General features: G+C 51.6%; 2 protein-coding genes across 3 annotated transcripts; both read right to left on the reverse strand.

Moving 5' to 3' along the window:
- Positions 1–7,680: 7,680 nt before the first annotated feature.
- On the reverse strand, positions 7,681–29,734 carry SEMA7A (semaphorin 7A (JohnMiltonHagen blood group)). Its single transcript, XM_040493251.1, has 14 exons — positions 29,520–29,734; positions 16,168–16,319; positions 15,587–15,628; positions 15,169–15,261; positions 14,861–14,945; positions 14,631–14,741; positions 13,837–13,976; positions 13,081–13,265; positions 12,132–12,240; positions 11,849–12,047; positions 9,286–9,413; positions 8,943–9,097; positions 8,675–8,736; positions 7,681–8,366 (listed from the first exon to the last, which is right to left on the reverse strand). The coding sequence occupies exons 1-14, from the start codon at positions 29,686–29,688 to the stop codon at positions 8,005–8,007; spliced, it is 1,992 nt and encodes a 663-aa protein (XP_040349185.1). The 5' UTR covers positions 29,689–29,734; the 3' UTR covers positions 7,681–8,004.
- A 10,714-nt stretch (positions 29,735–40,448) lies between these two features.
- On the reverse strand, positions 40,449–53,769 carry UBL7 (ubiquitin like 7). Of its 2 annotated transcripts, none has more exons than XM_040493253.1 (11): positions 53,643–53,769; positions 51,845–52,057; positions 50,671–50,790; positions 47,478–47,560; positions 46,586–46,670; positions 46,002–46,059; positions 44,782–44,915; positions 44,473–44,522; positions 44,064–44,231; positions 43,372–43,494; positions 40,449–40,697 (listed from the first exon to the last, which is right to left on the reverse strand). In XM_040493253.1, the coding sequence occupies exons 1-11, from the start codon at positions 53,728–53,730 to the stop codon at positions 40,560–40,562; spliced, it is 1,260 nt and encodes a 419-aa protein (XP_040349187.1). In that variant the 5' UTR covers positions 53,731–53,769; the 3' UTR covers positions 40,449–40,559. The 2 variants fall into 2 exon arrangements, with proteins under 2 accessions (XP_040349187.1, XP_040349186.1); XM_040493252.1 differs by having other exon boundaries at positions 50,671–50,802.
- Between the last annotated feature and the right edge of the window lie 16,301 nt (positions 53,770–70,070).

Here is a 70,070-nt window from a genome sequence, read left to right on the forward strand (position 1 = left end):
GCAGGTCCCGTGGGTGTGCGCACGCGTGCACAGATGAGCGTGCCTGCATGAGTGTACACGTGAGCGGGTAACGTGCGTGGTCCTGTGGGCCTGCATGGTCTATGTGTACGTGCTTATCCTTTGTGAGTAAACCCAAGAGAACGAGTCACAGAGAGAATCAGGAGGGACGTGAAAAGAGAGAGGCCGGTAGAAAAGGAATGGGACTGAGACAGAAAGGCGCAGAGATAGAGACCCCACAATTCCATCTTCCCCGGCGTGGGCTGCCAGGGCGCAGCGCTCTCCTCTCATTACACTGCTTGGGGCAGGTGTCCAGAGGAGGTGAGCAGGCAGCAGGTGGAGTTCAGGGAAGGGACGCATCAGGGCTGGGATGGCAGTAGTTCCACAGCCCGTCATTCACAGAGCCATTCTGGGCCTTTTTCAAGGGCTGTGGTTTCTCGAACTGAGAAAGGGGTTTAGGGTCCCAAGGATGCTATCCGGGGTACAGAAGAGCTCCAGACGCCTGTGGGCTCTTGAGGGCGCTAGGGGAGGGGAACACCTATGACATGCCCCAGGGCCAAGGACAGATGTCCTAAGACTGACACTGCATGGTGACCAATATTCACACTGAGGAGGGCCCCCATCTGCTGGGAAATGAAGGCGGTGGCTGCAGATAAGGAAACCTCAAGGGTCTATAAACTTCCCCCAACACCTTGGCCAAGAAGCATCTAGACCACACCCACCCCTGCTTCCTTGGGGGCACATGCCATGTAGGGGTGGGAAGAGGCAAAGGTCCTGGGTTCTAGGCTAGGCTGTCAGAAACTATGCATCTCTGGGCAAGAAGCTCTCCTCCCAGGCATCACTCCTCCCCCCACCCGCCATCTTCTAAGGCCCACCCTGGCACTCCGCCTCCAAAGTGCCACACTGGCACTTTGGCCAGCCTACCAAGAGATGGTGGAGCAAGAAAGGACTTTGGTAGTAAGGATTCCTGCCACCAGGTATAGGAAGATCGGCTCTACGAACTCAGCATTTCCCCAAGAGTCACCCCTCAGAAAAGGAAAACATGACTTCCACTGCTCTCACTTCCTGCAGCTGTGACCCCGCTCAGCTCAGAGTGGGGAAACAGTCATGGGCCAACAGTGTCATCTGCATACTCACTCTTGCCACCAGGAAGGCCCTCCCCAGAGTAGGTTCCCAAACCCCACTCTTCAGACTCAGAGCAAGATGTGCTCCCAACAGTGATCAGCTGATCTCAGAGTGGGGGGTGGAGGGGGGATGGGTCCCAGCAGCGGGGTCAAGATATGGAGGTTCTAGTCCCAGCTCTGGGAGTCACTCCAGGTTGCCTCGAGTACCTCCTTTCTCTGGGCATCGGTGGAGAATCCTGCCTGTCCACCTGCAGCCTTATGAGCAGGCAGGAACCCAGGCAGATCGTATCTGGAAGGTACCAGGGTTTCCCACAAATTATAGATGTGGGTGGCCTAAACTGCGGGGATGGGCCCTGGCATTGAGAGCCCCTGGGCTCCACACGTGGACTGGACAGAATAGCAACATGGGCTGCCAGATGTAAGAGGGACAGCCCCCTCCCTGTGGGGCAGGACAGAGTGGGCTAGAGGACCCATGCATGGGGGATGGGAGCCAGCAGACCTACCCTACTGCCTTCCGGCCTGTGCCTGACCCCACCGCTCCATCTTGTTCGATCAGCCCTTCCAAATAGCTCATCCTCTGCCATGTGCTATAGCCTCTCACACCATTTGGTCGTGCACTTCCTGATTCTACTGCCTGGAACGCCCTCACCCTGCCTCTATGTGTGGCCGACATCCCCTCAAGAAGGGGGAAATGGACAGAACACAGGGTTTGGAAGTCCAGGGTGTCGGGGCCCAGTCTGCTTGGGAGGGCGGAGCCGCAGGCAGACCCTCAGCTGGTCTGACAGTGGGAGCATTGAGCTCAGGGTCCCCAGGGACCAGGATGGGACTGAGACGGAGGAGACGTGGGTCGGTAGCTGGGGCAGACTGTGCAGACATTCTGGGCTGTGGGGGAGCTGGCGGGCTCAGGGCCTGGCTCGGTGCAGGCGGCTGTGGGGGAGGCTGAAACTGCAGACTATTTTTAGGCTCCTGCTGGATGGAGAGACAAGGATGCTCCAGGCTATAGCCCTTGTGTGCTGGGGAAAGACGGAAGTGGCCCCGTTTGCACCTGGAGCTCAAAAGCTTCCTATTTTGTCCCTAGAGACGAGGGGCTGGGGCCAGGAAGTAGACTGGAAGCATCTCCAGCACCCCAGAGAGGCAAATGCCCGTAAGAGGTGATTTCCATATCATTTGCACTGCCCTGCTTCCTCATCCGAAGGAACCGAAAGTTCCTCTTCAGAGGACCAGTGGCAGAGAAGAGCCGTCACCCAAGACCACCACTAGCTGCTCCTTCTGGGTTTCGAGAGAGTCCAGCGAAGGCGATACATGCCCTAAAATTGCAAAGCACAAATGGGGATTTGAGCACCTTGCTGGAGCTGTTGGATAGGCTCAGGGTAGCAAATGCGTTCTGATTAATTGGTGGAGGCCTGAAGGACCATGTTAATAAGGAGTCATTCATTCATTCCACACATAATGATTGAACCCCTACTATGTGCCAGACACTAATCTAGGTGCTGGAGATTTAGCTGTGAACAACAACAAAAAAAGACACAATTCCCTGCCCTCATACAGCAGGTATTCTAACAGTAGTGCTGTCCAATAGAAATATCTGGGAGCCACACAGATAATTTTCAATTTTCTGGCAGCCACATTAAATAGAAGTTAAGAGAAACACGTGAGATTAACTTTTACAATGTGTATTGTTTAACCCAAGGTGTCCAATCATTTTCATTTCCAAGTGTAATCAATGTAACAAATTATTAAAAAGACCGTTTTTTCTCATATCGCACCTTCGAAATCCATTATGTCTTCTGTACTTACAGCCCCTCTCAGTTCAGATGAGTCACATTTCAAGTGCTCAGTAGCTTTTGAAGAATATAGTTCCAGAGGAAATTCTCCCTCTGAGCTCAGGAGAAAGAAATGCCGCCATTGATTAGTGATGTCTGCTACGGGCGTGGGTAGGCCCCATGAGCTAGCTGCATAATATTGCAGTCCACATGCTATAGCCTGTGTTCACCTCCACCTAAGCCCTCTGAGCCCACTTACTATGCCTGACCTACTAAACCTCCAGTGTGGGAGTCCAGAACTTCACGTGCAGGTCAAGCAGTTCTGGCACGGGCACTATCCAAGTATTTCCTGGGTGTGGTTCTGTGTTTTTTCCTCTCCTGTGGGCTGGCCTGTGGCCACTGGTGACCCTGGGAATGTGCGTTTTGTTTTTGTTTGTTTTTTTTTTCCCAAGGCCTCTTCCTCCCAGAGTTAACCAATATCAACATAAAAGTGTTTCCTGAGACTGGGTTAGCCCTTTCAGTCCCAGTCCACCAGCCCACGCCCGCAGACCTCCTGGCCAGAACCCCAGCTGGGAGGAACCCGACCCAGACGCTCCACTTGTTTTCCAGACAATGAGAGGCTAAAATTGGGCCGCGGGGGCAGATGGAAATTGCTGGGGATGGGAGAGGAGGTGAGCTTTGGGGGACACGGGTAGGGAGGCCCCCATTAAGCCCCCATCACCCTTATCATCATTATAGTCCTCAACACCCACCCTCTGCTCAAAATCCTTTAATGGCTCCCTAGAACCCTCAGGGTGAAGATCAAAGGCCTTAGCTCTCAGGAGCTGGCACCAACAGTCATTCCGCCCCAGTTCCAGATACTCTCTCCTCTTTTATCTTATTCATGGATTCAACAAGATGTGTTGCAGTCACTGTCCTAGGTGCTAGAGATGCCACTGTGACCCAAACTGACAAAAGTCTCCCGGCCTTCCTGGAGCTCACACTGCTCTAGCCAAGCCCACGACACTCCAGGCCCTTGCACACCCCAGGCCTTCACAAATGCTCTTCCATTCTTCAGTGACTTCTCTACCCTAGGAAGTTCTACTCATCCCCCAAGGCCCACTCAAAACTTTCCCTGACCCCCACCCCACCATAGGTTGGGTACCTTCTTCCTAGGACCATCACTTGCACTTTCACCCACCAGCCCCACTTCTGCCTCCCCTATCAGGCTGGGAGGGTCTCAGGGGCAGGTGCTATGCCTTCCATAGCCAGGACCCCAGGGTCCGATTCCAGCTGCACTCACCCGAAGGCTCCATCTGCCCCCTCCCCAACCCGCAGCTCAGGACCCAGCAGGCCTAGGCATTCGTGGTGCTGGTAGAGAGGGTGGTTCAGGACTCCTCTGAAGTCGTTCTGAAATCCTTGCCTGAGATCGCCCTACTCCTGGCATTCAAGGGGAGAGATTCACAAGAGCGAAATCACAGTGTTTCCAGCAAAGGTGGGTAGGGGACTGAGGGTGATGAGGATAGAGAAGACAGGGGTGTGTGGGGCTGTAAATAGAGAGTCAAGGACATCAAGCAGCAGAGAAACTAGAAGGCAGTGATCTTTCCCCAAGGGAGACAGGAGGGGAGGGGGGCAGGGAGGCAGACACCCTGCCTCTACTCGCCTCCGCCTCCACCTCCGCCTCCCGGGTAAACCTTAATGGCCCTGTAGTTATAAACGAGTTCCCCATTCCCTTCCCCAGGAGGGCTGAGCCTTGGTCTTTCACAGTCTCAACTCCCTATTTTGCCAGATCCCCTCTTCCCCTCTGGTGGCAGGAAGTGATGCACAGGAAAGAAGACAGAAAGCCAGGCCTGGCTCCTGGCCCCAGCCTGGCCCCCAAGAGGCTGATGCTGGTGCCATGATATCAGGTGGATCTCCATGCTTTCAGGCCCAGCCGAATGGTCCTGATGGTCCACCGCCATCCAAGGCCCACTGTGCTTCTTGCCCATTGGGAGAAAACAGGACAAGAGGCTTGTGCCCTGCATGCCCCTCCCCGCTGGCTCATTTACATGGGATTTACACGGGCTCATTTCATGCCTCGATGCACACGGCTTCCTCCTTCCCTGGCCTCTGCCAGCACCTCTGTGGAGACAAAGGAGTGTGTTCTGTCCCTCAAGTCTTCTCCCCAAAGGCCCATCCGGGCACCTAGAGCACCGCCACAGGAAAGAGGGATCCTACCCAGAGAGGGCAGAAACCTCATTGGAGGTCGCTCAGCAATCCAGGCAGGGCCAGGACTTGAACCCACACTTTCTCTACTTGCTGCTCCTGGAACCCACTCCTTCCTCCACCGTGGGGTAGGTGGGCTTGCTGAGGGGGAAGCCCTGCCTCTACCTTTGCTTGGATGTGAGCTGGGAAAACAGACAAGGCCAAGATATAGACCCTGAGCTCCCTCCAAGACCGAGTTAATTGGTCTTAGAACCCAGAACTGTGTGCAAGAAAGGGCCCCACAGAAGCGCCAGCCCAGCCCCTTCTTCTTACACGTAAGGAGGATGAGTCTCAGGGAAGGCAAGGTCTGCCCAGGATCACGAGGGTGACGGCAGACCCATGTCTCTACACCCAGCCCAGAGCTCTTCCAGATCCCCCCAAACTCCCGGACTCCTGGCCCGAGCACCTGCTGTTGCCTTGATCATTCTGGGAAGGCTGGGTATGGGGAAGAAAGAACCAGGCAGAATCTTCAGTGGGGGACTGGCCCAGGAAAGCACAGGGGAGGCTGACAGGGAGGGGGTGCCATGGGTGAGGGTGATTCCAGTTCTGTGGGTGTCCACCAGAGCCACCCAGAGGCTGGGCTCAGACTCAGAGAGGGGAACTGCCCCAAATCTGCCACATTCGTCTTTCCAGCAGTTACTGTTCAGGAAAATCTCCCAGCAAACCCCAAAAGGTCTGGGTCCCTGCCACAGGGGTAGGCCAGAAAGGAACAAAGGGGAGGAGAGGCCTCTGGGGGATTGCAAGGTTCCTCTCCGCGTCCCTCCATCTAGCGCAGCCCCATTCCTGGTCCTGTCCTAGCCCACTACCTCCCTGAACAGCCTCCTAACTCCCCTCCCTGCCACTCACCCCATCCCTTCTCATGCACCCTTCTGAGTTCTGAAACCTACGCGCTTTACCTTGGAGGGAGTCACGTTTCTAAGGCACAGACCCCACCCCAGCCCTGGTCACTGCCCTGGGGGTTGAAAAGCCAAACTCTGGGGCTAGCACATAAACCCCGCACCCCGCCACCAGTGTCCCCTTGCTCGCCAGCCTCCCCCTCTGCACATATGCCCTGCCTGGCAGGCCAGCCCGGAGGAAGTACCTCGTCCCCACTCAGGCACCACCTGCCGCCACCCTCCGGCTTCCTGCACACACACTTCTATCACCACACATTTATCCCACCGGGTCTCATTTGATCAGCTCTCCCTCCCAGCGTGGGCCCCCTGAAGGCAGGAAGGCCTGAGGCGGTTTCTAGCCTGGCTAGGCCAGGCCTCTCAGGGGAAGTGGTGGGAGGTAGAGGCAGGGGGGTGGAGGTGGGGGTGGGGTGGGGTGGGGAGAAAGGCCAGCTCCCCAGGTATGAACAGAGGAGCTGGCGTGCAGAAGCCGCCTGGCTTCCCGTCAACAGCTTTGCAGGCAGCACACCACGGCCCGGGAGATGTGGGTGCACACCCCACCCCTGTCTCTCGCTAGCTAGGTCTCTAAGGGCAGAAACAGCGAGTGTGTGTGATGAGGAGGTGGCGAGTCATAAACAGGAGCCCCCCACCCTGGCCCCCCAACCGGGCTGGCTTTACAAGCAAGAAGCAGGCACAGGTAAATAAATAGCTTGTTTATTAGTAATATGTTACATTATTAAAGTGCATTGAGAAGAGAAGCAGGGGCCAAAGCTGGAAGGCCGCCGGCCCCAGGCCCTGCCCTGGGCTGGCCAGACACAGCCAGAGAAGGGCCCAGCTCTCTGTTGAAACCCACGGACAGGGCTGGGGGCAGAGCCGTGCACCTGGAGAGCTTGGCCCAGGCTGTCCCCACCGGAATTCACAGTTTAGCCTAAGTTATAACATGTCCTGAGCTGAAGGTGGGAGACTAGGAGCATGGAAGCACAGCCCCTGGGGAAGGGGGCTGAGGGGAGGGGAGGGGGCCCCCCCGCCCCCCAGCCCCCAATGCCAAGGGCAGAGTCCTGGAACCTCCCCCTGAGGACCCGGCTCCTCCTTCTATATGAATGTGGTGAACCTAGGGCTCAGTTTCTCCTTCATTTCCCCCTGTCTCCCTCACCCGACCCCCTCCCATAACCGCCCCACACTGGGGACTGGGACCATGCCCCCCTCAGACTGGGATCCCAGGGCAGAGCCAGCTCATGCCACTCTCCTCGAACCCATGCCTGTCCCTAGACTCTTATCCCATCCCCGGAGCCTCAGACTGGGACCCCCCCACCCCAGCCCATTCCTTCCCCAGTCCCTCCCTGTCCCACCCCACCCCCAGCATGTAGTTTTGGTATTTTCATACAGATGCAGTCAGAATTAGCTATACATGAAATAAGCCTAACATAAAAATAGAGCTTTTTCCGTCCTTCTGTCCGGAAAGCAAACATCCTTCAATAAACATGCAAGACGGCTGCCTAGTGGGACCCAGGGCTGGTGAGGGAGCCATAGAAGGCAGCCCTGGGCCTACAAGAACAGCAGCTACCCCCAGCCATGGCAGGAGGGAGGAGGAGGGGGCAGTTTGCGTATAGAGAGTCCGATGGACTCGGGCCTCAGCCCCAAGGTCCAGAGCCTGGGGCCCAGCTTCCCTTTCCAAATCCCATTCTGGCCCATGGACTCTTGGGCTGGGAACATCACTGCATTTACTCAAGTTTGAGGAGGAGTTTTTGAAAAGTAATCTCCAGAAGGTAAAATCTTAGGTCACCAATGCCCCAGCTTCACAGTCAGCGCCTTCACTCTGTGGCCCCCGCCACCCGTGCCTGCTCGGGCCCGGCAGCCGCCTGCGGCTGGCCATCTCCAGGCCTGGTGTCCTTCATCAGGTTATGCAGTCCCCCTGGAAGAAGCATCGGGCAAGGAGCTCGCCGGGCCCAGCCGGCTCTGGATGGGAAACTGTTCTAGTGCCCCTGAGGCTGCAGGAGCCTGTGTCATGCCCAGCCCCAGGGGACCTTAGTGGACCAGCAGGCCGAGAGTGAGCGTGGGCAGGACGCCCAGCCAGAGGGAGGCGGCCAGGGCCTGGGCCCGACCCAGCAGGTGCTCGGCCATGGCGCCGTCATCGGGCAGCAGCTCCCAGTGCTGAGCCTCACGGAGGTAGGAGCCCTCCTGGGCCTCGCAGTGGTAGTGGCCATACTGGCGGGCTGTGAGGTTCTCGATGAACAGGATGCAGTTGGGGCTCTGATGGCCTGGCTCGCAGCTCTGCTCCACGTTCTCCTCATGGCGCCATGAGTAGGTGGCATGACGGGACTCCATGGGGCAGCTCAGGTAGTAACGAGAGTTCCGAGCCAGGGAAACCTTCTGCAGTGGGGCCCTGTCTGGAGAGGGACGGGGGAGGCAGCTGTGAGGAGAGGCCGAGGGCTCCCAGGGCAGACTGTATCCTCCTCTGCTGGCTGGGTCTCCAGGGCCAAGGCTTCTAAATGAACACAGTGCCAATCTCCTCCCCACTCTCCCCTGCCTCCCTCACCATCCCCCTCTCAACAACCACCCTCCCATACGACAGGGCCCCCTCTGCAGGACTGTCCTGCCCCATCTGCCTGGGGCCCCCAGGGCCAGGCCATGTCTCTCTCAGACAGGGCTGTGCCACCCTCAGCAGATTGGGGCCCAGCAGGGCCAGATCAGGTACCTGGCTTTGGGTTGGGGCATTCTTTGTGTGGCTCAGCTGGATTAATGGACTGCAGCACCGGCCTGGAGTTGGAAGGGGAAGAGAAAGCTGAGTGGACAGGAGGTCTCGGGTCTGGCCCCCCATCCCTGTCCTCGTTCCCCACCCCCCACCCCCCCACCCTACTCAGAGGAGGTTGTGGCCCAGCACCGAAGCCTCTTGCAGCCCACTGACGCCACCCCCACTCCTATGTCCACCTCCTCCCAGGAACAAGGGACCCTGGCCAACGTACCCTTGGGAGCTGTAGATGGAGACACAGCGGCCCTGGTCCCAGCCGCAGTAGGGGTCTCGGGCCATGAGGCAGCCATGACAGCCCCCGCCGTAGACCTCACACAGGTCCAGGGGCACCTGGCTCACCTCCCACTGGGAGCTCACATACAGCTTCCGCTAGAAGAAGAACACAACTGGGTCAGGCCAGGGCCCCCAGCCCCAAGAGAGTTCTAAGTCCCCAGGCTACCCTCCAGGCTCTGAGCCCTGGGGCCCAGAGGCTCTTAAAAGGACATGCAAAGGAGCTCTGTCCTCAGCTGGCCATCGCTGGGTAGCTCCATAGGATACAGTGGGGTGGGGAGGCTCACCCGCTCAGCGTCCAGCGACATGGCCTGGATGGCGGCCGGGTGGTGAAAGGGCTGGATCTCCATGATGTTGAAGGCAAGGCTGCGTTCCCGCTCCTCTGACTCCACCACCTTGTGGATGGTGCCCCTGTCTGTGGGCGAGGGGCAGAGGGTCAGCGGGTCGGTGGGCAGGAGATCCCCAGAGCCAGGCAGCCTCCCTCTTGGCTGCGCCAACCAATGGGATAGTCGGTGGAGGAGGGCTGGGAAGTCATGGCTCAGGCGAGGGTCACAGGACTGGGGTGGGGTGAAGCGGGGAGAGGGTGACTGGGAGCCTGAGGGCAGCTCTGAAAGCTTCCAAATCTGGGCCACAGAGGCCATCCCAGGAGGCCCAAGGCTCTACCAGTCCACAGGGGCACAGAGCCGACTGTCCTATAGGCACAGCCCCGAGGGCCTAAACCCTGTGGGTGGGAGCCCATGCGCATTAGCATTTCGGTTGTTGAATCCTCCACACCCTTAAGAGGTGGGTATTATCCTCCCAGTTCAAAAAGGAGGAAATGAGGCTCAGAAAGGCTGAGCAACTTGCTCAAGGTCACACAGGTGATGACCGGAACCCAGAGGCATCAGAACCCCACCCCTCAGCTCCTTCTATGATTCCCCTGTTTCCTGGACTCTTTGGGGATGTTTTCTTTAAATAAACTTTTCATTTCGGAGTAATTTTAGCTTTACAGAAAAGCTGCAAAAATAGTACAGACTTCCCGAATACCCTTCACCCAGTTTCCCCTAACGTTACCGTCTTATGTAATTGTGGTACATTTGTCACAATGGAGCAATCGACACTGAGACATTACTATTACCTCAACTACAGACTTTATTTGGATTTCTTGGGTTTTTCCACTAATGTCCTTTGTCCGTTCCAGGATCCAATCCAGGACTCCACATTGTATTTAATCTTAGGGGATTTTCTTTTTAATTTTTATAAAATCTTAGATCTAAAAAGGGCCAGGCTGCCTGCCTCTGAGGCCACGCTCTCTCCATTCATACCTGTCAGGGACTAATGGGCATCCTGACCCCCGGGCCCTCCCGTTCCCACCTCACCCGCTGTCCCAGTTTCTAGAATAGCCTACCTCCCCCATTCCTCCCTCCCAATTTCCCAGGGCATCACTTGCCCCAAAAAAGCAGTCAGATGATGGGATGATTGCTTGCCTAGGATTCTCCTTTATGTGTCTATGGCCCCCCTCCGCAGGCTCTGAGATGTGGCCAGACGCTCCTCTGTCCTGACAAGCCCCCAGCCTTGCCACTGCCTTTGCACACACTGCCTGCTGCAGCCCCATAACTGCTTCCCACAGCTTCTCCCAAATGGGTGAGCCTCCTGCTCTCTGCAGAGGGCTCAGAAAGTTCTATATCTCATCTGGCCCTAATCCTTCCTGCTGCAGGATCCAACATGGCATCTCTCCAATGGCCCTCACACCAAGACCTCATCACTCACGTGCACTCACCTCCCAGGTCTGCAGGAAGGGAGCCCACAGCCAACCCGGCTTTCCTGGTCCTGGCTCCTGCTCCCATGCCTGTGGTTGTGTGACCCTTCCTCTCCGACACCCCAATGCCCTGCCATCGCCTGGCTGACCACAGCAGCTAGGCCAGCCGCTGCCAAGCAGAGAAAGGACAGGGGCCCATGGGTGTAGCCAGGATGAATGGAGGAGTAAAGAAGTGGGGTCTCGGGACCCAGAAGCCAGACCCCTTGGGGACTTCCTTTCCTGGAGGCCTCTAGGAGTGTCAAACAACCAGTAAGGCCACCATGGCCCTGAGAAGGCCACAGAGTGAAACTATAGCAGGAAGCCACATTGAGGGGGAGATGTGAATAACTGAGGGTGGGTGCCTGAGGCCCTGACTGCTAGGCTCCTGGGGGAGACACTGCCCTTTCTCACAGCACCACCACTCAGTCTCAAGGAAAGCCTGTGGCCCCACCAACACTGATCTCCATGCTTTCTCCCAGCAGCCCCCTTTGCCCACAGCCTGGGAGCAAGAAGCTACCAAAAACTCAGCTCAGAGCTGGCTCAGCAGAAAACTGCCCCCCGGGGAAGCCCCCTCTGTGGTCCTCTGCAAAGGCTCCGCTGTCTGGAAGCCCCTCCTCACGGCTCACTAAATTCTTGGCATCCCACATCAAATGTTTCCTCTCACCTGCATGGTCCCCAAGACAAGGAGAGAGTTTGATTTCCTCCTTCTGCCTAGCAGAGGCCCACAGGATCCCAGTGACCAGGTCCTTCCTCCTGACTTTCCATTTCTCTTCCTACCCCCTTCCCCGGGTCAGACATCTGGACCAAAGCTACGCCCAGCTTTGCTCGGTCTCGCTACATTTCTGCCTCTGAATCCCCACGCTTGTTCTCCTCCCATCCTAGGATACCCTCTCCTCTTCCCTCTGCCCCCACCTCCCTTCCACAGCCACACACACTGACACCTGACAGCTCTTGGTCACTCAATTCTTCCTTCCAAGTATAAAGTTCCAACCAGATGCCAGTGATATCATTCCCTATACATTTCATATCCGTTTTTACAAAGCAGGCCAGAAGGTCCTGGGGGAGCCCCTCACCTGTGGTTAGGTAAAGCACGTGGAAGGTCTCCCCACGGCTGGCCTGCATGCGGTGGACAACCACTTTCTGGTAGTGGTACTTTGAGTGGAACAGTGGCGTCTTCAAAGGCCCCATGGGCTCTACTCTCTGTGCCACCTCAGGGTGACTGTCAGCCACCTGGAAGGTCTCCGTGGGTATGGGCTGCCGGTCTGGGAGACACTGGGCAAGGAGAACAGGTCCAGGTTAGTCAAGTGGCTGGGGGGCGGGGCTGGGGCCTGGGCCACGGTGGGCGTCACAGCTTACCTTGCCAGGCCGAGGGTTGGGAAGGCTCGAATGGTAGCCCTTGAGTGAGGAAGTACGAAAGACCTTGTCAATGTCACCAAGGGAGTACACACAGACAGCTGAGTAGTTCCTGGGGGGACACAGAGACCGCCTCACTGGAGGGCCCAGGACCCACCCACCCTCATTCACCCAGGCCAGCCCAGCAAGCCCGGGCCCGAGAGTTATGAAACACCAGAGAAGGAAGGAGGAAACGAGAGAGGAAGGGGGAAGGGAGAGAGGGAAGTTTAACCAAATTTCTCTCTGTCACAATCTAATCACCCAACCTGTGTTCTGTCACAGAATCACTGAGTTCAGAGGCTAACCCCAGGGCAGGAGAAATCCCAACACACGCACTCCTGTTGGGTGATTCGCCAACCTCGCTGGACACAGCGGCAGCACACTGATGCCCAACACAGGCCTGTCCCCTTCCCAGCCTGGCTGGGTCTACCTGCCCAGGGGCAACAGAGCAAGGTTTTGGCCTCCCCACCCTGTCCCCCAACTCTCCTCACATCCGCCTAACACCTTTGCCTGCCTTGTTTTCAATCAATGAGAGTGATTAAGAGGTGTGAATTATCAGGCGCAGGCAATGCCTGAGCAGGTGTGATAGCACCCAGCACCTAAGAGGCCTCAGCAGCCTCTTCCCAGCGCCCAGCACCCACTCTGAGCACATAGCTGGTGGACACACAGGCACAGGCGCAGTCACGAGCATGCACATGGCATGTGCGCGCACACCCGTCGTATACAGACTCACAAACACACCAGTGCACGCACCTCCCTGAGCACTGGCTATCCCCCACCCCATGCCCAGCAACGGCCCTGTCCCTTGAACCTGGGGTCCCCACTCGTGCCACATCAGCCTTCTCCTCAGCAGAGCCCAAGCCTCTTAACCAACGCCAGCTCCAGCCCCAGCCCCAGCATGAAGGTCACTCACCAAGGGTTGGAGAAAACACCATAGACTCTCGTGTCCCTCCACTGGCCATTAGGGTCAGGGAGCAGAAAGACGTCCTGCAGCCTGTTGAAGTTCTTGTTGGTGGCGACATCGCTGCACACCAGCATGGCTTTCAGGAAGGTGTTCCACTTGGAGACCGACAGTGAACTCTCGCCACCCTGGTCCCCCTGAAAGGGTGAGGAAGAGGAGGCCCTCAGCACCTGCCCACGCTGCTGCACACACCCGAGGCACCTGCCACCAGGAATGCCAGCGCCCAGGCTTCAGAGGAGGAAAGAGAGCTCTGAAAGGGGCCAGGACCTGTCAGGGGACAAGGCACAGCTGCCTCTCCTCTCAGGCCAGGTCCTTGGGCCAGGCTCCAGCCGATCCAGGGCACAGGGCCAGCAATGGGGACCTGCAGGGTAAGGGTGCCAGGTCCCCATAGAACAGATTGGCACCTTCACACAGGTGAAACAAACACGTGTAAACACACGTTCATACTCACGAACACAAACACATCCGGCATGAATACAGACATTTGCACGCCACCACACATGCACGAGACCCCCTCTTTGCCCACGTACAGATGCATGGACCTTCTCGTGCACACACATTTGCTCCCACAATCCCACTCCCAGACTCACTCGCACATTTCACGCACTCCTTTATGGAAACACGTGTGCACACCTGACCCAGGCATGTATTCCCTTGCTCCTGTTCAGGCTCAGACACACACTCTTGCCCACTAGGCCACACACTCACCCTGCAGAGCTGGGCCACACGGGACACATTGAGAGGAGCCTCGGGGTTCTTGTCGGGATTGTCCTCTCGGAAGAAGTAGTAGATCTTGTCATCATAGGCCTGGTCTTGGTGCACAATGGTAGCCTTGATGAACTGGGGGTCTGCCAGAGACACAGATGAATGGATGTGAGGCTGGGAGCCTGCCCGGAGGACCCATCCTGACTCTGTGCGCGTACACACACACACACACACACACACACACACACACACACACCTAGTCTCTACAAACAAACCCAGAGCAAATCAGACCTAGACTAAAACTCAGAACATCAGGTCCAACAGCCCAAGGGGCCTGAGACTCTGCACCCCCACCCCACACTTGTTTTGCCCTCTTCCACAAAGATGTCATCGGCCCAGGAGCAATGACTTCATGCCTAGGGACTGGGGGGAGGTCCCTGGGGGCCCCTATGTCACTTCTGCCTAATTGGCAGAGCCCTAATGAGAAGGAGGAGGTGTGGCCCCGACATGAGCTCAGCAGAGGGATACACTATGGCTCTTGGGGACCCCACGCTGGGTCTGCAGCTTCCTCTGTTTTGCTCCCAAGGTGTTGGGCCCACCCTGCCTCCACACCATTGTCTCTTTTGGTCCCTTAAAGACAACCTCCTCAGCTCTGGGTACCTGCCCCCCGTTTCTTGAGCGGGCTGTGGCCCAGCAGCCCTTGGGGAGCCCTCCTATGGAAACTGAGGGCTCTCCATCCACTGCCCTGGGCATTCACACCCCTTCAGCCCCCACAGCCCAGCCACAACCCGACTCACTCTGCATAACGGTATCACTGGTATACAGCTCAATCTCGCCCTGGATGCGGCGGAACCGAGGGATCTTCCCGTTGAACTCCTGCTTCCGGATTGTGGAGTACACTTCGTCCCCTGGGCATGGTGGGAGGGGCATGGGTAAGGGCAGACAGCTCCTAGAAGTCCCTCCTCCGAACCTGGGCCACTGGACACAGAGCTGACCACCCTCCCCCAGCCCAAGACAGCTGCCCTACCATCAAACAGAACCAGCGAGTTCTCATCTGGGCTGAAGGGGGCATAGCCTCTCTTTTCACCAAGCGACTCCACGGTGCCGTTCACCTGGGGGAGACGAAGGAGGGTCAGACAGCACATGATGCCATGGCCACCGCTTCCTGTGGGCGCCAGCTTCCCAGCCACGATCCCCATCCTCCCAGGGATGTGATGCAAAGTGAGGCCAGCCTCAGAGTCCCCCCCCCCACCAGCTCCTTCCCAATGTGGTGGGGGCAGAAGCCCACCCAGACGAGGGTGAGCTGACCAGGTGCACGGGGAGGGGCCTTCTCACCAGACTCCAACAGCTGGGGCGCCGGGCATTGGTGCCACAGATGAGCAGCCCCTCACCCTTCCTCTCCAAGAGCGTGATGTAGTTCTCACAGTCCTGCCCGGGCAAAAGGGAAAGAGAGATGTTGGCTGGAGGCCCGGCAGGCCCAGCACTAGGACCCTCAGTCTTGAGGCAGGAGGCTTCGGATCTGAGCAGAGGAGGTGCCACTGACTCCAATGCCCCAAGAACAGCAAGGACACGGGGGCCTTGGTGAAGAAGCATGTCTCCCTTCAGAATTGGGAATCCTGGGGCAGGGCTACCTCTCTCCTCCCAGACTGTGGCTCCTGAGGCAGGGCCATGCCTCCTTCCCCAGACTCTCAGGGACTCCTGTCCCTTTTCCAAGCGGGTCAGCCTCCCCTCTGTACTCTTCTCCCTCACTCACCCGCTTGTCCAGGCAGGACCCCTTCGTGGAGCCAATGTTCACCTGGAGGGGAGAGGAAAGCATTAGGCCATTCTGCCAAGGCAACATGCCTGTGTGTGCTTTCTATGCATCCTCAGGACGAGCTCATTTTATAGATGAGCAACTAGGGTGAGTGATTTACCCAAGATCACACAGGCTATTTGCCCTGATACCCAGAGCCAAAGCCCAGAGCTCACAGGCCAGCCCAGAGATCTCAGAAGATCGGGGCCATAGGGCTCTGGAGCCCAGCTTCCTGACTGGGTCTCCCCCATCAGCACTACTCACTTGGCCTAGGAGGATAGCTCCAGGCTTTTCTCCGCACTGCCCCAACGCCCACACCAATCTGGACTACCTTTAGGGAGCCTCTCGCAGGGACCATATATGGAACATAATGGGGGGGGAAGACCTGTTCAGAAGAGATGCTAGCTCCCCCGGATTCCCTGAGGCCCCTCACCAAGGACAGAGGGGAGATGAGAGAAATGGGGCGGGGAGGGAAGGAGGAAGGGGCTCAGCTCTGTCCCTGGAGCCAGCAGAGGGGTCCAGGCAGAGGGGTCTAGGCTCACCGTGCGCATGGAGGCATTCTTGCCCTCGGGGAAGTCGAAGAAATAGACCTTGCCACGTCCACCCACCCACACGGAGGAGCTGCCGGGCTCGTGGAAAAGCACCGTGTGAGGCTCAGCCAGGCCAAAGTCCACCCAGTCCTGCCCTGCGCGGCCTGAGGAGGAGGCAATTGGCAGAAACGTTGAGGCTGGGCCCTGGACAGGAAGAACCCCAACCCTCCCCACCCTGCCAGGCGTATCAGCACCTGCGTGGCAGCTAGTGTTTGGGTCTGGGCTGGGGCAGTACCAGGACTCAGAGCCACGAGTGGGAGAAGTGAGGGATCCCCTGCTGGGGTCCAGCAACCAGCTGTCCTCACCTCAAAGCCAAGGCCCCTGTCCTACAGTATGTGTAACCTCAGGATGAGGGCAGGATTTAGGGACCCCTGGGGAGAAAAAACACCCCCCCACACACTCACCACGCACATACACACGCACACGCACACACAGTCGGCTCTTCCTGGGAAGCTGGGCTCTGGCAGGAGGAACCGGGGCTCCCCGTCTCTGCCGCCAGGACAGAGCAAGCAGCCACCTCCTTCCCCTGCAGGTAGCTGGGCCTCTAAGCAGCCCACTTAGAGTCAAGGTTCCCAGGGATCACTTTGGTCAGAGCCCGAACCCCTCCTTTGGGAAGCCCTCTGCAACCCCTTCCCGCCCACCCAGCCCCTTAGTGAGCCGGTCAACTTAGATCAGAGCTAGAAAGGAATCTGAGTGTCCACTCCTTCCCATGTTTACAGATGGGAAAATGGAAGTCCAGAAAGAGGCAGCCCAAGGTCACACGGTCGGTAGCAGGCACTGAACTAGAGCCCACGTTGCTGCCCCCAACTGGGCTCTGTGGCCTGGCCTGCTCTGGTCTGGTTTCACAGGGCCGCCAGCTCACCCCGGTGGGGAGAGATCAGCCCTCTCTCCCCAGCAACTCCGGGACAGGGAGCCCTTCACAGGGCACAGTAAGCAGAAGGGCTGACCGGGACAATTTTGCCCAAAAAAGAAACCGTCTGTAGCCACTGCCTCCAGGGAGGAGACGTCTCATCTCCGGTGACATTGCTGAGGTTGTCCTGGTTGCAGGGCTAAATTACAGGGATGGGACAGCCTGTGGCTGTGACCCCAGCAATCAGCCACAGCTAGCATCTCCCCACCTCTGACCAGCTCGAGGCCTCACCCCAGAGCGCGGCCTGACCACTGTTTATTCAGCTGCAGCAATTTCAGGAGCAGCCAGCTTACCCAAGACCCTGAAGCAGGACGCACCACAGCCCCACAGGAGAGGACAGCCATTTCCCTGAGTCTGCCCCCACCCCCGAGCCCTCTTGCTGCCAACCAGCCATTCCCACCGATTCTGCCTTCAACGGGGGTGCACCCTGTGACCCATACCTTCGCTCCCTTTCCCTAAGCTACCTCCCTGCTCGGTCACATCATCCCTGGAAGTGGGATATTCTCCGTCTTCACCTCAGCTGTGGCCTGGCTCACAGCACAGAGGCGGAAACTCGGCCCCTGGGGGGCACACTAGTCCAAGGTCACACTAGGAGGGAAGACAAGCTGCCTTATCCAGACAGTATTGGCTGGGGCGGGGGGTGGGGGGATGGGGGGGGGACATTCAGAGAGATGCAACACCGTGGGCCACAGAGAAGTGCTGAGCTCACAGCTCTCAGGTTCCCCTGGCTCTCCCGGGGCACCCCACACACAGCCAGAGCAGCTCAGCACAGCTCAGGCCTCATCGTACCCCAGGCTCACCCCTTCAGCCCCAGCTGTGCAGGGCAGGGCTGAGACCCCGGCTCTGCACCGGGTTGTGGGGACGTGGTGCTGGCCAAGGCTCATGGCTGGCAGGTCTCAGCCCCCGGGCTCCCCCGCCTTTTCAGTTGGGGTAAAATTAAAGTGCTGGGGTCAGCTCTCTGGCTCCCCTTTTACCGGCAGCCAGCCAGAGATCCAGACAGTCTGCAGCCACTGCCTCCCCCCACCCCACCCCACCCCCGCCCCCACTTCCCTAGCCAGCTATGGCCAGGGAAGGCTGCTTGTCTGCGTCTGGAGACAGGCTGGGCCCTGAGAGCCCAAGCCCCTGGAATCCTACCCCTCAAGCCACACTGGCCTCAGAGGAGGGGATTGCAAGGCCAATCACACACAGCTCTAGTGGTTGGGAAAGAGGCACCCGAGCGGCCCCTGAGGGACAGCTCTTGTCTGGGGGTCACGGTCCTGCCGTGGGGAATTTAGTCTGATGGGGGAAAGAAAGCCCTGCCCTGGGGAGTCAAGCCTGATGGGAGATGCATGGCCCAGCCCTGGAGAGCAAGGCCTGAGGGGGAGATCCGGCCCTACACCAAAATCCAGCCACAGAAGCGAGATGGCCATACCAAAGCAAGCCTCCCCAGATCTCACGCAAAACTGTTCTGGGACAGAACTCAGGACTGCTCATGAAGTACTTTTGAGGACACAATGGGAGGGAGGGTGAGGGCTGCCCACAGCTGGGTGCAGCACCAGGCCCAGGGCAGTCCTGCACAGATCTGCAAGCCTGCGCCCCATTCCCTTTAAATCCTGGCTGCAGCAGCCGGGGTTGGGGGGAAGCAAGGGACTACTCGCCCCATTTTGCAGAAGAACAAACAGGGGCTGGCAGCATTGCCTCCCTTGACCCCCTGGCTCCTACCCCTCCCCAGTCTGCGCCCGGCGATGTGTATGGGGAGGACGGCACCAGCTCGAGGCCTTGGCCCATTCTCCACCCCTGCCCCAGCCTGGCTCCCGCACTGCCCGAGGCCCTCAAAGGGCCTGATTGTGCCCGGGAAGTGTCTGAGCGGCAGCAGCTCGATGAATACATGAAAGGAAGCTTTGTTCAGGTCACAGGAGCGGGGGCTGGGGGCTCAGGGGCAGGAGGGCTGCCTGGAAGTGAAGGCAGCACTAAGCCTTCACAGCCAGGACCCATGGCCCGATGGCACCATCACAGAGAGCTGGGTCAAGGAGGGGGCGGCATTCAAGGCTCCGCCCATGCAGGGGCTGAGCAAGCCCAGAGGTTGCCCCTAAAAAGACCCAGCCAAGTGAGCAAGTGTCACATCCTTAAATGCATCTTTTTGCTTCCCGGTGAATCCATAGGGCTGGGGGAGGCAGATCAAAGCTACGTGGGTCAGGAACAGGCAGGAAGAGAATTCCAGACAAGGGAACCAGCTGAGCAAAGGTGGGGAGGCTGACTGAATGGTGGGTACATAGACCAAAAGGTCCAGAACGTGATGTGGAGGGGAGGTACGGAAGCCCAAGGATACTGCCCATCAGTGTCCACTGCTGCCTTCTCCGCCCTTGGAGCAGGGCTAGGGTTGCAGGGCCAAGCTGGGGAAACCTCCCCTCCTCCAGCATCCCCCACCTCCTTTCTCTCCCTGCCTGACCAGCCCCCTCTGCTTCCCATCCTGGATGTCTAAAAGGAGCACCGTCTGGCACCGTGTCTCCCCCCTCACTCCCCGGCCTGACGCATTAGTGGCTGACTAAGTGGTAGCTAAAAGCTCCCAGAATAACCAGGGGTTCAGGCAGGGGAGGGGGCTAGGGGCACATGGGGAGGGCATGGCCCCAAAGGTGGGCCAGGCACCCACACCGTCCTTGCTCCTTCTGGACCCAGAAAGCCCCCTGAGTCCCCTCCCTCCTCACAGTGGCAGGAGCTGCAAGGCCCAGCCCCAGCCAGAAAGGAGGGTCAAGAAGATAGCTGGGGGTGGGAGACAAGATGCTGTTGGCAAGAATCAGACCTGACTGCTCTTGGAGCCACCACCCTCCTACCACAGTCCCAGTGGCCCATGGGCTGGGGCAAGTCCGGGGTTCACACGCGCTGAGTTTTCCTAAAGCAGGCTGGCCTGGAGAGGTACTGCTCCTCCTCTCCTTCACTCTGTGTGTTGTCACCATCTGGTCCCCACTGTCCCCATATCCTCATTGCCTATGAAAGACGGGGGCAGCCCAAGGGGACGGTAGAATTGGGGCTGGAATGTATGGGATGTTGCTGTCCATGAAGGGAGCAACAAGGCAGGGACAGCCTTCCAACCTGACCCACTGACCCAAAGGGCCTTGAATGCTAACCTCAGGGAGCCCTTTGAAAGTGGGCATTGAGGCAGGCTCTGAGAATGGCAGGAATGTGGGCACGCAGCAGGGAATGCCTGAGTCAGGCAGCCTGGGGGGCCGGGGCACGGAGCAGGAGCCAGGCCAACCTCTGACTGGGGACCCAGCCACATCCTCCCACGACGGCACCCCACCCTGCATTGTCAGGCCCACCTCACACCCTCGCATACCACACACACGTGGCTGAGAAAGAGGAGGGAGTCCTCCTCCCCACATGCAGTCCAAGAATTAGCATGCAGCCTCTCCACCCTTTGCAACCCATACCCCACAGGTCAGGGTGGAAGAGAGAGGATCTGAACAATCACTGGGCTGAGAGGGCACAGAGGCCAGACACATGGCAAGGAGGGCAGAGGTAGGGCCAGGCTACAGCCCAGGGCTTCCGGTGCCCATCACCAGCTCCAGCCCTCCAGGACCACAGCCCGGACCTCCCTGAGAGCCTCTTGATTTACAAAGCACTGTATATTGCTTCTTCCTACTTCCCTCGGTCATTTCCTGCTCCCTATCCTTCCCTCCCTGACCACCAGGTGAAAACTTGCTAACCTGATAACTGAAGGGAATCACCCACTCGCCCACTTTCCAGGTGAGCCCTGATCTCTCGGGAGCCTTTAGTAATTCAGGCCTCAAACCCTAAGGAGTGACTAATGGGGAAACGCAGCACTGCGTCAGATCAGCGGAGGGAAACTCCTCCACTGGGATGAGTGCAAATGAACAAGTGTTTCATCTCTGTTTCTCCAGATATGGCCAGGAATGAGGGCAGGAGAAGCCGTTCCTATCCACAAGCCCAGTTTCCAGGGTGGCCCCAGCCCATGCCAAGGAGCAGTGATGGTTGCTCTTGGAGATCTGGTAACACAGGACAGAGCAATGTTCCAGACAGCTGCCTGGCAGGCCCTTGAGGTGGTACGTAGCTCATGGCGGAGTGACAGGTCTGCCTGTCTTCATCAGCCATAGGAACAGTGAGCTGTGTGCTGGGCTGAAGGGGCACATCCTCCCACCCACCAAGGTCAGCTGTGGCGGGGAGGGGAACGTATCTCACGTGTGGGCTCAGTCCTGGCTCCAAGAAGCCTGTGCTCCCTTTGGAAGCCAGGTGGCTGGTTGTTTGTGACCAGGGCCTTCCTGAGTTCAGTTTCCTTCTCTATGAATTGGAGAGGTTGGTACCTGCTACCATCTAGGTTTTATGACCCACTCATGGTTCTCAGGACAAATCACAAAACAGTCAGGGTTGAGTTCACAGGTCCTTTTGGGGAAGGTGGGATTACGAGTCCTGGAAAGGTCAGAGACAGCTTTTGGATGGAGGTGGGGGTAGCAGAAGAAGCCAACCTCACCTTCTGCCTCCATCAACTAGCCTGCCAAATTCCCCAGCCACCCTGCAACGAAGGCAAGTCAAGTGTGTGCACCCCCATTTTTTTAGTTACTTTTTTATTTGAGAGAGAGAGTGGAGGAGAGTAGCAGAGGGGGAGGGGGGGTGCAGAATCCCAAGCAGGCTCCATGTTGAGCATGGAGCCTGATGAGGGGCTCGATATCATGACCTGAGCTGACAAAATCAAGAGTCAGACGCTCAACCCACTGAGCCACCCAGGTGCCCCTGTACCATTTTATAGACAGGAAAACTAAGGCCCCTCCAAGCCGGCAAGGGCCATGCGCTCTCTGCACCATGCCACTGTGCTCAAAGGGCCAGAGGCTTGGCTGGTGGGGAGACCAGCTGGGGCCAAGGCTTCAGGGGAAAGGGCAGTGTGGCCAGCAAGCTGTGGGGGCGCCAGTCTGACACCAAAGCCTATGTGGAGCAGGGAGGAGGTTCCAAGGCCAGGGAAGGCAGGAAACCCAGGATGAACATCATGTCCTGTCCACCTTCCGCCTGCTCTTCAGCCCAGCAGGTTCCAAAAGCCCCAGAGTAAGGCCAAGGTCAACTAACCTTCAAAGGAGAGGATGGGCAGAGGCATAGGGCCTGCCCTTGGGCCCAGAGCCAGGGCAGAGGTGGGGGAGAGGGCAGAGGTGGCTACATCACCCTAGCAGAGGGAGGCAGACACGATGGGAAGACTTGAGAAACGGAAGGTTCCCCAGCTCACTCTTAGCCTGGGCCAGTCGGAGGGTGGGAGTGGGCAAAGAGCAAGGGCAGGCACCCAGCAGAGCCAGTAAGGGAGAGCTGGCAGGGGCCGGCTGCCAGGGCTGCATTTCGTCAGAAATCAGAATGTCAAAGGAGGAGAATGACAGTGATGGCAACAGTGATTTTCCTACCACCAAACTGTTCCACTGCATTTATTATGTGCCAGGCACTATTCTTAAGTGATTTGTAGATAAATTAACGCACTTGGTCATCACTGAACTCTTAGGTGGGATCTCTTACTACCCCCATTTTATAATGAGCTCAGCGAGACACAGAACTTGAGTAACCCGCCCAGGATCACACAGCTGTTAAGTGATGGAGGTTGACTCTCGGGCAGCTTGATTCTGGAATCTGTGCTTAAAGCACTGCGCTCCATAGAAGGGCCCTTGGAAGCTTCCAGGCCAGTGCCTCCCACACAAAAGAGAAGACTGGGGGGCAGAGAGGGTGGAGCCTGGTCAGAGGCCTCTTGACCCATGAAGGCCTGACCGCAATGCCCCAAAGAGAGTGTAAGAGCGTGGGCGTGCAGACCCGAGGCACCAGGGATTAGGGGTGTGGGGTGGGGTGGTAGGGATCTGGGGGTGCAGCACAGCACTGAGTGCTGACCAGCATGACTAATTAGGAAGATAAATCTCTTGAGATCTCTACCCAAAATAGAAAGCACTGTCGAGCCTGAGGCAGACCACAGTGAAGGGCAGGATATGCTCATGAACCCTTCTTTATTATCTGTCCAGCCAGGTTCCTACCCAACCGGCACCAACCAAAAACACTCGCCTCCACCCCTGACCCCTCAGCTCAAAAACCCACCATGACTCTCAACTGCCTACCCAGCAGGGCCCTCCCCCTCTACCTGGCAGTCAAGGCCCATGTCTGCTCATCTCTGCCAAGGCTCTTTCCCTCCTCCGCACCTTTGCTTGTGCTCTCCTTTACCTTGATTGCCCTTTCCCCTTCTGTCTGTGCACATGGTCTTTCCTGTCCTTGAACACCTGGTCTCAACCTCCCTGGCTTTAGGAAGTGTTCCCTACTGCTCCAGCCCTCACTGCTCTGTCCTCCCTCTGACCTTGTGCTATATACCATCTGGCACACACCATCTTCTCTCAGATCACCTGTCTGGTGGGATTTCACCTGGACTGTGGGGTCCTGAAGGTGAAGTCCAGGCTTCCTCTCGCTCTGTGGGCCCTGGGCCAAGCCAAGGCCAGGGCTGGGCAAGTAGGGACAGTTTAGATAGTAGGGAGGGGCAGACTGGGGTAGTAGGCCACGTCGGAGGAACTAACATCTTGGATGAGGCTCCTGAGCCGCTGACAGCGTGCTTAGTTTATCACAGTGACCTTCCTTCCTCACCAGGCTGGCTCAGAGCCCTGGGCCCAGCAGATAAACAACATGAGTGGTTCTCTGCGCCCCACCTTGCCCCCACCACATACACCTGCCCTTCGCTCTCAGTCTGGCTCTTCCTCTCACCCCACACTGACCTGTCCTGCTCTCATCTCCTGTCACAGTCCGTGGCTACACCTACAGGTTCCAGATCTCCCAGGTGCCCTCCCTAACCAGGCAGGAGGCCCACCTCTCCAGGCACCTGTGTGCTCCCCAAGGGCAAACCCTTGGGCCTTCTTCTGCTCTCTCCCCTAGAGAAGCTGCACAGACCTAGGCACGGGGGCAGGTGCTGGCTGCCTCCACAGTGAGGGCTGCCCCTGGGGGTGTTAGCACAGAGCCCAAGCCCTTGACTAGAAGCAAGGGGTGCAGGAGGCAGGGTAGGATCAGCCTAATCCCAGGCTGCCGTGACAGTTAAACCCAGATTAGCCCGTGACACAGATCAACCTGCCCTCAAGACCTGAGGCCCAGCTGCCCTGAGGAAAAGACCAGAGGAGGCACATTGAGCTGGCCCAATCTAAAGTCCTGAAGGGAAGATGGTCATGGCCAGTGGGGCTCCTGGGAGCAGAAAGCACTGGGGCCGGAAGAGTCTGGGCTCAGCCGAGCTGGCCGAGGAGGAAAGTGCTCAGTGAGCCCCAAGCCTGGGGAAAGAGCATGTAGACAGACAGACAAGTGAAGGGAGGCCAAGAGCAGGCTTGGGCAGAAGATACAGTCCTGGTCCCAGCTCTGCCTATGTCATTGGGTGACCTTGGGCCAGTCTCTGTCATCTCTGGCCTCAGTTTCCCCATCTGTGGAACATGTCAGGGAATGTGTGGATCTCTGGCATTTGTCTTCTGATGTCCTAAGCTCTGTCCCATCAGGCTGTGTGGGTTGGAGTCATTCAAGAAGTTTCCTTGGAGGAAGTGAGACAGAAATGGCAGAAAGGAAGAGAATGGGGTGCTGGGGCGGATGACAAGCAGGGCAGTGGCCCCGAGGCAGGAAAACATGGGCGCTGGGGAGCGGTGAGGAAAGATGTGTGGGAGACAAGGTAGGCATGGGGCCCGGCCACCACGCAGCACTGGGGAAAGCAGTAGCTCTGTCACTGTGTATTCGAGGTGAACTGTTCAGCGCATTAACGTGAAGGGATGGAGGGGCCTCACGGGACAGACAGACGTGTCCAAAAAAGGAAATTAAGAGAAGGGGAAGCTTTCCGGCCCCCGAGCTGCCAACAGAGCAGAGGAAGTATGGTCAGTCTCTTGTGACATAGCCAGACGCCTATAGTGGCTGACATAAGGGACACGGGGCTGGGTGTGGAAGACAGGACATCAGCTAGGGCCTCAGCTGTCAACTGTGGGGCCACCCACTCCCACCACTGCCCTCTGCGGGCTGCTGGGCCCCTTCCCCTGGCTGAAGCCTCAGCTTACCACCTGCACATTAGGGGCCCTGACCCGACCCCCCACAAAGAAGGGTACCCAGTTCTCCCTGCTTCTCCTGGGTGCCCAGAATTCTGCCCCACACCTGCCACGTCCCCTATGCCCAATGACCTACCCCTGCTAAGGTGACCTTCTCCTGGAAGGGAAAGCTGGTCAGAGGAAGGGCATGCTGCCCTCAGCAACAGGGCCTAGATCTTCCCCACAGGGAGAGTCTCTGGTGAGGAACAGGCTGCCTCATCTGCAGAACCTGGGCAGTCAGGAGTTAGGCAGAAAGCTCTGGTCTCCCTGGACCCAGCCCTGGCTTCCCATCAGGGAGCTAGGACACTCAGGAGGCCTTCCCTGCCAGATCCCTCTTCCTGCTGGCTGTGTAAGGTCAAATGGCTCACTTTAGATGTCCCCTCCTGCAAGAAACCTTCCTGGAGCCCCCAAGCCCTGGCTAACTCAACGTCTCCCTCCTGGAGACACCCACTCAGCTCCTCTCCTCTCCCTGGTCCTAGTTGCAAGTTTATGAAATTATGTCACACCAGGTACTTCCTCCTGTCCCTCCCCTCCGACGCTGGTTTCTACTCCTCCTGGCATCCCAACTTACCACCTCTCCCGGGAAGCCCTCCTTGATTGGGCAGACTGGGTTAGGTACCTCCTCAACCCCCATAGTTGCCCTTTGTTACAGGCCCTGCCACATTTTATTGTAACTGAAGGCTGACCTGCCTGTCTGCCTCCCCATCTACCCTGAGAAATCTACAAACTTGTCTACTGTCTCATCCCTGGGTCCCCAAGCCCTGCCCTGAGACCAATACAAGGTTGGCCCCAGCAAATGTCAAATACGCTAAATTACTATGTCCACCCTGGAGACCACAAACCAATGAGCCACTTCCTCCAGCTGATTCACAGCCTTCAGCTCACCAGAGAAAAAGATAGGAAAGAACACAGAACTCAAGGATTTCCCCTGACTTCCCAGGTTTCAATTTCTCCTCCTCACCGCTAAGGTTTGAACTGGCCACCGCAGCCTCTGCCCATCCCAGAGAATTCGCACTCTGATAAATATAAGCTCCTCCCTCCTTCCGCCCACTTTGGACATTTGAGGAAACTGAGGCTCAGAAAAAGGCATGTACGTGCCCAAGGTCACACAAAAACCAGGTCAGAGCTAGGACCAGAGCCAGGCTCCTGACCTCCCATCTCTTTTCTCCAAGCCGTATAGTCTTAAGCCCGTGCCAGCATCCACCCCACCCCAGCCTACTCTCAGAATCTTCACTATCCAGGACAGAGGGGCCACACAGCTTGGCAGGATGCTCCCGGTGACATCACCGTGCATCTCTCCCAGCTCTCCCAGCTTAGGAAACCCCCCTCTCCTCCTGGGAATTGCCCCCCTTCCCTGGTTCTGCAGAGGGAGTTCACCTTGAAGGTGATGAGCACATCTAAGTCCCCAAGGGGGCAAGGATTTCCACTGGAAATGCTGATGCTTGGGGAGCCCCAGCCGTGACCTCATCTCCTGGAGGAGGTGACAACAACCCCCTGCCCTGGGGAGTCGCCCCACAATGGCTCCCCCAGCAGCCACCAAGTCAACAATAACATCCTGTTGTTTAATTGGACAGGGGAGAGCCCAGAACCAGCTGGGCAGGTGGAGACTGGAGACTGGGCACTGTTTCTCTCATTTCATGCTGGCTCACCTCTGATCTTGGGGGTCAGGACCTTCCTGGGCTTCTCCATCTCCTCCAAGCAGAGATGGAACAGGAGAGGGGTGCACAGCTTACCTAAGCATGCCAACACAATCTCCTCTAGCCCCTGCTTGCAGGGAGGTAAGGCTCACACCTGGCATCTGTGACCAGTTCATGTGTCAGTGATGCCCTCAGAGGACAATCTCCAGAGCCCTTCCTGATCTGGCAAGCTCTGAGGGTCAGAGACAGATGCAGAGTTCAAGGGAACCCAGCAGGTCAGTGCTGACACAGTCCTCTCTCTCCTGGCCGGGCCTTCATCAGGCTGAAGAGGCATCAGCCTTCCCAATAAGTGCAGGCTGGGAATCTCTCAGAACTCCCTGATCTAATCTTTCCCTGAGGCTTAGGAGACCAAGCAACAAAAAATAAATGACAGAGAAGAACCCTCCGTATCCACTCCAGTCCTTGCACCTATCCTGGCTTAAAACTAAAACTCTAGTCTATGCTTCATAAAAAAAAAAACTGGCTCCAGAACTACCATTATCTTTGACCTAGTCATTCATGGAAGTCAATTCCCACAGCACCCCAACCCCTGCAAGACAGGGACCTGGCCTACAGCAAAGGCTGGAGGGCCCTCTTCTCAGCCTACTCCCCTGTTTGCCCTGCCCAAACCCATTCCTGTCCGACTGCCATGTGTCACCCCACAGGAAATAGGAGACAGCTGTCAGCCAGGCATACCATCACCAGCTGGTGGGCCTGGGGGATAGGCGGATGGCAGGGTCCGTCTGGCCAGTGGGGCGCCTGGCACTGGTGCAGATGAGCAAAGACTGCCTTTGGACAAGATAGGTGAGGGGGTGGCAGATCCCAGTAGGGATCAATAGTGCATTATGAAGCAGAGGGCACGGCCAATGCGGGCCTCTGTGGTACAGTTGTGAACTGCGCGCAGGGGAGAGGTGGAGCTGGGCTGGGAGCTTTGAAAGTGGGTAAGAGGACTGAAAGCAGCTTTAAATAGCCCCAGGGTGGGGACTAAGTGCCCAAGACGTGGAGGTTCACATTAAGTGCTAAGATGTGGCTGCGCATTAAGTATAGGGGGAGGGGTCTTAGGAAGACTTGGGGCTAGGAACAAGCAGAGCCAAATGCAAGGGGTTGGGTGCAGGGGGGAGATTCCAGAACACTCAGATATGGCCATTTGCCCTTTTCAGAGTGCCCAAATGCTGTGCTGTCCAGGACAGCCAAGGGGACGGAGTCAAGGCAGGGATGCTGGCAATGCAGAGAAAGCCTGGGCTGGAGCTCGTATGACTGAGGGGTGGGCAGGTGTCCACCATGAATAGGCGACCAGAGGTCCAGCTTCCTGCTCTACTCCTACCAGAAATACCTCTGGCTGGGTAGCAGAACTGGCCCCCAGAGTCCCTCCTTTATGGCCAAAAAATTGCCTAAATCCTTCTCCCCTCCCTAACTCAGAAATAGCCCTGGTCCTGTGCCAGATCAGAGCCCCCAGTTTGCACTGTGAGCTCACACACTGCGGAGTGACCTTGGGCAAGTCACATTCCCCCCGCTGCAGCTGCAGATCAGGCTACTTGTTTTGTGTGTGGGATTTTTTCCTCTCTCTGCTAAGAATACCTGCCCCAGATAATGCTCAGGCTCTGGCAATTCCTGCAAACCGCCTCAGGCATCAAAGGGCCTCCAGCAGGGCCAGACCAGACCAGTCCCCCAGTCCCCCAGCCCCCACTACGAGTCCACCACCACCACAGGGAGTCTGCAGTGCCGCCAAATTTGGAGGACAGAGCTCTGTCGGTCTAGGGGCGGGGAAGCATTTGTGTGCAATGCAGGGGAGGGGAGCTCAGTTCCTGGCAGCAGAAAGACTCAAACCCCACCTAAGCCGGCTTTCTGACCCATTGTACAGGGGTCTAAAGTGAGGCGCCCCTGGGGGAGACTCTGGTCCCCCGGTTCACATATCTATCGAGGCCTAAAAGCTGCACTCCCTCCCCAGATCCGCCACCTGGGGGTCCCAACGTCCGTGCCCCACCCAATGGGCACTGCCCCCCAAGCTGGCGCCGATTCCTGATGACAACTGCCACGTGCAGACAAGGGGGGAGCGGCCGGTCCTGGCATTGCAGAGGCAGCGCCCGGGTGCCCCAAGCCTCCGCACCGCACCTTGTCCCGGCTCGCCACTGGGTGTCCACCCCTTTACCCGGCCCGCGCTCGGGGCCGGGGCGGGGGCGGGGGCAGGCAGCGGGGTCTTTGTTCCCGCAGCCGGAGCGCAGCGGCGGCGGCAAGGGGTCCGCGCCCCCCTTGCCGGCCCAGCCTGCGCTGCGTGCGACAGCGGAGCCCGCAGCTCAAGAAGAGGAGACCTGGGTGGAGGTCCCGGCCGAAGAAAAGGTCCTGTACAGAGGTCCTAGCGCTGGAGGACCGAGAATGCCTCTCGGCCGAGAGAGGGGCCCTCTTCCTCCCCTGCGCCCCGGCGCTGCGGTTCCCGACTGGGGGCGGACTTGGAGCGACTTAGCCGGGGCTCCGGCCCCCGCCGCTCGCTCGCCGCAGCGTTACAGCCGCTCCAGCGTGCCAGCGCGCACACTCACACACTCACCCAGACCCACACGCTCCCCGCGGGGACAGCCCGGGACCCGCAGCGCAGCGCACGCACTCCCTCCGGTGCCGCACACTCTGCACCCGCCCCGCGCGGCGTCCGTTCCCTTTCCCCACCGGCCGCGCGGCGCCACCTACCTTTCCAGACAGCGGAGATGCGGGGTCCGCTCCTCTGGTGGCCTTGGGTGGCGGCGGCAGTCCAGAGCAGCAGCAGCAGCTGCAGCAGGAGCCAAGACCGAGCCAGCCGGCCGGGAACGCGGGCGCGCGGGGCGCCGAGGGAGGCGCATCCGGGCGGAGGCGGTGTCATCCCGCAGCCCGGGAGCGACAGCGGCGAGCAGCCGAGACTGAGCCAGCGCCCGACCGCAGGCTGCTCCCAGTGCAAGGAGGCGGAGTCAAATTCCTGACCCCACCCTCCCTCCCCGCTTCCCCACCCCGCAGCCTTTCTCGCCTCCCTGCTGCCCAAGGGGGGCGCAGTGCCCGCAGCTGGGGAACCTTCGCCACCCTCTCCAGGGCAACTCCAAGGGGAGAACCCGGACCGCCAGGGACAAGACAGACGTGGACTTCTCTGATCGGTGGCAGGCCCTGTACCCTCTCTGGGCCTGAAATCCACTCCCCCATACCCCATGAAAGGGTTGGCCTAGAAGTCGGGAAGCATCTCTCCTAGGGCATGGACCAGGTAACTGCACTAATGGCCAGCTAAGTGGTTTGGCCCCTGAAAGCTTGGTTCTCAGAGGACAGGCTAGCTTGCGTGTACATGGTTCCCTCGGAGACTATATGGAGGAGCAAGATGCTTTCCCCTGGGGGAAAACAGGCAGAGGAGTAGATGATCTGTGGGGAGCACTCAGCACCCCATCATTGCTCTGCCGTGAGAACGTGGAATTTTCATCTTGGCCTGACTCCCTCCCCTCTCCCTTCTCCTCCCTTTCCCAACCAGCAGCCTTCTGGGCTGCCTCCCCCCAGCCAGCTGGTGTATGCTCAGAAAATCCAAACTCATTTCCATGTGAGTGGAGGGGGATGTAATTAAGAAGTCCCCTTTCCCAAGTAGAGAGAGGGGAGCCTCCTGCATTCCCAGGACTCCTTGTCCTGGAGGCAGGGTCAGACCAGCTTTAGGGAGTCTCCGCCCCCAAAGCATATAGGGCTCAGCCAAGCAGGCAACCTGATGACTGAGTGATGATGCCCGGCAGGATCCAGACCCAGTCCCTCTGCAGTTGGGTGGACAGTCCAGGCAGTTCTGCCATCAGCTCATCCTCTTAGAGCCACGTGGCTGCCCTCTATGAGGGGGTCTCCTCTCCTCGGGCCAGAGAGCGCCCAGACTCTCCACCTCTGCTGTGCCTGAGGGAACCAGGGATGGGAATCCCACTTACCCAGGACTTACTGGATACCTCTCCCCAGGCAGGCTGTACTGAGAGGAGGCAGGGTGAGGAGGACGTAGCAGAGGCACACACGGGCCTCTAGGACCCACACGCCTAGCTGGACTTGATTTACACGCTTCAGATACCATCGAAGACGGATATAGGCTGCCCAGGCCTCAGCCCCGGCTCCAGCCTTTTGCCCTGTGCCATGGCCAGAAGAGTTTTCCTACCAGGAAGTTTTGCTGTACCATTCCATACTTTGTTTCCAGCTATGCCCTTCCTTCTTCCCTAAGGGCCCCAAGATACCCGAACAGGCCAAAAGGTGAAACCAGGGTGCCTCTAGAGACCGAGCAGGACTAGGTTCCTGGCCTCCTGGGTGGGGCCAACAGCTTCCTGATGCCCAGAGTACAGTGCCCCAAAAAAGAGGGAGGCTATGAGCAAAGAGCCCCTCCCCAGGCCGCACCCAAGCCCGTGGCCCTGAACCCAGCAGCATGTCCTTGCCCAGGCTCGTCTCCAGGACATACTCTCTCTCCAGCCCAGGGCCTCATCTGCTGAATTGTATGGCCTCCAAAGTCTATCCTCTCTGCAAAGATAAAATTAAGAAATCACCTGTGCCTGCCTAAGCACTGAGAAGTCGGACTTAATGATCACATTGCCCATGTGCTAGGCAACTCACAACACACAACCCACTTCCACCTACCTTATCCCCACCAGTTTTACATTCTCTCCCTCACCGAGGGAGGGGGCACAATCCCATATTAGAGGACACTGAGGCACAGGGAGGGGGAGGGATCTGCCCAAGGTCAGCTGGTAGAGCCAAGGTGGACCTGGGTTTTCTGACTGCAACAACCAGTGGCTGGCGCTGAGGTTACTATGTGCTACGCATGTTTCACAGCCCCACTTTAACTCAGTCCATCTTCTGTCTTGTAAGTAGGTGCTATTGTTTGGCTCCCTTTGCAAACAGACAAACAAACAAACAGAAACCAAGGTACAGAGAGGGAATGTGATGTACCCAAGGTCACACAGCTAGATAGAGAAGGGCTGGGATAGAAGCTCAGGTCATCTCCCTGGGGCCCACACCTTTATCTTCTACATCATCATGCTCCACTCTCAGTGCACTGCACCCTGTTGCTGCTGCCTGCTGTGTGTAGCTGGGATCTGGATCCAGATGATCCTCGGAAAGACGCAGACAGGGCCCAGGTTACCAGGTGCCAGGCTCGGGCTCAGCCTCCCAAGCAACAGGGCAGCAGATGGAAACTGGGGTAGATGCCAAGGAATTTTCTTTTTCCAGGCTGGGGTGGGGATGAGGGGGTAATGCTGAAGATTGTTCCATCTCATGCCCTAGGGTGGGCCTCTGGCTGGGCTTCTCCATGCCTGGCTTAGCACCTGCTACACCAACGGGCACCCCTGAGCCAGCCAATCTAGGGGCAAAGGGCCAGATGGCAGCCCACTCCTGGTTGGCTGGGGAGGTAAGGACTGGGAGTCCAGGGAGGTAAGGACTGGGCCCGTGATTGGGGCAGTAGCTCTACAGGAGAAAGCAGCTACACTGTGGGTATAGTGGGAGCAGGTTCCCAGGGTGCGCAAAGCAGAGGACTGGTGTTTGGGTGTGGACTTTGGTGGGCCTCAGGCAGCACGGGGAAATCAAATGAGGATGGCACAGGTGGTGACAAGAGCCTGCCTGCCTCAATGGAGGCCAAGGCTAGCTTTGGGGCCTGGACCAAGGGTGGGGGCATAATCTCCACTCACAGCAAATGGTGGGAAATGAAGGAGCAGAGGAAGCCACAGATGTGACTGCAGACAGATCTGAGGGGAAGTGCATTCCTATTGCCCTCTTTCCCATGGCTCCCCACATGGGGGAGTCCGGAGAGAAAGCTGGGAGAAAGAAATGGTGCAGGGGCTCCTATTTGGAGAAAAAGACCTTGAAGGGGTCTTCCCTGTGGGGAGCTGAGGCACAGCCAAATCCGGAAGACCCCTTAGGGAGTCAGAGAAATGGACACACACCGACCTGAAGTTCATGGCCCCATAGCAGCATCGGGACCCCCTCCCCAGACTTCCAAGCAAAGCCTTGCAGGGCCCTATCAGAGCATTCCTCCTCTCTCCAAGCTTTCTCTGACCCCCTCCTCAGCCCTGATTCCATGGGTCTTCAAAGGAGTGACCTGCCTCTAACAAGAAGCCCTTCGTAGGTATAAGGCACCCAAGCCCATAACAGCCCCTTCGTGCTAGGCCCACCATGTTAGGAGGTCTCATGTCCACTCACAGCAGCAGCTCTAACTGCACCCCCTCCACTAGCACGGGGCAGAGACCAGGGAAATTCTGAGAACAGTGAAGCGGAAGGGGGGCTGGGTGGGGCTGGGGAACACCAGGAGGGCACACGCTCCATCTACAGAGCAGTTGCTACTTAGCCCCAGGCTATAGGGGCCATGGGAAAGTACACCCAAGATGACAGGCAGTCTGACTTTTCACTGGAAGCTGAAAACTGAGTTTATGTTGAAACTATCAGTTTTAAAACAGTGGCCAAAAAAAAAAAAACCCAAAAAACAAAAACCAAAAAACTCAAGTAAAATGTTTATGACCACCCAGGCCACGTCTGGAAATTCCAACTTACTGTGTGCTCACTGTACGCAGGCCCGTGACTATCTCATGGGCACAGGCATAGACACAACAGCGGCTGCCTCCCCTGTACTTGGCCCAACCTCCAAAGACCACATCAGGGCTTAGGCATGGACCACATGATGTACACACAGGACACCCTCCTTGGCTTGCGCGGGCCCCGGTACCACATCTCCCCCTCCCCTCAGAGCTCTGTCTGCCCCTAAAACTCTCCCCACCTATCCAAGCCTGTGTCTTCCTTCTAGGCCAGCTCAGAGCCACGGTCTCCCAGGCGGCTGCTCAGACGGAGAACTTCACACAACTGCTGCTACCCTTCCTAGGCTGAGGGTCAGCGCTTTCCTGAAGCATCCCATTCCTGCATCTCTGTTCTCCGATCTAGTTATTCCAGATACATTTTTATTTGTTTGGCCCTACCCTAAATTGTTAAGATTGGGGTCTGGCTTGCCAAGGGGAGAGACAAAAGCAAAAATCCACAGGGGGCTATTCAGTGATGGACAGGAGACTGGCAGATAAGAGCTAGCCCTTTTCTCCTTCTATCAGGACACTCAGCTCACCTAAAAACATGTCAGGTCCTCCCATGGCTTGCGGGGGCAACCCAGTGTCTTATCCCCCAAACTCTACATGCCAGGCCCTGGGCTTGTGGGGCAGGAGTGCCACCTGGTGGCCACTTTGGAACAGAGGGGAGTCTTAGCATAGACTGTGGGTAGATACAGACTCCCAAGCCTTTCTGGAGACAAACTCCTCCCTCCACCCCACCACACCCCCACCCCCATCTTTGAGCCTCTATTCTCAGTGCCCAAGGCCTGTGGCACAGCAGAATCTCGTGGGAGTCATGTGGAACCCATCCTGCCTAAAAAAGTCTCCTGACTAGATGTGGCTGAGGTCAGAGCAGGTCCCAGCATGGCCAGTGACCCAAGTAAGGCCCTGCCCTAGCCCAGGCCTCCATTTCTTTGTTTACAAAATGACAAAGAGAAACTATCCTTCTGGTCTATCTCCAATCTAGACCAGAGACACACCAAACTTTCTCATTCTTTCTGCGTTTCCTTGTTTGTAGATTGAAACAGATATGCTTTTAAAATTATCTCTGCAGGACAGGTGTCCCAGGCCCTCCCAGCTCTGATGTGTCACCCGAGCCTGCTGGGGCCACCTGCATGAAAAGAAAGACATGCAGACATGTGATCTCCCACAAACAGTTCACGTTCTTTTGTAGATACAATGATCTAAGAATCCCAATTCTTGACTCTCGGAGGTCATTCTGTCCAACCTGGGAGCCCCTCACAGCAGCCTAGATGGCAGTCATGCAGCCTCTTACATACCCCCAGTGATGATGAGCTCACTTCCAAGGCATCTTACTCAGCTCTCATTAAGCCATCTCCCCTGGGAGAAGACTCCTGCCCAGTGGTCCTAAATCTGTCCTCTGAGGCCACACAGATCACGTCTAATCTCTCTTCCTGGGATACAGCCAGGGGATTTCAATAGGGAATTTCAGCAGAGGTCATGCCCTTCTAAATCTACTCTTTTTTCATGGCAAATAACCCCAATTCCAACTAGATCCCTCAGGGGCTTTGCTTGTTCTCTGTGATCCTTGTTGATTCCTAGGACGTCAGCCGTCAGGCATTTGACAAACTTCTACAGAGAAGCTCTTAGGTGCTGGGCAGCTCGGTTTGTGTCCATCTCCTTCATTTACTTTTTTTTTTTTTTTTTTAAAGTAAGCTCTACGCCCAATGTAGGGCTTGAACTCACAACCCCAAGATCAGGAGTTGCATGCTCTCTTGGGGCGCCTGGGTGGCTCAGTCAGTTAAGTGTCTGACTTCAGCTCAGGTAATGATCTTACAATTCATGGCTTCAGGCCCTGCATCAGGCTCTGTGCTGACAGCTCAGAGCCTGGAGCCTGCTTTGGATTCTGTGTCTCCCTCTCTGCCCCTCCCCCACTCATGTTTGCGCGCTCTCTCTCTCTCTCTCAAATAAATAAACATAAACAAAAACTTTTTTTTTTAATTAAAAAAAAAAAGAGTTGCACATTCTCCTGACTGAGCCACCTGGGCACCCCTGTGTCCATCTCCTTCAAAAATAGCACCCTGGTGGTAGATCAGAACACATTTAGAGGAGAGGCTGAGTAGTAAAGAGTTGGAAGACTGATTTCCCTCCTGACTACAGCCCCCCAAAGGCACTGCCTCATGGGGCTGAGATACCAGGCTGCTAAATCCTATCGATCTTAGCCCAGGGCCATCCTTGGGCCAATTCCCACCCATCAGCAGTGGCTTTCTGGAACACTGGTTGAGAAAGACTGAGTCTGAATCTGGGCTTGGGGGGGGGGGGGCGGAAATGAGAACCCATCCTTCATGAGAACAATTGGTTTTCTAGTCCCCACCACAGGACCTCAGGTTGTCCCTATTCCTGTCCCTCTTGTTAGGGTTGTCCCTGACTCCATCAGTCATCTAGAACACTCACCAGTCCAGCTCTGAGTGCCCTTCCATCTCTGCTTTACACCCTGTCAATATCTACCTCTACAAACTGAGAGGAAATGTCAAACAGGACACGAGCGAGGCTCCAAGAGGTTAGGCTGTCTGTGGAGAAGACCTAACTCTCAGCCCATCTGACTCAGAAGATTGATTCCCCTCGAAGACCCAAGCTGCCGCTTCCTGGAGGGATGTGCCTCCGAGTGGCTTCCAGGTCTGGCAGCCAGGCCCCACGTGTGCACACTGACGGAATCGTGCTGATACAATCCCACCCCAGTCCTAGAAAGGGCCAGTTTCCCAGCACAGCCACATCCTGTTACACGAGGAAGCCCTCATCAGTAAATGGGGTAGTATCTACCTCTCTGGGTTGTTAGGAGGTTCAGCCGAGATGGCATATGTGTGTACCCAGCTCAATGACTGGCACAGACAGGGTTAATAGACGAGTACTGCCCTACTGCACTGCTGTCAGCCACTTTGCCAAGGTACAGCAGGGCAGTGCCTGGGTCTCTGCACAAGGCATTGCAAGCATACAGGGAGCTGAATGCTGTCACCGGCAACTGCAGAGCCTGAAGGAGCCAGACAGGGTGGGCCCAGGGACACAGGGGCAGAGCCAAGCCGACCTAACCCCCACCCAGGCCCACAGGGGGCTCGGGGAGGCTGGGTAAGCACACGGAGGCCTAAATAACCCCCCAACGTTCTCACCAAACGTTCAATGCCACGGCCCGTGGCAGAAGTGACAAGAGGCCAGCTCAGGGTAGGGCTCTGAGAGCTTGGTCTGGGGCCCAGGCCAGATGGGGCTGAGGCGAGGAGCAGAACCGGGGCCCATGTGCCCAGCAAGCTGTGCCAGCCCAGCCCATGCCAGCCCAGCCAAATTTGAGTTATATCAGGAGAAGGGATCTGCTCAGAAAACTCACCCATCTCTGCATATTTACATATTCTATTTTGGGGTCTTTTCCTTTTTTTTCCCTTAGCTTCCTAGAAAAGTTCTCGTGATCAATTCCAACTTCACCTCTGCTGAACTGCAAAAGCTCACTCTCAGTCCCATCTCCCTTCCAACTGCCAACTATCTCCCCTCCAGCTACCCTCCTGCAGGCAAGGTTCTCCAGAGTTCTCTGCCCTCCCTGCCTCTGCTGCCCCCACCTATTCAGGCCTCAACCCCTGCCACTGTTTTCTGGTTCCACTATAACGTTTCCGCAAGGTCACCATGGCTCAAGTCAGCAAGTCCAAGGTCAGCCCTGGCTGCTAAGGTCTCTCCACAGAGCTCACAAAACTGACCGTGCCCTCTTTGTCCAGTTCCATTCCGGCAGCTTTGATGACTCATGGTCTCACCTTCCCAGAAGCGGCAGAGACCGCCCCCTTCTGTGTTCCATGGTCACCAGTCACCATCCCTATAAAGTCTAACTCCTTAGTGGGTGTCCCTTGGCTGCTACCCATCCCTGAAAAGTTGAATTCCCTTCTCACAGGACACGAGCAGAGTCTTCAACCCAAGACTCCCTGATCATTATCTCCAACTTAGGAAACACCCACTGTTCTACAAGACACCCCCACCTGACTGTCCCATGGCACCGTGAGCCCAACGTGTCCCAAACTGGCCCTGCATTCCAAAGCCAACCCCCGATCTCTTATTCTGGCCGCACCACCATCTACCCACTCACGCCCCACCACCTTCTCCGTCTCCCTCGTCCCCACATCTAGTCTGTCTTTCACATCTCACATCCCTCCCCTCCACCCAGCCCCCCTGCTGCGGCTCTAGTCCCCACGTGCGTGCGTCCCATCTGCAGGCAGCAAGCCGCCGAGCCGCCGAGCTGGTCTCCCACTGCCAATCTCACTTCCCACAAATCCAGCCTCCACACAGCTGTCAGGTTACCTCACGCGAATTTGGTCCCCGCCCCCCACCCCCCCCCCCACCCCCCAACTGGCCTGCCTAAAGCCATCCAAAGGGTGCTCTCTGCCTTTAGGATAAAGCCCGAGCTCCTCCACCTGGTCAGCCCCTGCACCGCCTCCCACCCCTCTGCACCCACCAGCCAGGAGCAGCAGTGGGAAGTGCACCAGCTTTGGAGCAAGACAGACCTGAGTTCCTGAGGCCAACTTGTCCAATGCCTAACTGCGATTGTGGACGGATGACCTCACCTCTCAAGCCCCTGTGTCCTCACCCGAAAACCGGGGCTAATTAAGTAACGCTCACCTTTCCCAAGAGGCCATGTGAATGCTAAGTCCTCAAATGGCTCTCCACCCGCCCCCCTTCCACACGGCCAGACTGCCAGGTGAGCCCACGGTCAGTGCTTAGTGGATCACAGCTTCCTCACTGGCCTCCCTGCCTCAAGCCTGCCCCACTCTCCACCTGTTCACACACAGCAGCCAGTGACCTATCTACAATGCAAACCTCACTCTCCCTGGACTCAAAATCTCCTGTGACTCCCAGTGTTCTTAAGGGAAGTCCAAACTCTTTATACATGGCTTAAAAGGATCCAGCCTCTGCCTACCTCAAAAATCCACCCTGCCACACAGGGCTACAGGAGCTGTATTCTCCCTGCTTCTGACCCTCTCAGCACGTCCACTTTCCTGCCCAACTCCTCCTCCCCCTCAGCTCTCAAGTCAGACACCACTCTCTCTAAGAAGCTCTCCCTCACTCACACACCCCCACCCTAACCCTTTCTATGGGGACCCTTTCTCCCCTTTCTATGGGGACCTGCCTCGTCTGCCTGTCATCAGGCTTTAGTGTAAACATCTGTTTTTCTGTCTTCCCAATGATGTGGCTCTGTGACAGCAAGGACCCCATCAGGTTTACCTGGCACAGAGCAGAGGCTGAACGAATGTTTTTTGGGAGAGTAAAGGGAACAATGGTGAGGAAGGAGTCCTTGGCCCGTGGAAAGCCCCAGGCTCTGTGCGGGCGCTTATCAGACTCAACATATATTATTTAAAACATGGCCACAGGAAGTAAAGCCAACTTGCCAAGACCTCGGAGGAAAGAGCTGACAAAGAAGGGAAGGGGAAATCGTGGAAACGGTTCAATTCTTGGAAACAGTGCAACTGGTATTTGGGGGGTCAGTTCCAGGCACAGGGCAGGTTTACTCAAATGTCCCCCAGCATGGTGGTGGGAGAGTTGAGCCCCAGTGCTTGTGATGGCAGTCCCCAGGGTCAGGGTATGAGTGGCCACAGAATGGAAACCAGCTCTAGGCATGCAGTGTCATGGGGAGAAGGGCTGTGTCAGCAAGTGGTCCCATGTGGCTGGAAATGACCTCTGTTTCTACCACAGACAAGCCAGAGACATTGGGTGAAAAGACAGAGAGCTTCCTTCTTGGTCTTTGTTCCCACCCACAAGGAGGCAGCTGGGCTCCAGGTAGACCACTGAGGCCCAAAAGAGGCCCAGCACCAAGAAGCCTGGTAAGTTCCAAGCCTTTGCAGCAAATGCAAACACCTCTCAACATTAATTCTAGGATGGAGAGGGAAATGTGGCAAGACTTCACAGTTTCTGGAGGAGGGACAGAACACTATGCTACTCAGGCCATATCTAGAACAGGGGGTCCTCCTGAGCGCCTCCTCTTAAGAGCATCACTGATAAGGAAGTCATTCATAGAGAACAGGATGTGCGAGGCACCAAAACCAGCACAGGCCAAAGGGGCAAGTGAATTGTCACCCCTCTCCCTAACTAAAGCCACGCTAACAGAGCAGAGAGGGCAGCAGGCTTGTCTGTGTGCTCCCTCGGGGCAGAGATGGGACCAAAGGACAGAAGAGGCAGTCCTTATCAGTGGTAGACCTCTTGTCCCAGGAAGTGACAAGCAGAGGCTGAATGACCAGGACGGTGGATGCTGTGGGCAGGACGTCTGCCTAAGGCACAGGGCAGGCGCAGACCTGAGCTCCTTTCCACTGAAACACCATCTGAGGGGAAGGATCTTTTCCTGACAAAGTATTCAAAGCACACGAAACCCACTCGCTCAACTTGGACGTGTCTGCGACGCAGTAGGAAACACTGTGCCAAGGGGAACGAGAGCTCGGGCAGATGGAGCGGCAGCTTGGGGGTTGGTGCCCTCTCTTCAAGATGAAAGCTGAGCCCTGTTCGTGTTGGTGTTGTTGTTTAGTATTGTTATTTAACTGCTCTTGTATTTACGCCTTGAGGACAGAGAAGAGGGCCCTGCCTCCTGGCACAGCTCTGAGGCCCAGAGTCTGGCGTGGTTACAGAATAGGCATCAAAGACTCCCTGGCGAGAGGAGGCCAGGGGAGGAATACGGAATCTTGTGGGAGCCTGTGGGAAGGCGAGCTGCCCTACCCGCTCACAGTAAAAGGACACCTAGCCACTCCTCAGACTGGGGTCATCTCAGAAGCGCAGGCCTCTTCTGGCCACAGCCCCCACAGCAGCCACCCTGGACACTGGGTGGCGGCTCTGCTCCAGCCTTGGGCATGTCCTGAGGCTGCCACACCCCAACGTACCAAAGGTCCTGGCGCTATCACTGGAAACTTCTCCAAAAAAGAGAATGTGGGCATCACACAGCATCCCGTGATGTGGGTCTAAAATTCTCCACCCAGGGCTCAGAAGCAGGGGCAGGCCACAATCCCTGATCCCACGGCGCCAAGACCCACACACCACGCTTGCCCCATTGCCTCCACCAGCTCAGATCAGCCAGAACGGCCAAGCAATGGACAAGACGGAAGGTCGACCATCAGATGTATTGGGGAGAGGAGAGATGGGGCACCTTCAGGAGTGCCTCCCACGGGCAGCCGCCTTGGCAGTTTGCTGGGGGGTCAGGAGGAGCAGGAGTTCACGGGGCTCCTCCGGCAAAGATGAGCTCCAGGGCCGCTTGGATGTCGCCGCCAGTGGCCTGCAGGGCCCGCAGGCTCAGCTCATCGTCCTGGATGCCCATGTCGCGCAGCTGCTGCAGCTGGGGCTGCCACTGGCTCTGCAGAAAGAGAGGACAAGCGGAAGCCGTTAGCTGGGATCCTCAGTAGACTTGCTGGGGTCTGCTCTCTCAGGGGGAGGGACGAAGGTCGGTTCCTAAGGCAAAATCGCTGATGTGAAGTTCCGCAGAACACAGGGCTTCTAGGAAGACTACCAGAGGGCCTTGAGAGTTTAGAGAACAAACGAGAAGTTTTCCCAATTAAAAAAGGAAAAATTTAACATAAGGATCAAAAAAGAAGGCACAGATTACTCACTATCTAAATTTTAAAAAATTAAATTACTTTCTTTCTCCTGCTCTATGTATAGACAGACAGACACATACACACAGATGGGGGGAGGGGGTACATTTTTAAATTAGTTTTGTTTTTGAGTGTGATGCATAGTGAAAAGTTTCCCTCTATCCACTCCCATACCCACCCCAGAGAACCTATTTTACTTATCTTTGAGAAAATACAAATATATATTCCCGTAGCTACTCTTTTCTATTCTCAGCACCTGCCTTTTTTCCAACATAATTAACGTAGCCTGATGATCTCTCTTTGCCACTAGAGAGCTTTTTAATAACTGTACAATATTCCAACTCATACATGTCTTGAAATGTACCATAACTGAGCTGTTTCCAACCCTTCGCCACTACAAACGATGCCAAGGTGACAGCCTCTGTACAAATGTCGTTTTCTACATGCACACACATAACTCCAGGAGAAATTCCAAGAAATGGGGCTGGAAGGAATCATGGCGTTAATCAGCACTTCCTTTCCACGAAGAGCCTGTTCCTGTCCTTTGCCCATTTTTCTATGGAGTTGTTGGTCCTAAATTACTAGAATTCTACACACCAGGGAAGTTTTGCCTGGTATGTGTTACAGACTTTTTCCCTGTTTGTTGTTGGCCTTTGGTCTTTGCTTCTGGTTTGGTGTGGTTTCCTATGCAGAAATCTTCACTTTTACAAACTCAGAATATATTACTCTTTATGTAATGGCTCCTGGATTTTGACTCTCAGCTACAAAAGGCCCTCTCCACTATAAGGGTTTAAAGAAATTAACCCACATTTTCTTTCTTTCTTTTTTTTAAATCTTTTTTTTTTTAAGTTTTTTTAATGTTTATTTTTGACAGAGAGAGAGAGAGAGAGAGAGAGACAGACAGAGCATGAGCAGGGGAGGGGCAGAGAGAGAGCGAGACACAGAATCCGAAGCGGGCTCCAGGCTCTGAGCTGTCAGCACAGAGCCCAACGCAGGGCTTGAACTCACGAGCTGTGAGATCATGACCTGAGCCGAAGACGGATGCTCAACCGACTGAACCACCCAGGCGCCCCCCACATTTTCTTTTAGTACTTTCAAAGCTTTATCAATATCTCTACTTCATGAAGGAGGAAGTGCACAACTTAGGGAAGACAATGTGCTCACTCGTGGGAAGAAGGCAGTGGGGATGAAATGCAAATTCAGAGAGATGGGCAGGCAGTGAGGTGTGGAGGGTCTTTCAAAAACCACACAAACCAACTTGGTTGGTCAGGTGGAGCCAGTGAAAGCTCTTGAGCTGGAGAGCAGAGTGAACAGGCATCTAGCTGGGGAAGATGAAGGAATGGAAAAGACAAGCTGTCCACGGACCCTGCTCCTATTCCCCTCACTGTCCACTGGGACCACACAGGTTTAGAGGAAACCACGGGAGCTTGAACCCTGTCTTTCCCACTTGATGGCTATATGACCCTGGACCAATTCCAGAAATGACATTCACCCCCAGGCTCAGGAAACAGAGTGGAAACAGAGTGAAGGAAACAAAGGAAACAAAGTGTTTGGAAACAGAGTGACGGAAACAAAGCAAAGGAAACAGAGTGAAGCAGACAGCTCATGCACAGAGATATGCAATAAAACGTTGGCTCCTACGGTCTTCCATTTAGTTGCTCGAGTGACCTTTCTATGAAGCAGAGCAGCCATGGTGTCATTCCCTGCTGAAACCTTCCTTGGCTCCCTGGTGACTACAGGATCAAGTCTGGTCTCCTTCCTCAAACACTCAGGGCTGTCACACTCAGGGTCCTGCTCCCCTGTTCTCTGGCTCCGTCTGAGGATCTTTTCCATGAGGACACTGCCTTCTGGCCTTGCAGGCTCGGGGATGTCACATGTACCTCCACACATTTGCTCCAACAGGTGGCTGCCTGTACCTGGACACCATCCTCCCAAATACCCCTTTCCTGTCTGGCTAACCTCTAACCAATTCTTTGATAATCAGTTCAAACGCTCCTTCCTCAGAAAAGTTCTGCCTGACCCAGGCCCTCACTCGAAGCCTGGGCCGGGCTTCTCGCTCTACTGCTCCCGTTTCAATCTCCTGGTACCCCTCCACGGCAGAGATGATGATGGCTCACCTCTGCCCCAGGAGCTGGACCCAGATCTGGTATTTCAGTACTCAATACTCAGTCAATGCTCACGGAATGAATGAATGACTCTTTGACTAAAACGGCCATTAAGTGTCCCAGCCACACAGTCAGTGGAGTCAGGCCAGGGCCACAGGGTGCAGGAGTGGAAGCCACAGGGAAAACTGCCCTTGCTGGAAGCATCCTCTCCTGTCACACTGCCAGGCACCAGCTGTTCCTAGAGCGAAGAAGGCCCTCTAGAGAGCAGAAAGAAGCTCCGTATTCAAAGTAACCAGGCAGCTGCATGGATACCGGAGTGGGGAAAACTGACCTGAAGGCTGGGCTGCCCAGAGGCCTGCAGAGCGTGCTGTAGGGCTTGGCTGAAGAGATCGTTGGTGATGGGTGTCCCTGACTGGACACCAGAGGACATTGGTGAGGTCCCTGAGGAATGGCCCTAGAGACAAATCAGTGGTTAGTGCCACCCTCAGAGCCACCTCAATCTTCCAGTACATGCATGAGACCGTCATGGCACCCCATCGTGGGTCCCTGGGGTACCCAACTACTGCCTCCCAATAGACACCTACGTGGGACAACCACACAGGGGTGCCTAAAAGCTCGCTGAGGCCAGAAAAGATTCCATCCTCTTCTGCCCAGGGAAACGGAACTGAGCCTCTGACCTAGCCTAGGACCGCAGCATTGGGAGAGATGGCCTTGGCAGCTAGAGTGACCATTACCAGGAACGCTTAAGCCGGTGACGGCTGAGACCTGTCAAGGATGAGGAAGGGCACGCTACGCGAGGGGAGGTTCTGAACGACAAGGGGAGGAATTCTGGACTGTACTGCACCCCGGATGCTAAGCCCTAAAGGCAAGTCAGGGAGAGGGTGACCGGGCTGCAGTGAGAACCCCACCAGGGTTCCAGGAAGACTTCAGCTCAAACCAGATCTAGCACCAGGGTCAGCAAAGGTAAACCCACTGTACTGCTGGCGAGCTTCTCCCCTGGGGGCCCGGTCCCCATCTTCATACCTGGGTGCCAGGAGTCGGCGTGTGAGAGCTGCTCTCCGGAGTGCTGGCCAGGGCCAGGGCAGTGGCCAGCTCGCTCTGGGTAATGGGCCGGGGGCCAGCAGCTCCACTGTACCCCAGGGAGGCTGGGCGGGAGCTGGGTGTGCTGCTAGAAGGCGTGGACCTGGAGGTCTGGAGAAGGGAGGTGCCCAGGATCAGGGAAGTGGCACTGAGACATTCCCAGATGAACCCCGCCCCCGCGGCAGGAACAGAAGGAGCCTCCCCAAGCTGCCAGGTTCAGAAAGGAATAGTATGACATAGATTGGCCACCAGAGGGGTTAAGACCACCCCCCGGCTTGGGTGTGCCAAGTCCCAGGGAGAGGCGCATCCCTGGCACCATCTCCTCTAAATGGCAAGCAGCCAGGCCACTTACTGGGTGAAAGTCGTCCTCATCGTCAGAGAGCCCTTCAAACAGGAAGCCACCTGGAGGAGGGAGAACAGATTTCGGGAGGAAGAACAGAAAGGCACAGGCGTAGCTCCAGAATCTCAGTTCAGATACTCTCCAAATTCACATTTTCATCTCTCCCCTTGGAAAATTACAGGACAGATGCACTCCCTGACTCAAACCGAGAGTTCCCGAGGAACGCCCTCTGCCAGCGCTATACATAGCTGCTGAGTAAAGCAAATCCCTGGGCCACAGCCGGCTCCCGAGGGGGCCTACATTACGCTTTCTGGGGCCTACCTGGCATGTCCCGGTACGAGCTGGAGGGCATGCTCCTCGAAGAGGAGTCAGCTCCTGGCAGTGGGGTGCTACCCGCCACCGAGTGCAGAACGAGGACAATGGCATTGACCAGGGCTGGGTGAGCAGGCACCAACCTGGGACAGAGGCAGGAAGAAACACAAGGGTGACTAAGAAGGAAAGAGACCCCTCAGCATGCCAGCAGTTCTGGGTGCCCCTCAAAACAGCTGCATTCCCTTGCCGGACTTTAAATTCCTTGGCACCTCCCACCGGTTGGCTCTGTTCTCCTGCCCTGCCCTCAGCAGCAATGGCAAGGCCGCCAGTCCTAGGGTCCACTGCCAATGTTTCACCTTCCCCTCTGGCAAGGCATGATACGACATGCACAGCCAAGGCGGCTCAGGGGTCTCTCTCTAGTCTCATCTCCGTCACTACTTTCCTGGATGACCTCTGTCAGGTGCCTTCTCTTCCCAGGGTGGAGCTGTTTTCTTCACTTACAAAATAAGGTCTATAACCTGTACTGTCCCTTCTAGTTCTAAAATTTTAGGGATCAATGCTCCTGCATCTTTCCCCATCTTAAAATATTTTAAAGGCTCAGGGCACCTGGGTGGCTCCGTTGGTTAAGCATCCGACTTCGGCTCAGGTCATGATCTCGTGGATCGTGAGTTCAAGCCCTGCATCAGGCTCTCTACTGTCAGCATGGGGCCCGCTTTGGATCCTCTGCCTCCCTCTCTCTTTGCCCCTCCCCTGCTTGTGCATGTGTGTGTTCGCTCTCTCACTCTCTCAAAAAAAAAAAAGTATATATATATATATATATGTGTGTGTGTGTATATATATATATATACACACATATATATATATACTTTTATATATATATATTTACATTTATATATATTTTTACATATATATATATATATATATATATATATATATATATATATTTTAAAGGCTCTCCAATGTCTACCGAATAAGCACTGAACTGAGCCCGGCTGCAAAGCCACCTCCCTCAGAACCCTGCTTCAACTCTGCATTTCCACGTGTCCTGTCCCTGGGCTTGGTCGGTCTACTGGGAGCCCCTGCTCTTTCTCACCTGCTGACATACTTAACAGGTAGACTTTGGGAGAGATGGGGTTGGGCTCTAAGAGCAGAATCTGGGGTGACGATTAGGTTTCTGGCCCAACCATGAGGAGACACAGGGTACCCTTTAATAAGATGGGTAGACTTACGTATCAAGCATGCTGGGATCAGCGAAGACAGAGAAGAGGTCCTTGTCCTGGAGAACACCTGAAGGAGAACAGGGCTCACCTCAGAGACTCTTCCTAGTCTAGGAGGGTATGAAGAGGCTTTAGGCCTCAGAGCAACCAGTTCAACAGGGACACAGGACCACAGAGCAGCTCTCATGAGAAGGGGAGGAAACAAAACACCAAGAAGCACAACCCAAGTGTTCTCCACCGTGTTCCCCACTCATCACCTCCCTCTGCACTTAGGTCACATGCTGCATACCGACACATCAGCCTCTCTTCCCCATATGTCTGGGTTCCTCCCTTGGCCACCAAAGTGTGTAGGAAGTCTTCCCTCCGGGGGGCAAAATGCTGCCCCCATCTGGCAACCTACCATCTCATCTATGATGTTAGCTAGGCCATGATTTCTCAGCAGCACTGACCGCTCTTGGAGGGCTGGGTGTATGTAACACATCTTGGTTACCCCTCGCCCCAACGAGACCAGTGGTTCTTCACAAGATGGTAATTGCCTCTCCCTGTTTCTCCTTCTCCAACAACTCCTGTTTCCTCAGGCTCAGTCCTGCACTTACCGAGGGCAATGGGGTCACTGCTGAGACCTGGGGTGGCCACAATGATCTGATCCAGAGATTCCTTATTGCTGAGCATCTTAAAGACCTGCAGGAGAAATGGGGGTGGGGGCAGGGGCGCTGAGCACTCAACCAGCTCAATCCACTCAGCAAACACCTGCACGCTGCTGAAGTGCTTCCTCCCTCTGTGTGCTTGCATGCACATCACCACAGTGGAACAATAGCCCCAGGAAACACATGAACTTTTTTCTCTAAGATTGTAGCTTACTGGAGGGGAAACAAACAATTTTTAAAGAAAGCAAGACCACGGTAAACCTTCAATCTCTAGTCCTGTCCCTCATCTGTAGTTCTAATGCTTCCAAAATAAAAGCTCTCTTTGTAAGCCCAATGGCAAACGTTCTTCTAGGTGCCAAAAGCCCTTTTCAATCTCTGTAAAATTATCATTTCATATGCATATATGTCGGGAAGTTTGCAGCTCTATTAATTCTGCTTATCAACTCTCCTACAGAAAGACATCAGCACATTTGCCCAGTGAGGAAATCCAGGTAAGGAGCAGTGGGCAGGCAGTTCAGCAAAAGTCAAAGAATGACGCCCGGCAGAAACAGCATGTGGATCCATTGGCTGTAACTATATTCATTCCGTGAGGCCAATCCAATATCAGGAGAGGTAGTATCATTCTCACGAGAGGAAATCAACAAGACCTAGCTGAGAGAGCCTGTTTGGGGGATGATAGGGTTCTACTGAGACCCACAGACACGACAAAAACTCCCCAAGGAACTCTTAGTAGCCATGGTAACAGGCTTCCAGCTCCCACTCGACACCACTCACCAGCGTTCACACCCTCTCCTGCCATCCTGGCAAGAGTCTGGGGCGAAGGGCCTCGGCACACACTCACCGCCTCCCTGTAGGAGGAGCTGCTGTGCAGGGCAGTGTGCAGCACCCGGAACTCCCTCAGGGCAGCCACTCTGTCCACAGGCTCTGGGGACAAGACACTCAGTTACCTACAACCCGGCCCTGTCCCTGCGGCAGATGCAGAGCATCATCCAGCGTGTTCCCTCAGCACCCCACAAAGAACATGAGTGCCCATTCAGAAAAACCCACTGATGCCACCACAGATGGGAGAACCACACCCTCTCTGGAGCAGCTCCAGTACACAAGGCAAACAAATTCAAGTTCAGGTGGCAGTGGTGGATCTCAGCACCTGAAAGAGACCGCTCCGATCAATATCCCACTGCGGGACTTCTAGACTTGTTACATTTGAAAAGGAGGAATGTATAGCCAACTCTGTAGACTTTTAGACAGCGATTTAAAATAAGAACCAAAAGCCATCTGAACAATATGGAGCAATGCTGACACAATATGTTAAGAGAAAGAAATAGAACATGAAGTTGTACATATGTTCTCTAGTAAAACTCCGTAAAATGTGTCAGTGTGCACGTGGTCCAAGGCTGGAAGGGGACAAAGGGAAGAAGAGAACTTAGGGAGGCTGGCAGGATCAAGGCTAATTGTTTTCTCCGTCATATTTTCTTTTAGGCTTCTATATTATTTTTAATCTTAAAATATACATATATATATATATAAGAACCAAGAAAAAACACTGTACCTCTTAACCTTGTTATCACCTACGCCCAACAGCAAGCGTTTCACTGGGACTCAAAGCTCCTTCCTGATCTTTGGACACTATGATTTGTATATATGGGAAAGTTTAGCCATTGGCTTCGTTTTAATTGGTAAAGCAGATGTTTTCTAGGAGAAGGTATTCTAAGCTTCAGTGAGACTGTGTGCAAAATCATGGGAGAATAAAAGAATGAGGTGCTTTGATGGAATCCCAAGTCATTTTTTTTTTTTTTTTTTTTTGTAGCCAGGGCTCACGGTACACGTCCCTGCTCAAACAGCAGGCTAAGTAAGATCCTGAAGAGATCCGTAACCTGCCACAGAGAACCATCAAAGGGATCCAGGTGGGAAGGGAGGGACTGACAGGTTCTCCTCCTACAGGCGCTAATCTAGTGGGAGACCCAGAAATGTGCTTCCTTTTATAAGAGCACTCAAAAATAAAATATCCAAAATGCCACCGCGAAACTGTTTCTTTTCAGATCTAAGTTTATTTTCACCCCGCAATAAAACATGCACATGTTTCAAAGATAAAACTCCAGGCCAAAGGGAGGAGGAAAAGGACTCTTAATATCTGAATCCAGTCATCAGCTAAGAGCTGTGGTTGTCTCTGTAACATCTCTGAGCTAATCTCTGCCTCACTCTTTGGAAGTGGGAAGCAGCCAGCCCAGTGGAAAGAATGTGGGCTCTAGAGCCAGGAAAACCTGATTCACATCCCAGCTCTTGCATTAATTTTCTAAGTAGGTGACCTTGAATAAATACCTTTTCTAACTTTCCTTTTCTTCATCTATCAAATGCTAATGCTGTTACCTGGCCTGCAGGTCTAATGATTAAATGGGATATCAAAGAGAAACAATCTGGCTTGAAGAAGCAACAAATGTTACTTTCCTTCTGTCAGTGCCCTCCAGCCAAAGACGAGAGGGGCACACCTGCAGTGGACCAAGTTGGGCTCACTGCTCTGTACAAAGGGAAGGATGCACACCACGAGAATTGGGGGTATCGCCATACGATGATGTTACAGAAGATTTATAGGATTTGGGATTCGGCTGGGGGATCGGGGGTGGGGGGGCGGTTTCAAGAAGTAGGGTTTTGTTCTGGATTGAACGCTGTCAGGAAGTGGGGGTGATTTTATGATTGGATAGCTAATAATTCTTAGCTAGAAGGAAAGAAAACTAGAGCGAGGCCAACGCTGTAACTGGTAAAGAAGCAACAGCCGCTCATAATAGCCAGGATGGAGGGATATTTGGTCACTTCTGTGATGTGAACAACACTCAGGGCTTTGTCTCTGTTCAGAAATGAGAGGGATCTTATTTTTGTCTTGATCCATTATAGTCTCAGAGTGAGTGGCCTTACAGGTGTTGGCGATCTGTTGAAATTGTTCACGTTTCAAGGCCTAGCCAAGGGCCAGGCCAACCCTTGAATGTCAGAGACTGCTTTTCTCTTTCTCACCTCCCGTCAGTGGACAAGAGATCTTTTTGTCCTTGATGTTTAGAATTGAAAAGAGGGGGTATTTCAGACTGATAACCAATCACAGCAGTCATGAACATTTCAAAAATATGTCAGATGGCCAGTTTAACAAACCTCTTTTACATAGCTTAGCTTTATCCCTGGGGACACTTTTAGTATATGTGCTGCCGAAGCGAGCACCCTGGGGACACTTTTAAAACACAGATGTAAAACTGAAATTATGAATGCCAAGCAGCACCTTTTATTAATAAATCAAAAGGGCATTCGAGGTTTTGTGAGTGTTCTCCAAGAGCTACTTTAGTACTGTTCAAATATTTTCAAGCTTCAGGAAAATAAACTACCAGTACAGCAGAAGTGAGCTGTCCAGGGCCACTTGTGGGAAGATTTGCTACAGCATTAGGAGAGCACAGGGAGTTTCAGCTTTTTCCTAGTAAGAACAACAACAACAAAGAGATCCAAAGTTCACTGAGAAATAAACCGTTAATCTAAACAAGTTTAAAGAGACACACGCTTCCTACCCCCACTAGAATACAATGGGTAATGAACTTAAAATGTAGAGAAACAAGTCTCCTTCTGTTAGTGGTGTTGGCAGCAAGTAGATCAAAACTGTACTCTATTGGGGCACCTGGGCGGCTCAGTCCGTTAAGCGTCTGACTTCGGCTCAGGTCATGATCTCCCAATCCGTGGGTTTGAGCCCCGTGTCGGGCTCTGTGCTGACAGCTCCGAGTCTGGACCCTGCTTTGGATTCTGTCTCCCTCTCTCTCTGCCCCTCCCCTGCTCGTGCTCTGTCTCTCTCTCTCTCTCGAAAATAAAGAAACATTAAAAAAAAAAAAAAATCAAAACTGCACTCTATTACCAATGGGACTAATCCACTAGGTAATAATAGATATCCTCCATCACTATCTCAGTAACTCACTTCTTTGTTCCACCCAGGCCAGGCCTCAAGAGCACACAGACCCTTTCGGTGTAGACATTACAGAAACTCTGCTTGTCTAAGGGCCCTTACTCACCTGGTTTCTGATCAGGCTCGGGCCAGGACTTGCGCAGAACATGGACTGTGGACCCAGGTTGGATGCCGTAGAAGTCAAGGGTCTGGTCATCTTTAAGCTTCCGACCACAGTAGATCAGATCTAAAAAGAGAACTGTCCATTTATATTATATTCTTCAAAACAGTGTAGATAGTTTCTGCCCCTAAGAAACTTATCTTGATCGGATAGCTGGAGAAGGATACGTGCTTTAAAAAGTACTCTTTATTGGGGCACCTGGGTGGTGCAGTCGGTTAAGCGTCCGACCTCAGCCAGGTCACGATCTCGCGGTCCGTGAGTTCGAGCCCCGCGTCAGGCTCTGGGCTGATGGCTCAGAGCCTGGAGCCTGTTTCCGATTCTGTGTCTCCCTCTCTCTCTGCCCCTCCCCTGTTCATGCTCTGTCTCTCTCTGTCCCAAAAATAAATAAACATTGAAAAAAAAAATTTTTTTAAAAAAGTACTCTTTATTAATAAATACATTTTAGTAACAAATTATTAGCAAGTACAAACTCATAAAATACAGAATCTATGCGCAGGTAGGCTCTAGCGCTTAACATCATGCTGACTGATATTTAAATGAATGGGAAAATGCAACAACAAAAAAGGATGAACCCAGTGTTTTTATGACTAAGAACATACTTTTTGCCAGTTGGACACCTCAGCCATTATAAATTACGTTTATGATATAATTTAACATTATATTTAAATTCCCTCTTCCTCCACCTAGAATACCCTTACCATCTTCCTTTCCTTTATTTACTGCCTTCCCTCTAACCATCCAACCAAGCAAAAACACAAATCCTTCTAATTATCCTTTAAAACCCATCTCAAATGCCATATACTGGGGGCCTCCCCCAACGAGCTGCTCCTTCCCTAGAGTACCCCAAATTCTTGCTCTTTCAGGGAAAGAATTTAACAATGTCATGGTTAAGGAGCTCTGTGATAAAGGAACTCAGTATAATGCGCAACTGAAATGGCAACCAATAGTTTTATTTTATTTCATGGTTTGTGTTTCTATTCACCCAACTACCATTAACTTCCCTGGACCATTAACATTATGAGGCAACAAATCCCAAACTCTTAATTTACCCTTGTAATTCCCGAAGTATCCTCCCCCGAAAGACAGCAGAGCAGCAGCCCAACCCGTTTCAGAGACTCACCAATCAGCTCAGGGTCTGGAACAGACTCCTGGAGTTTTCCAGCAATGAGCTGCTTCAGAAATGAAATACTATAGCCCCCCAGTGAGTATTCACCCAGCTCTGACTCCGGCAACTGAAGAACAGACTTTGGGGCAAGTGGCTGGTCGGCCAGCTTCACCGCCAGATGCCAATCTGAGAGAGACATCCTCTCTCTTTCGCGCTCTCTCTTTCTCCCTGTAAAGGAACAGAGCCTTAGTGGTTAAAGGACAGACTGCCACCCTACACCACCCCCACCCCACCAAGGGGCTGAATGAAAGATAATTCATTGTGACACTGTTGGAAAAACACAGGGTGCAACATCAGGAAGCCAGAACTAGAATGTGGGGTCCTTTCTATACCCATCCTACGATAAACAGCAAAAAACCTTCAGCTCGCTAGGCCTCAGTTTCTTTATCTTTAAAGTGGACATAAAAATGGAATGTCGTGAGGTTCAAATGAGATCATCCAACCCCCTCCCTTACGTACACTCCTTATTTCCAATTTTCTTCATCAACTCTTGCTTGAACTGCAATAGCTTTATAACAAGCCCCTGCCTCTTGCCTCTCTTCCTATCAAATATCCATGCTGCCACCCAACTCATCACTATTTTTTTTTCAATTCAGTATAGCTAACAAACAGTGTTATATTATTTTCAGGTGTACAGTCTAGTGATTCAATAATTGTGTACATTACTCAGTGCTCATCATGCCAAATGTACTCAATCTCCATCACTATTTCACCCATCCCCCCCACCCACCTCTGTTCTGGTAACCATCTGTTTGTTCTCCATAGTTAATCATCACTTTAAAACACAGATCTTATCAAAACATTCCTCTGCTTAGGACTCCTCCAACGACTCCAAACCACTTCTGTGAATAAGTCTATAACTCCACAGCCTGGCTTATGACAACATTTGTTTTGTTTTATGTTTTGTTTTGTTTTATGACAACATTCTTTCTGTTCCCTCTGCCAGCCTTCCTCCCCAACAGAGCCCTGCCCTGCCCTAACCTCCCCAGCACTTAAGTCCACCCCCAGGAAGCCTCAAGTCTTAACAAAGTCTCCCACTTTATATCTCTGTTCATCTGCTAATTCTGCATGTATAATTCCTCCTCCTCCCTCTGGCCTCTTAGCAAACTACCAAGATCAACTCAAATACAACCTTCTCTGTCCCCTCTCTCCTTCCTCTGTTGTTCCCACATACCCTCAGGGCAAAGGGTTACAAATATCTATATACTTGTCAAACCCCAGTCCCCAACGCGTTCCTGAAGGCCCCTGATAGCAAAGACTAGAATTTTTGCCTTTATTGTCCCAACGCTTGGCAGATGTGGGTCCCCATAAAATGAATCAGAAACTCTGAGGGTGGAAGAATCCTCCAAGGCAAGCCCTCGTTATAATCATTATTGCTTCCAAAGAGGCCTCTAGTAGGGAAGCTAAAAAAAAAAAAAAAAAGGCCGTGTGGCTTTGAAGCTGCACAGCAGACCCCAAGGCATCCTCAAGGTACCGATCTCCAGGTTTATAAGAAGGAAGGAAAGAAATAGGTCTTTTTATATACCATATCATTTTATCCTCACAACTGTTCCTTGAGGCAGGGATTACCAACTAAACATTAAAGACAAGGGAACCGTGACTCAGAAAGGTGAAGTCACCGGCCCAAGGTTACAGACAGCTAATGGTGGGGCAGGAGCACTATCTCTTAGGTGACGACCCCACCACTCCCACGGAACCAGCTAACTAATGGACACATGTCGAGCCCGCGCGACCCGGGGCCCAGAGCCCTCACCCGTCCCGCGGAAGGAACCCGGCCGCAGAGCCGCCGGTGTAAACACACTCCGGTCCTCTCGCCGGAAACCGGAAACCCTGCGCTGCATTCTGGGAATTGCAGTTTCGGCTTGCGGCCCCGTCCCTTCTAAATCCCCTGCCTGCTGGTGGCGCTAATTGCAAAGCTTCCGGTTCTGGGGTGGGCGTGGCTTCCGAGCCCCTTGAAATTTCCCGCGCGGGGCACCACCGCGGCTTTCGCGGGTGAAAGACCTGGTGCCTGTGTGCGTTCCAGGGCGCGAGTTGCGGGAGGTGGGCCTGGCGCCGTCCCCAGAAGCATGCAGAGTCCTCCGGCGGTGCTGGGTTGTTACTGCGCCGCCAGAGGGAAGGCCCCTCCCGGATCCCCTCCTGCTCCGACGCTCGCCACCCGCCTTCCCTAGCGGCCTCTTCAGACACACCCAGTGGTACCTTGCGGCCCTCCCCTGGAAAACCGAGGGCTCTCGGATGAAGGCATCCTCTTTTGTGCTTCTCGCAGCCAGTCTACCAATGAGGCAAAAGCAGGAACGGAAGGACGACTCCCTCTAAACGTGGGTCCGCTGTTAAGTCGGGATCCTTGCTTCACCATGCAGTGGTGTGGTTTATATAACAGTCATTCATAGAATCAATTTGGAGAGGGGAATTTCCACTGAACTGTAATAGAGAAACTGCATATTTTAAATGCATGGTTAGAATTGGTTTGCGTTTGCACAGAAATTAGAATTAGCGCTAAAATGTTGAAGAAGGTTACTTTTTTTTTTTTTTTTTTAATCTTAGAGCGAGAGAGAGCAAGGGAAGGGAAGAGAGAATCTTGGGCTCGGCTCAGAGCCCGAGGCAGGACTTGAGCCTGTGACCCTGGGATCATGACCTGCGCTGAAATCAATAGTCGGGTGCTCAACCTGCTTAGCCACCCAGGCGCCCCAAGAGGGGCCACTTCTAATTGGATTCTATTCGAGAATTAATTCAAGGACTAAGGAAAGCAAAAGAACAGGCGAATATAAGTGAATGAGGTTGATCATAGCAGCTGAAGGCTGATCTGGTGTGCACAAACGTAGAAGTGTAATTCTAGAACATTCTAACGTAAGCCTGGAACTGGGGCAGCAACTGAGCGGGATAGCTTGTCTGAGGAGAGCAAACCACAGGGTCTGGAAGGGCCTGACATTGCAGGCAGGGACCCCTCTGCTTTTCTTTTTTTTTTAATTTTTTTTTTCTTCAACGTTTTTATTTTTATTTTTGGGACAGAGAGAGACAGAGCATGAACGGGGGAGGGGCAGAGAGAGGGGGAGACACAGAATCGGAAACAGGCTCCAGGCTCCGAGCCACCAGCCCAGAGCCCGACGCGGGGCTCGAACTCACGGACCGCGAGATCGTGACCTGGCTGAAGTCGGACGCTTAACCGACTGCGCCACCCAGGCGCCCCCCCTCTGCTTTTCTGATATGTTATGTGGGAGATTTTCAGAAAGTCTGTCAGTCTGTTTTCAGGCTGAAGTCCACATTCCTTATGGCTGTTGCCCTACCCAACCTACCCATCTTTAGATATAACTCCTCAGAAATCCTGCCTAACTAGCCAGCTCTCTTTAGGCTCCTACCTCTCCTGTCTACTAAGGTATTTGTACCTGAACCACATATTTTAGTGTTTTATTAAGTTTTGTTCGATACTATGTTGTAACTGCCTGCAGAAGACAGGGACCCTGTCTTCATTTTATTTTCCTCAAAGTGGAGCTGAATATACTAGGTGCTCAAGAATTTGTTTTGATTGATTTCATGATAATTTCCATAGAGAAATGAACAATGACCGTCTTACCCACACTTTATCTTCAGCAGTGGACCAAGGCCTGGCACATAGTAGGTGATAACAAATAGATACTGAATGAGTAATTCAGGCCAAAGCTATTTACCAAATGTGGTTGTCTTGCTGTGGCTTGTTCCTCCCAGTAAAGGAGATAATCTGCTCTGAATTCTGAATCATCACAATGTTCAGAAACACTGTAGTGATAAATTATTTAAAAAAATTGTTTTTAATGTTTATTCATTTTTGAGAGACAGAGACAGAGTGAGCAGGGGAGGGGCAGAGAAAGAGGGAGACATAGAATTGAAGGAGGCTCCAGGCTCTGAGCTGTCAGCACGGAGCCCGATGCAAGGCTCGAACTCACGAACTGTGAGATAGTGACCTGAGCCGAAGTCAGACACTTAATCAACTGAGCCATCCAGGCACCCCTGTAATGATAAATTATTACATGAACAAATGAAGGAAGGAATAACCTAGGACCAAACAGGTTCTTTGGGAGCCCGTTTAGCAGGTAGATGCTGTGCTCAGAAGTAAGGGTCAGATTCTAGATAAAATTAGAAGCCTGGACACAAGATGAAGATGGAAGACCCGACATGTAGTAAAAAAGGAAAGTGTCCTGACCCAGTCCTTCAGCCAACCCATATTTGAAGACATTAATACCCTCGCTAGTTTTCTCTGAGAAAGTGGTGGACGAGTGTTCATTAAGCCTTCAGGAAATTATTTGGCCCAAACGTTAACTATTGGAAAACAAATTATGAGTATGCACCTTTGCATTTTTTAAATTAATTAATTTTTTAAGAGAGAGAGGGAGAGAGAATCTTAAGCTCCACACCTAGCACAGAGCCTGATGTGGGGATCATGACCTGAGCTGGAGTCAAGAGTCGGACACTTGACTGATTGAGCCACCCAGGCACCCCACATTTGCAATTTTTGTATTTATTTTGAGAGAGAAAGCGCGAGCCGGGGAGGGACAGAGGGAGAGAGAGAGAGAATCCCAAACAGGCTCCATGCTTAACGTGGAGCCCCACATGGGGCTGCATTTTTAAAATAACTTTTTTCTGTTTATAATATTCATATGGTGATTTCTGGCAAGATAACAAATGAAATCATCTGTAAATACTCCCACTACAAATAAATGTGTAAAATAGTACACTTACTAAAAATCACATAGCTGTGATCACAGGAGAAGTGGGAAAACCTCAGACACCAGAAATGAAGGGGCAACTGGAAACAAGGCAATGAACTTGAAAGCTGATGAGCAGCTCTCCAAAGAGAATGGTGGTCCTGGGAACCTTGCTTGGAGAGTTTTAACACCGAAAGACTGAGCCCCTCAGAGATAGAAACTGACACACGGCATGAAATTGAAACCTTTAAAAATTTTGCACTCCATGTCAAAGGACAAACTAAAAAACAAAACAAAAAACCATGCATCAGCACTAAGAAAAGACAGGAAAAGTTCTCTCTGCTTGTCTCTGAGGACAGGATAGTGAAAGACAAGCTGATGTGTGAAAGAATAGTCTTACCTTAGAATTTGAAACCCCAAGTCTATAATTTGTGCACGTTTGTGGTCAGCCTTTCCCAGAAACATCCAAAATGGGTGGTAGGGTCTGCATTTTAACATACAGTAACAGTAGTATATGATGTCCAGTGAATATAAGATATATAGTATATAATGCCTCAGAAACTGAGGCAGTATTAAGAGACTCAAGATTCTGGTGGCAAAGAGAAACTTTGTAGCTGGGTGCTGACCTAAGTTGATGAGGCTGAGCTCTACTATTTAATGAGGAGGGGAAAGGCAAATAACATGTCATTTGAGTATCTACAACTAAAAAATTTTAATCTAGTTTATTCTTTTACAAAAAGTAGCAAAGTCCAGATCTATAGGAATAAAAAACATAAAGACTACAGAAATGGAGGCGCCTGGGTGGCTTAGTCGGTTGGGTGTCCAACTTTCGGCTCAGGTCATGATCTCGCAGGTCGTGAGTTGGAGCCCCGCATCGGGCTCTGTGCTAACAGCTCGGAGCCTGGAGCCTGCTTCAGATTCTGTGTCTCCCTCTCTCTGCCCCTCTCCCACTCATGCACGCTTGCTCTCTCTCGCTCTCTCTCAAAAATAAGTAAACATTAAAAAAATTTTTTTAAAAGACTACAGAAATGAAAATAAAATCAGGTTGCTCAAAGTGTTATCTTGATTAAGTATTACCTCAAGTTTTGGGTTTTTTTGTTTGTTTTTTTTCAACGTTTTTATTTATTTTTGGGACAGAGAGAAACAGAGCATGAACGGGGGAGGGGCAGAGAAAGAGGGAGACACAGAATCAGAAACAGGCTCCAGGCTCCGAGCCACCAGCCCAGAGCCCGACGCGGGGCTCGAACTCACGGACCGCGAGATCGTGACCTGGCTGAAGTCGGACGCTTAACCAACGGCGCCACCCAGGCGCCCCTCAAGTTTTGTTAAGTCCACTTTATTTAGAAAGAATTTGTATACAATAAAACCTACCCTTAAAACAAATGGTCCTGGGGCTGTTGGTAAAGCAAATATAAATCCTCCTTGGAGCAACACTACCAAAACCCATGCCATCCAACAAGAAAGAAGAAAGCTAAACTGAAGATTTCACACAAAGAATTAGCAGATATTCATGGAAATGAGCCATTGTAAGAAAGAGCAGAACAAAAAGGAGTCACAACAACAAAAACTTCAGATATTAGGAAGTCAATCTTAGAAAGGGACATAAGAGGTGCTTGGTTGGCTCAGCTCCTTGACTGTCTGTTAGTTTTGGCTCAAGTCATGATCTCAGGGTCGTGGGATCAAACCCCACGTCAAGCTCTGCACTAAGCACAGAGTCTGCTTGGGATTCTCTCTCTCTCTCTCTCTCTCTCTCTCTCTTTCTCTCTTCCTCCCTCCCTCTTCCCCCTTCCCTGCTTGCTCTCTATTTTAAAAAATAAAAAGGGAAATAAAATAAGCAAAATAACCCACAGCTACATGGTCAACTAACTTCCGACAAAGCAGGAAAGAATTTCCGATGGAAAAAAGACAGTCTCTTCAACAAATAGTGTTGGGAAAACTGGGCAGCAACGTGCAGAAGAATGAAACTGGACCACTTTCTTACACCATACACAAAAATAAATTCAAAACGGATGAAAGACCTAAATGTGAGACCGGAAACCATCAAAATCCTGGAGGAGAACACAGGCAGCAACCTCTTGGACCTCAGCCGTAGCAACTTTTTGCTAGACTCATCATCAGAAGTAAACAAGCAAAAATGAACTGTTGAGACTTCAAGATAAAAAGCTTCTGCACAGCAAAGGAAACAACCAACAAAACTAAAGGTCAGCCTACAGAATGGGAGAAGATAATTGCAGATGACATATGAGATAAAAGGTTAGAATCCAAAATCTGTAAAGAACTTATCAAATTCAACACCCAAAAAAACAAATAATCCATTTAAGAAATGGGCAGAGGACGTAAAATAAGCAAGATAAAATTTATTAAAGACATTAAAGAAGATATCAAGGCTTTAAGAAAGAGTAAGACATGATGAAAAAAGAACAGACATATTTGAGAAGAACTTTGAGAAATAACTATTGTCACTGAAATTAATTCCTTGTCAAGAATGTGTATTGTGCAGGGTACCTCAGGGGCTCAGTCAGTTAAGCATTAGACTCATGATTTCAGCTCATAGTCTCAAGATTCATGAGCTCAAGCCCCAAGTTGGGTTCTGTGCTGACAGCACGGAGCCTCTGTGGGATTCTCTCTTCTTCCTCTCTCTCTCTCTCTCTGCCCCTGCTGTTCATTCTTGCTCTCTCTCAAAATAAATAAATAAACTTTAAAAAAGAATGTGCATTGTGAATATCCTTCCATTCGGTGGCTTGCTTTTTTATACACTTAAGGGTGTTTTTAAGAATTTTTTAAAAGTCCAATTTATGGGGGCTCCTGGGTGGCTCAGTCAGTTAAGCATCTGACTCTAGGTTTCAGCTCAGGTAATGATCCCATTGTTTCATGAGTTCGAGCCCCACATAAGGCTCTGTGCTGACAATGCAAAGCCTTCTTGGGATTCTCTCTCGCCCTCTCTGCCCTTCCCCTGTTCACACTGTCTCTCCTATCAAATATAAATAAATAAACTTTAAAAAATCTTTTTAAAAATCCAATTTATGGAATTTTATTTTGTTGGAGAGTGCTTTTTATGTCCCATTTAAGAAATCTTAGCCCTAATTTTGAAGCTATTTTCCTTTTATCTTCTGTAACTTTTATCTTTCATATTAAGTCTGTGATTAATTTCAAATTAGTTTTTAGGTGGGAAGTGAGATAGGAATCAAGGTTTTTATTTTACATATGAGTATCAATTGACCTAGCACTACTCTTTTTTTTTTTTTTAATCCTGTCCCCACTGAATTTCAGTGGCAGCTTTGTCATAAATAAATAAGGTGACTCTTTTGTATGGGTCAATTTCTGACTGTATTCCGTCTCACTGATGTGTTTTCCTCTCCCTGTGCCAATACCACATGACTTGATTTCTGCAGTTTCTGAATAGGTCTTGATATCTGGTAGCATACATCCTCGAGATTTGTATTTGTTTTGTCTTAAGATGGATCTATTATTTTTTTTAATTTTTTTTAACGTTTATTTATTTTTGAGACAGAGGGAGACAGAGCATGAATGGGGGAGGGTCAGAGAGAGGGAGACACAGAATCTGAAACAGGCTCCAGGCTCTGAGCGGTCAGCACAGAGCCCGACGCGGGGCTCGAACTCACGGAGTGTGAGATCGTGACCTGAGCTGAAGTCGGCCGCTTAACCGACTGAGCCACCCAGGCGCCCCAAGATGGATCTATTATTAACTTGAATAGTTCCCTGTATGCTCAAGTTGTCTTTGAGAAGATGATTTTTTTTTTTTTTTGAGAGACTGAGAGAGAGGGAGGGGCAGAAGGAATGGGAAACAGAGAATCTTAAGTAGGCTTGGTGCCCAGTATGGAGCCAGCCCAATGCAGGACTTGATCTCCCACAACTGTGATGAGATCATGACCTGAGACCAAATCAAGAATCAGATGCTTAACTGACAGAACCACCCAGGTGCCCCAACTTTTTCATTTTTATTTAAAAGTTTTTCTTAAGTAGGCTTTACACCCAGTGTGGAGCCCAGTGTGGGACTTGAACTCAGGATCATGAGTGAGATCAGGACCTGAGCTGAGATCAGGAGTTGGATGCCTAACTGACTGAGCCATCCAGATGCTCATTTTTATTTTAAAACAATTTGAAGTTTACAATAAAGTTGCAAAAATAATACAAAATAACTTGCTTTCAACCTTCACCTAAAGCCCTAATTGTTAACATTTTACATTTACCTTTTCATTCTTTTTCATCCTCTCTAGATCTATATTCTCCCACCTACATCCCAAGCCATTTGAAGGCAAGTTGCAGATATGATGCCCCATTACTCTTAAATGTTTCAGAGGGTATTTCCAGAAAACAGACATGCTTTCCTACATAGCCACAATACAACCCATCAGAATCAAGAAATTAATACAGTACTACCATCTATAATTAATCCACAGATGTGATTCAAATTTCAACTGCTCCAGGTAGATGGAGGCTGATCACCTCATTGCTGTTTTCATAAATTATGTGGGAAATGTTGACAGTGTGTCCTGTCAGTCATTAATCCAAACAGCCTTGGTTTATTTTAGTAGAGAATTGTATTTAGAATCCAAGTTTAGATGCTAGGTGTGTTTATTGCCACTGGGATGTCATTATTTCTAGTCCCTCTCGGTGGACATACATGAATGTTTACACACGCAAACCTACTCGTCTATATTTCTATTTCCTATATGTATATGTGTGTGTGTACGATATGTAAATAAAAATTATATGGGGTTTTTTTCGTCACTTTTTAAAATTAATTATTTTTTAAATTTACATCCAAGTTAGTTAGCATATAGTACAATAATGATTTCAGGAGTGGTTTCCAGTGATTCATCCCCTATGAATAATAACCAGTGCTCATCCCTCTTACCCATTTAGCCCATCCCCCCTTCCACAACCCCTTCAGTGACCCTCTGATCTCCATATTTATGAGTCTCTTCTGTTTTGTCCCCCTCCCTGTTTTTGTATTATTTTTGTTTTCCTTCCCTTATGTTCATCTGTTGTGTCTCTTAAAGTCCTCATGAGTGAAGTCATATGATGTTTGTCTTTCTCTGACTAATTTCACTTAGTGTAATGCCCTCCAGTTCCATCCACATAGTTGCAAATAGCAAGATTTCATTCTTTTTGATTGCTGAGTAATACTCCATTGTATATATATACACCACATCTTCTTTATCTATTCATCCGTGGATGGACATTTGGGCTCATTCCATACTTTGGCTATTGTTGATAGTGCTGCTATAAACATTGGGGTGCATGTGTCCCTTTGAAACAGCACACCTGTATCCCTTGGATAAATACCTAGTAGTGCAATTGCTGGGTCGTAGGGTAGTTCTATTTTTAATTTTTTGAAGAACTTCCATACTTTTTTCCAGAGTGGCTGTACCAGGTTGCATTCCCACCAGCAGTGCAAAAGATACCGTCTTTCTCCACATCCTTGCCAAACATCTATTATTGCCTGAGTTATTAATTTTAGTCATTCTGACTGGTGTGAGGTGGTATCTCATTGTGGTTTCCATTTGTATTTCCCTGATGGTGAGTGATGCTGAGCATTTTTTCATGTGTCTATTAGCCATCTGGATGTCTTCTTTGGAGAAGTGTCTATTCATGTCTTTTGCCCATTTCTTCACTGGATTATTTGTTTTTTGGGTGTTGAGTTTGATAAGTTCTTTATAGATTTGGATACCAACCCTTTATCTGATGTTGTTTGAAAATATCTTCTCCCATTCCATCGGGTGCCTTTTAGTTTTGCTGATTTTTTCCTTCACTAGGCAGAAGATTTTTATTTTGATGAGGTCCCAGTAGTTCACTTTTGCTTGTCTCCCTTGCCTCCAGAGACGTGTTGAGTAAGAAGTTGCTGTGGCCGAGGTCAAAGAGGTTTTTGCCTGCTTTCTCCTCGAGGATTTTGATGGCTTCCTGTCTTACATTTAGGTCTTTCATCCATTTTGAATTTTTTGTGTGTATGGTGTAAGAAAGTGGTCCAAGTTCAATTTTCTGCATGTCGCTGTCCAGTTTTCCCAGCACCATTTGCTGAGGAGACTGTCTATTCCATTGGATATTCTTTCCTGCTTTGTCGAAGATTAGTTGGCCATACATTTGTGGGTCCATTTCTGGGTTCTCTATTCTGTTCCATTGATCGGAGTGTATGTTTTTGTGCCAGTACCTTGCTGTCTTGATGATTACAGCTTTGTAATACAGCTTGAAGTCCTGGATTATGATGCCTCCAGCTTTGGTTTTCTTTTTCAGGATTGCTTGGCTGTTTGGGGTCTTTACTGGTTCCATACAAATTTTAGGATTGTTTGTTCTAGCTCTGTGAAGAATGCTGGTGTTATTTTGATAGGGATTGCATTGAATATGTAGATTGCTTTGGGTAGTATCGACATTTTAACAATATTTGTTCTTCCACTCCAGGAACATGGAATATTTTCTTTTTGTGTGTGTCTTCTTCAATTTCTTTCATAAGCTTTCTATAGTTTTCAATGTATAGATTTTTCACCTCTTTGGTTAGGTTTATTCTTAGGCATTTTATGGGTTTTGGTGCAATTGTAAATGGGATAGATTCCTTGATTTCTCTTTCTGTTGTTTCATTATTGGTGTATAGGAATGCAACTGATTTCTGTGCATTGGTTTTATATCCTGTGACTTTGCTGAATTTATGAATCAGTTCTAGCAGTTTTTTGGTGGAATCTTTTGGGTTTTCCCAAAAGAGTATCATGTCATCTGCAAAGAGTGAAACTTTGACCTCTTCTTGGCTGATCTGGATGTGTTTTATTACTTTGTATTGTCTGACTGCTGAGGCTAGGACTCCCAATACTATGTTGAATAACAGTGGCAAAAGTGGACATCCCTGTCTGTTCCTGACTTTAGGGGGAAAGCTGTCAGTTTTTCCCCATTGAGGATGATATTAGTGGTGGGTCTTTCATACATGGCTTTTATGATCTTCAAGTATGATCCTTCTATCCCTACTTTCTTGAGGGTTTTTATCAAGAAAGGATGCTTTATTTTGTCAAATGCTTTCTCTGCATCTATTGAGAGGATCATGTGGTTCTTGTTCTTTCTTTTACTGATGTGATGTATCACATTGTTTTGCAGATAGTGAACCAGCCCTGCATCCCAGGTATAAATCCCACTTGGTTGTGGTGAAGAATTATTTTAATGTATTGTTGGACCCAGTTCGCTAGTATCTTGTTGAGGATTTTTACATCTATGTTCATCAGGGAAATTGGTCTGTAGTTCTCCTTTTTAGTAATCTTTGTCTGGTTTTAGAATCAAGGTAATGCTGGCTTCATAGAATGAGTTTGGAAGTTTTCCTTCCATTTCTGGTTGGGTTTTTTTTGTTTGTTTGTTTTTTGTTTTTTTGGTTTTTTGGTTTTGTTTTGTTTTGTTTTGCTTTTTTTTTTTTTTTTTTTTTCGGAACAGCTTCAAAAGCATAGGTGTTAACTCTTCTTTAAGTGTTTGGTAAAATTCCCCTGGAAATCCATCCAGCCCTGGACTCTGTTTTTTTGGGGGAGATTTTTGATTACTAATTTGATTTCTTTACTAGTTATGGGGCTGTTCAAATTTTCTATTTCTTCTTGTTTCAGTTGTGGTAGTTTATGTTTCTAGGAATTTGTCCATTTCTTCCATACTGCCCATTTTATTGGCATATAATTACTCAATATTCTCTTATTATTGTTTGTATTTCTGTTGTGTTGATTGTGATCTCTTTCATTCTTGATTTTATTTATTTGGGTCCTTTCCTTTTTCCTTTTGATCAAACTGGCTAGGGGGTTATCAGTTTTTTTAATTCTTTCAATGAACCAGCTCCTGGTTTCATTGATCTGTTCTACAGTTTTTGTTTGTTTGTTTGTTTTGGAACTTTTTGTTGTTTTTTTGTTTGGTTGGTTTTGATAGCATTGATTTCTGCTCTAATCTTTATTATTTCCTGTCTTCTGCTGGTTTGGGGTTTTATTTGCTGTTCTTTTTCCAGTTTAAGGTGTAAGGTTAGGTTGTATATCTGAGACCTTTCTTCTTTAGGAAGGCCTGGATTGCTATAGACTTCCCTCTTATGACTGCTTTTGCTGTGTCCCTGAGGTTTTGGGCTGTGGTGTTATCATTTTCATTGGCTTCCAGGTACTTTTTAATTCCTCTTTAACTTCTTGGTTAGCCCATTCATTCTTTAGTAGGATGTTCTTTAGTCTCCAAGTATTTGTTATTTTTCCACATGTTTTTCTTGTGGTTGATTTCGAGTTTCATAGTGTTGTGGGTATGCACGGTATGATACCGATCTTTTTGTACTTGCTGTAGGCTGATTTATGTCCCAGTATGTGTTCTATTCTGGAGAATGTTCCATGTGCACTCAAGAAGAATGTGTATTCTGCTGCTTTAGCATGTAATGTTCTGTATATATCTGTTAAGTCCATCATGTCCAGTGTGTCATTCAAAGCCATTGTTTCCTTGTTGATTTTCTGTTTAGATCTGTCCATTGCTGCAAGTGGGGTGTTGAAGTCTGCTATTTTATGGTATTATTATCAATGAGCTTCTTTATGTTTGTGATTAATTGACTTATGTATTTGGGTGTTTCAGGTTGGGAGCATAAATGTTTACAATTGTTAGATATTTTTGGTGGATAGACCCCTTAATTATGATATAATGCCCTTCTTCATCTCTTGTTAAAGTCTTTATTTGAAAATCTAGATTGTCTGATATAAGTATGGCTACTCCAGCTTTCTTTTGGTGACCATTAGCATGATAGATGGTTCTGCATCCCCTTACTTTCAATCTGAAGGTGCCCTTAGGTCTAAAGTGGGTCTCTTGTAAATAGCATATAGATGGATTTTGTTTTCTTATCCATTCTGTTACCCTGTGTCTTTTGATTGGAGCATTTAGTCCATTGACGTTTAGAATGAGTACTGAAAGATACGAATTTATTGCCATTATGTTGCCTGTAGAGTTGGAGTTTCTGGTGGTGTTCTCTGGTCCTTTCTAGTCTTTGTTGCTTTTGGTCTTTTGGTTTCAGTTTTGGGTTTTGTTGTTGTTGTTGTTGTTGTTTGTTTGTTTTGTCTTTACTCCCCTCAGAGAGTCCCCCTTAAAATTTCTTGCAGGGCTGGTTTAGTGGTCACAAACTCCTTTAGTTTTTGATTGTCTAAGAAACTTTTTATCTCTCCTATCTTGAATGACAGTCTTGCTGGATAAAGAATTCTTGGCTGCATGTTTTTCCCATTCAGTACATTGAATATATCCTGTCACTTCTTTCTGGCCTGCAAGTTTCTGTGGATAGATAGGTCTGCTGCAAGCCTGATCTGTCTTCCCTTGTAGGTTAAGGACTTTTTTCCCTTGTTGCTTTTGTGATTCTTTCCTTACCTGAGTATTTTGTGAATTTGACTGTGATAGGCCTTGTTGATGGTCGGTTTTTGTTGAATCTAATGGGAGTTCTCTGTGCTTCCTGAATTTTGATGTCTGTGTCTTTCCCAGGTTAGGAAAGTTTTCCACTATGATTTACTCACATAAACCTTCTACCCCTTTTTCTTCTCTTCATCTTCTGGGACCCTATGATTCTGATGTTTATTCCCTTTTAATGAGTCACTAAGTTTTCTAATTCTTATATCGTGCTCTTTTGCCTTAGTCTCTCTCTTTTTTTTCTGCTTTATTCTTCTCCATATGTTTGTCCTCTATAGAGCTGATTCGCTGCTCTGCTTCATCTATCCTTGCCTCCATGTCATCCATTCGAGATTGCAGTGCAGTTATAGCATTTATTTCATCCTGACCAGTTTTTACTTCTTTTATCTCCACAGAAAGGAATTCTAATCTATTTTCAACCCCAGCTGGTATTATTATCGTGATTCTAAATTCTGGTTCAGACACCTTGCTTGGATCTATGTTGATTAAATCCCTGGCTGTCATTTCTTCCTGTTCTTTCTTTTGGGGTGAATTAATTTCGTTTCATCATTTTGAAGGAATAAAAGGAATTAATAAAGTATAAAAACATTAAAAATTAAGAACAACACAGAAAAATCAAATAAAGGATGCTAAATCCTAGGTGAATTTTGGTCTGGTTGTTGAAAGAAACTTGATAGAATAGAGAAAAAAGGGAAAGAAAAGAAAAAAAAGGAAAATGTTTAAAAATTTGAAAAAATGAATACAATAGAATAAAATGAAATGATGAAAGTAGAATAGAATTTAAAAATTTTACAAAATGAAAAATATAGTAGAAAAAATTAAGGAAAAATCTTTTTATTTATTTTTTTTTACTTTTTTTTTTACTTTTTTTTAAATTTATTTTTGAGACAGAGACAGAGCATGAACGGGGGAGGGGCAGAGAGAGAGGGAGACACAGAATCGGAAGCAGACTCCAGGCTCCGAGCCATCAGCCCAGAGCCCGACATGGGGCTCGAACTCACGGACCTCAAGATCGTGACCTGAGCTGAAGTCGGACGCTCAACCGACTGAGCCACCCAGGCGCAGCAAGGAAAAATCTTTTTTATAAAAACGGAAAATAAAAATAATTTTTTTCTCTTTCTGTATTCAAGAATAAGAAAAGAAAAAGGGGAAAAAAATTGAATAGATGGACCAGTGAACAGAATGAAATATGATTGAAATTGCATCCAGTTTCCCCTAGAAGTCAAACTATTAAGCACTTTATAGTCCATAAGCTAAGCAAACAGATTTGTGGTATTCCTCAAGAGCACCATTCGCCCAGTTGAGCGGGGCTTAGTGTAACAGCTCTGTTCTCCACTAGATGGCGCTGCTTAGCTTACTGGGGAGGATTGTTGTGGCACGTATAGGTGTGTACGTGCATTTGCGGGAGGGGGTGAAAATGGCATCACCCAGCTACCCAGTCTCTAGTTTCAGAACTGTTTTCTCCCTAACCAGCAATCAAGCACTCTTCCTTTGTCTCCATCTTCTGTCCACTCCCTACTTTTACACTGTCCATGACCAAGCTGTCAGGCTGCCAGGCAGCACCTCCCTCCCAAATTTTACCTCAGATGGGTCTGTGTTTCCCAACCCCTCACTTCTGAGGGAATGCAGCTTTGACCCGCTCAGACCCTCTGGGAAAGGGTCTCATGGAACAATGGCCAGGAGCTGGCCTGCCCCCAGGAACATTCGCCTGACCATGCTGCTGCCAATGTCCAGAGACTAAGGCCAGGTGGAGCCTGCCCCAGAAAAAGTTCACACAATCATGTAGCATCAGCAGTTCAGGGATTATGGTGAATCACAACACACATCTGGCACCAGGCTTCACCCTTAACGTCCTTGTTCCAGCACCAGCGAATGTGGTTGATCTCTGGGGTCCACTGGGACCTTTGCCTATGGCGAGGCCACACAACTTCTACCAAATGTCCTCTGAGCAGGGGAACCGCCTCTTTCTGTGTGGCCCCAGGACCCACAGACTTCACTCTGCTCTGGGATTCACCGTTCCCACAAGAGCACTGCTGGGTATCAAGCTGTGGAGTTTCAGACTCTGCACTCTCCCTGTTTGTAGAGTCTTAAAGGAATTTAAACCCTCTCCTTTTTCCTTTCTCCCTCTTTTGTTCAGTCCCTTGTGGCTGTTTCTACTCTTCCTCTTTCTCTCCAGCTGCTTTTGGGGGCAGTGCTTTTCCTGTACTCCCTCCTTGTCTCCATCCTCTCTCCACAAGCAAAAATACCTCCCTGTGCTCCGTGGCTTCTCTCTCCCCCAGTTCACCTCTCCACACCACATACCTGCCAAGTCCTGTGGGTCAAGTTGTGCAGATTGTTGTGTTAATCCTCCAATCAGTTTTCTAGGTGTGCAAGATGGTTTGGTGTTGATCTGGCTTCGTTTCAGGAATGAAAAATGCAAAAAAAAAAATCCATGCTGTTTTGCCATCTTGGCCCCCTCCCCAAGAAAAGTGTTCAAATTATTACTTATTGTATAACAAACACACCCCAAAGTTAAAACTATTTTTTGTCTCACACACTCTTGTGAGCTGACTAGGCTCTGCTGGGCAATTTTAGTTGTGGTTGGATTGATCAAAAAACTTGATTGGCTGAATATTCAAAGTGGCTCATTCACATCACTGGTGGCTGATGCTAGCTGTAGGCTAGGAATTTAGTTGGGGCTGTCAACTGGAGCAACTCCATGTGCCCCTTCCATGTGGCCTGAACTTAGTATAATGGCTGGGCTCTAAGAGGGAGTGGTCCAAGTTGCTCAGGTAAAAGCTGTCTAAATTATATGTGTTTTAACACCAATACTTCTGGAACACCTGGGTGGCTCAGTAGGTTAAGCATCCAGCTTTGGGTCAGGTCATGATCTCAAGGTTCATGAGCTTAAGCCCTGCATCAGGCTCTCTGCTGACAGCTCAGAGCCTGGAGCCTGCTTCAGATTCTGTGTCTCCCTCTCTGCCCCTCCCCTTTCTTCCCTCCCTCTTTCTCTCTCTCCCTCTCTCTCTCTCTCTCCCCCTCCCTCCCTCAAAATAAATAACATTAAAAAACTTTTTAAAACTTGTTTTAATAAAAAAAGATTATCGACAGATTTCTCATCAGAAATTTTGGAGGGCAGAAGGCTGATATATTCAAAGTGCTAAAAGATGGGAATGCAAGCTGGTGCAGCCACTCCGGAAAACAGTATGGAGGTTCCTCAAAAAACTAAAAATAGCACTACCCTATGACTTAGCAATTACACTACTAAGCATTTATCCAAGGGATACAGGTGTGCTGTTTCAAAGGGACACATGCACCCCAACGTTTATAGCAGCACCATCAAGAATAGCCAAAGTATGGAAAGAGCCCAAATGTCCATCCACAGATGAGTGGATAAAGAAGATGTGATACATATATACAATGGAGTATTACTCGGCAATCAATAAGAATGAAATCTTGCCATTTGCAACTATGTGGATGGAACTGGAGGGTATTACGCTAAGTGAAATTAGAGAAAGACAAACATCATATGACTTCACTCATATGAGGACTTTAAGGGACACAACAGATGAACATAAGGGAAGGGAAACAAAAATAATGTAAAAACAGGGAGGGGGACAAAACAGAAGAGACTCATAAATATGGAGAACAAACTGAGGGTTACTGGAGGGGTTGTGGGAGGGGGTATGGGCTAAATGGGTAAAGGGCATTAAGGAATCTACTCCTGAAATCATTGTTGCACTATATGCTAACTAATTTGGATGTAAATAAAAAATAAAAATAAAAAATAAAACAAGTTAAAAATTTTTTAAAAAGTAGGAAATCTGGGAGCTTAAGTGCAAAAATAAAAATAAAAATAAACCAAAGTGCTAAAAGAAAAAAACACCATCAGTCAAGAATCTTATATCCACAATTGCCTCTCAGCCTTTTGGCTAAGATCAGGTGAAGAATCTTACATCCAGTAAAAACTATCCTTCAAAGGTGAGGGGAAACTTAAAACATTCCCAGATTAAAAAAAAAAAAAGCTGAAGGAGTTCATTACCACTAGACCTGCTGTTTAAGAAATGCTCAAGGGAGTCCTGCATGGTGGAACGAAGGGACACTAGACAGTAATATAAAGCCATATGAAAAAAATAAAG

This window comes from Herpailurus yagouaroundi, unplaced genomic scaffold (assembly GCF_014898765.1).
Source record: "Herpailurus yagouaroundi ecotype Mexico unplaced genomic scaffold, PumYag 184, whole genome shotgun sequence".
NCBI classification, from domain to species: domain Eukaryota; kingdom Metazoa; phylum Chordata; class Mammalia; order Carnivora; family Felidae; genus Herpailurus; species Herpailurus yagouaroundi.

Excerpts from the sequence above, each read along its gene's own strand:
- SEMA7A (XM_040493251.1), bottom strand. The coding sequence starts at position 29,688 with ATGACACCGCCTCCGCCCGGATGCGCCTCCCTCGGCGCCCCGCGCGCC. Across the intron at positions 14,946-15,168 it reads GCCCCAGCTGTTGGAGTCTG|GTGAACGGCACCGTGGAGTC; the intron begins GTGAGAAGGCCC and ends CGTCTCCCCCAG. Across the intron at positions 14,742-14,860 it reads CTCGCTGGTTCTGTTTGATG|GGGACGAAGTGTACTCCACA; the intron begins GTAGGGCAGCTG and ends CACCATGCCCAG.
- UBL7 (XM_040493252.1), bottom strand. The coding sequence starts at position 53,730 with ATGCAGCGCAGGGTTTCCGGTTTCCGGCGAGAGGACCGGAGTGTGTTT. Across the intron at positions 52,058-53,642 it reads GGGTTCCTTCCGCGGGACGG|GGAGAAAGAGAGAGCGCGAA; the intron begins GTGAGGGCTCTG and ends GTTCCTTTACAG. Across the intron at positions 50,803-51,844 it reads TCCAGACCCTGAGCTGATTG|TTCTCTTTTTAGATCTGATC; the intron begins GTGAGTCTCTGA and ends ATAAATGGACAG.